Raw genomic sequence first — 52,658 nt, forward strand, 5'->3', positions numbered from 1 at the left:
TACCCTTTTCAGGTCACGTGATCACCTGTGTCAGACAGTGGTGGCTACAGGGGGGAGGAGAAAACGCTTGACTGTGGATGGTAACACTTAGTCAGTTATGACACCCATAGTTTCCCATGTCCAGGCCTGAAAATAGGTTAGCATTGGTGTTAGGGAAGGGGGGGGGGGCATTTTTAAGGCTAGGTAGGTTTAAGCAGCAATTCTAGGTACACTGATGGTCAATGGTAGTGTTTCAAACTAACCCTCTCTATTGGTGGACAATGGCAGTGCCAATTAACCCCTTTATGTTGCATTAGTGACCAGTGTCAGTGTTTATTAACCCCATTCATTTTACAGAGTAAAAGGGTTAATTAACACTGACACTGGTGCTAGTGGCAGTACATTAACCCCTTCATGCTGTACATTACTAATGTCTTTATTAATTACCCCCTTCACCTCCCCCATCACAAAACCCCCTCATTGTCACCACATTACGCTTTCAATGTATCAACAGGTGAAGATCTGCCAGCCAGTGCCTGCTGCTTCTAAGTGCCTGCTTTTTAAGTTATTGCTCACTTAAACATACACGCTCCCTCCCAGTGTTGGTGCCCATCTCTCTTCTTCTTTCCCCTCCCGGCCTCTGAATGATATCAAGTCAGAGTCCAGGACTAGAAATCGGCTGTCAATTGGAGATCACTCCGCCTGACAAAGAAGAGTGTATGCATGTTAGGTTAGTGCCGGGTGCAGGAGTGCACTGGGCGACCCCATCGCAGCTCTGCAATGGTAATGTGTGCACTTGGCTTTACATGCTGTAGATCACCACTGTGATCTGACAGGTGGCAGGCGCTGTCAGGAGCAGGGGGCTTGTTGGGTCACGATCTACCTGCAAGATGGCTGCGGTCCATATTTCCATTAAAACATGTGGTGCCGGCTGCTGTGTGTAAAGGGTTAATTGTGCAGTTAGTCTGCTCCAGTGATTATCGCCTTCAATCTGCTGGTGCATAGATTGTTATCCTGTGAACTGTCACATTTCTGCTCAGGGTGGATATGTAAGATGTTATATTCTGGTCCAACTGGTAGTTATCATGGAATTTATCTCGTGGTATTTATCTCGTGGTATTTATCTCGTGGTATTTATCTATTTTTAGCTATGTGAATGGAATAGATCAGTGCTATGTAAGTGGTCTATGAATGCCACTGACCCGGTATGAACCATTATATAATTTCATCAAACTTATGGGAACTCATGCATCATGACAAGAACCTGAAGTTCCACATTGCTCCGCTGAGTATAGAATGTTTTGTGTGTATTGAAGCGATCCTACAAAGTATCAACAGAGAACCAGTGACAGAGAAGGAGATAATTCCAGGGAATGAAGCTTGTTCTTGAAGGGGAACTCCAGTTATGACCCAAATATTGAATAAAAATATGATGCTGCACTACTCAATAAAAGTAACTTCATACCAAAAACATAATAAAGTAAACACCCCACAGGGGTATAGATAGTGACAGATAAATATTCACATAAACATATTAAACCTGCAGTGATGTATATACACAGCTAATAAAATGTGCATAAAGTGACTGACCAATAAATATCAGAAATATATAACATAAAGAAATAAATTATATCAGCAGATGAATCTGTTAAATTGACAAAATAACAAAATAAAAAGTGCTTCATAGTGACAAATTAATTGAATGTGCCATAAAAATCAACTGAGTCCACAAAGTGAAATCACATAGATAAAAAAGTCCCAATATGTGTAACAGCAAAACATTCAGTAATCTGTGAATCCACCAGTGAACACCGCTTGTGCTCCTCCACCAGCTAACGTCTGCTCAAGAGGATAATACCGATGATAATACCGCTGAGTGCATTCATTTAAAGCGTGTATGACCCTTCACGGGTCAAAGTTGGAGGTAAGCGCGCATGCTAGCTGGTGGAGGAGCACAAGCGGTGTACACTGGAAAGGAATTTATTTATTTATGTTATATATTTCTGATATTTAATGGTCAGTCTTTTTATGCACATTTTTAGTAGCTGTTTTATTTATATACATCACTGCAGGTTCAATATGTTTATGTGATTATTTATCTGTCACTACTTATTGGTTGTGAGCCCTGTGGGGTGCTTACTCTATTATGTTTTTGGTATGCAGTTACTTTTTTTGAGTAGCGCAGCATCATATTTTTATTCAATATTTTTTATTGGTGGGAACATTACTAGGTGCTTGCTGCAATTCACACACACGGAGGGTGGTTGTTGGCACCGCAGGAGGATTTATTATTATTTTTATTTCAGTTAAAACCCAAAGCTTCCCCTTTGTGCTTCCATTTATGTGCACATTTAAATGCCCAATCATGAAGTCTCATATAAGCTGTAACCATGTTCCTTACCACCGCACCAGTCCTAGCTTCACCAGACCAGTGTAAGCCAGCAACAGTGTTCCTGACCACTGACACACCAGTGCTAGTGTCCTGAGATCATTGCAAGTGAAGAACAGGGTTTCTGATCACCACCACACAAGTCTCGTGGTCACTGAATCAGTGCAGACAACAGTAGTCTTCTTGATTATTATCCCACCAGTCCCAGTGTCCCAAGATAGGTGTAAGCCAGCAACAGTGTTCCTGATCACTGCCACACCAACCCCAGTGCCACAAGACTAGTGCAGCCAACAACAGTGTTCCTGATCACTGCCACACCAACCCCAGTGCCACAAGACTAGTGCAGCCAACAACAGTGTTCCTGATCACTGCCACACCAACCCCAGGCCACAAGACTAGTGCAGCCAACAACAGTGTTCCTGATCACTGCCACACCAACCCCAGGCCAAAAGACTAGTGCAGCCAACAACAGTGTTCCTGATCACTGCCACACCAACCCCAGTGCCACAAGACTAGTGCAGCCAACAACAGTGTTCCTGATCACTGCCACACCAACCCCAGGCCACAAGACTAGTGCAGCCAACAACAGTGTTCCTGATCACTGCCACACCAATTCCAGTGTCATCAGACCAGCATAAGCCAATAACAATGCTCCTGTTGCATTTTTGTTACGACGCACCATATAGTGATTTACTGAAATCTTTGTTCTGCATTCTGATTGGGGCTTTATGGAAACCGACTGAAATATGCCATGTTATCATTTGTTACTTAAAACTTGATTAATAATAAAGAAGTGGAATTTTGCATCACACATCTAGGTGTCTTACTTGCATTATTCCCAAAGTACTTTGAAACTGAATGTTTGTATGGAGGAAGCCAGCATAAATTGATATTCCTAACAGGGGCAAGTCATCAAATAAATTACTCCCTTCATCTGACAATTGACAAATTCCTTAGGGACAAAGATTTGGCCATTAGGGAACTTGACTTTCCCAACCGAGCCTACAAAGTGACAATAACTACATTTACTGCATGGGAAGGTACCCCTGGGAAGTCCATATTTTTTGGGGGGGATTAGAGCTAAATGTACTAGAAACTAGTTTGTCTTTTAAAGATGGTGCTCTACAGTATGTATTTAAAGGTTTAAGGGGGACAATCTGTGAAATTTTAGGGTCTGAAGTTAACAAATGCCAATGTCTCCTAATATATGTACGCACCAAGGAATGTTGATTATTATACGAGGTGATAATTCTCAAGGGTTGTTCTTGGTTATTAATGCCCTTATTGTTAAACAGCAAATCCATGCAGGAGTGTTGCAATGCTTTATTATAAGCCTTTGGCAAACAGGGTTTTGAATATCCCCATTCCAGTAAACAAGTTTTCATTTCATCTGATGCAGTTTTAAATTTTTCATCACCATTACAATTGTGGCAAAGACGCAGATATTCTGAATATAGAATTGAATGAATCAAAGGTTTAGGATGAAAGCTATTCGCTGTAAGAATGGTGTTCCCTGCTGTGGGCTTACAAAAAAAGACTACTAGATGACAGGACTTTGGCATCGATTTCAACCTCTACATCTAGAAATGCCACGTCTTCCAATCATACTGCATGGTGAACATTAGATTATACTTGTTGGTATTCAATAATCTCAAACACTGCATCAACATATCAATGGGACTATCCCAATTTAAACAAATATTATTTATATATCTTAGCTAAGTCAAAATATGACCTAAAAAGATAGATGATTCCTCAGATAACAAAAATGATTGCTCCCACTCCCCCAGGTACAGGTTAGTGTATGATGGGGCACAGCAAGTCCCCATTGCCACTCCCTGCACCTGGAGGAAGTGGGAACCATCAAAAACATATACATTGTGATGCAGAATAAATGAGAACTTGTATAACCAAGTCAAACATTTCTTTGAGATGCAGATTGCTTTGATCAAAACAATTCCTTATGGCTTGGAGGCCCTTGACATGAGGGATTGAACAGTATAGAGCTTCCAAGTCTTTTTAATTAGATGCACGTTTAGAGGCATTCAGTGCTGTCCACTCTATGGATTTGTTGGGATTAATGGAGGCAATCCAGAAAGCTTTACCACAACAGCTACAGGCTGCAACTTTGGCAGGTAGTTTTTGGAAGTTTGGATGGCTTGGGTCTTGGTATATTTGGTAGTTAACATCTTAGTGAGCTATTGAGGATAATTCTATATTGTGTTATAAGCGTTTCTACTAGGTATATGCCTTAATGTCCTTGCTAATGGATTAGAGGCCATGCATTGTGATGAATGGTGGTTGTATGGAGTACTGCCACTGCTTTGGAGTCAGTGTGACCTTCTATGTGACCCCTGGTGTTACATCTTGTGACATCCTGTTTTGGTATTTATTGAAACACTGCCATAATTAATATGCATGGCTCCTACACTGATCTGGAGTGGGGGGGCCTTTTTGCTGTCTGTGAGGGTGGTTTCTTCGGATGACCAGACCAATATCTCCACGTTGTGGGGTTTGGCCTGCTTTGGGGACTCTGACACGGTGGCTTATCATGTGCTGGTGCCTGCCCTGATTCAATATGGCTGCGCTATTACATCTGGAAAGGTGCTTAGGTCGTGCCGGATATGATGTCAGGTGCATTGGAAGTGACGCCATCTCTCCATTCACCACCTATGGTTATCATGGCAGCAGCTCTGTGGCTGGCTGCTGTGCCCCATGTTGAATTGGACAAGCAGGAAGGGGGGAAGGCCCTGTATGCCGACCCCCCTCTCCCCAGATACCCAGCTGGCCTCAATAATTTATAATTAGAGGACTGGTCATTTTTGTTGGCTGGTTATTAGCACCTTATCAGTGTTTGGTTCTTTTTAATTGGAGGCAAGTTTAGAGGCATTCAGTGCTGTCCATGGATTTGTTGGGAACAATCGAGGCAATCCAAGGAGCTTTACATCTCTAGGCCACAACTTTGGTAGGTAGTTTTTGGAAGTTTGAATGGCTTGGGTCTTGGTATATTTAGTAGTTAACATCTTAGTGAGAGATTGAGGGCAATTCTACATTGTGTTGTATGCTTTTCTACTGGGTATGTGCCTTAATTTCCTTGCTAATGGATTAGAGGCCATGCGTTGTGATGTATGGTAGTTGTATGGAGTACTAACACTGCTTTAGAGTCAGTATGACCCTCTATGATACCCCTGGAGTTACATCTTGTGACATTCTGTTTTGGTAGGTATGGAAACCCGGCCGTAATTAATTTGCCAACTTATGAGCCTGCAGGTGGTTCCTTCATCAATGGCTGTGTTCCCTGTTTAGACGTTGCTCTGTAGGATCTTTCTGGGTGTATGAAGCACTGGGATTGGTGTATATCCATTGTGACCATTTATAGGAACCTTAAAGTTAATATTCATCACACTCTGATTTTGGTAGTCAGCCAATATAGTCCTCTATGATGTTTCTATTGTATTTTGAATATAAGGCCCTCTATCGGTGGCTGCAATATTACTATTATATCTCCTTTTGTTTAGGCTTGTTGCCTCTACCCTCTGTGCCAACTGGCTGGGTTTATCCTCCTTGCATTTCACCCGATTCTGTTGGAGGTCTGCCATATGGGACATGCCTCTTTCTATGTGTGCCTTTTTATACTCCCTTTTTGGGTATGTATAGGAAGCCTATGTTATATGAATGGCCGTATTGTTTATGTTTACATGAGGTGTTTATCTATATGTGTTTCTGTCCTAGACCATCTTCTTTATCCTGATGAAGGCTCGTTAAGAGCTGAAACGCATTGAAGTTTCAAGGTCTCAAAATCCATCTGAAAACAGATGGAACACAATCAATTCATCTATGTAGTTATAAGCTAGTCCAAACTGGTCCATTATATATGTTATGTAGAATTTGTAATCTTGTCCAATACATTTTGTACCATTTTATCTTAATGGTGTTGTTGTTTGGTACCTAGAGAGTGAAACTCTTCTTTTCCTTTTTTCTTTAGATGAATAAAATGTGCCTCAAAGGAAGAGAGTGCCATAGAGGTGCTGTGTGGGGCTAGGAGGATTTTCACCTCCCTTCCATCCACTGGGTCTGTGGGAGTGTGTCCAGAGAAGGCCACCATGGGAGAGGGAAGCAAAAGAAGAAGTGATAGATTCATGAAGCCAGGTTTTAGTAAGAGCAAAAAAGGTAATGGAGTTGGTGATAAAGAGGTCATGGAGGGAGGTGAGTTTGTTACAGACCAAGCAAGCATTCCAGAGGACGCAGAAGAAGGAGAGGCTGGTTTTGGAAAGAAAAGGAACGGAAACTAAATTGTGTTGATTGCCGCTTCTGTCAGAGGGTATGGGGTGATGGGAGATTTGGGTACAGTTAAATGATGGATGCCCAGGGTTTGGGATAAATATACAGAAGTTAGGAAAAGCTGAAGGGTGAGGGAAGTATTATGGGAGTGTGATTTATATGAAGGAACAAGCCCCAGAGTCCTGGCGGTTTTTATTAGCATGTGGGTGTCGAATTAGCAGAAGTTGGTGAGTGCAATGGGTGATATATCAGCTGTAGGGTGGAGAAGAGGGGTGAAGGAAAGAGAGCTTAAGGAAAGAGGACACAACAGTCAGAAGGAATGGTAGAGAATGCATGTTACAGAGAGGAAGGAGAGGTGAATGAAGAAGCAGCCTGTTTGGTGTTTTGCAGAGTAGATCGCTATGTATTTTTACTTTCTGCAGTTTCTGAAGTGCAGAGCCTTAAGTGAATGTCACTTATATAAAAGATCACTTGCAGAAAGAATCACTTATTGAAAGAACTCCAGTAATGTTCCCCTCAGCAATGTGCCCCCAGTGGTTATTTGACAATTCATTATTAAAAAGTCAATAAAGCATGCCTGGCTAGCAAAGCAAACTTTCCACAACTTAAGAAATGACACACCTGGCTAGAATCGGGTGGGACCGGGTGGTGCCTTCAGAAAATTCTTCATTCTTCCTGGCATAGATTCAGATAGGTGTTGTAAGCATTCCTCAGAGATTTTGCTCCATGTTGACAAGATAGCATCATGAAGTTGCTGCAGATTTGTTGGCTGCACATCCATGATGCGAATCTGGTGATTGTGGATGAGATCTGGTGACTGTGGATGAGATCTGGTGACTGTGGATGAGATCTGGTGACTACGGATGAGATCTGGTGACTGCGGAGGCCATAGGAGTGCAGGGACCTCATTGTCATGTTCAAGTAACCAGTTTGAGATGATTTGAGCTTTGTGACGTGGTGCATTATCCTGCTGGAAGTAGCCATCAGAAGATGGGGACACTGAATCCTGGTAGCTGTAGCACATTAGTAATTTGTGTTACCAAGCAATTGAATAGGTGTACATTACTATACAATACGAAATCAACTGAACCCCAAAATATGTACATCCATGAATATGCTCTGTATGTATAGAGCTCAACCCCAGGTAGCCAAGAAGTCCCTTCCTCCCCAGGAAGTTCAAAATGAAAATAATATCCTCAATAAGTGACCCCATGTGACTTCTTAATTCTTCAAGGCTTGTAAATTCTCAATTTATAAATCTTTGTCAAAGTCGTAATGACAAAACGTGTCAGTAAGTGACGTCAGACTCAAAGCCAGGATGAGGTCAAGGTCCGATTTTTTAATTGTATACCAACGCTGTTGCACATCCTACAGTTGTAAGCGCTTTTTCACTTAATACATTTTATTGCCTTGATATATTACGTGATGGTTGCCTGTTCTCTTTGACTTATATTGTGATGGGAGAGATAAGAGTGATATTGGCTGGAGAGGAGCCCAGAAGTTTTATAAATTGAGAATATGCAAGCCTTGAAGAATTAAGAAGTCACATGTGGTCACTTATTGAGGTGTACTATACTGTATATAACAGTTTGTACTTTCACACAGACTAAATAATATACACTGATTTACATTATTTTTTACTAAATAATAATAACAATACATTTGGCTTAAATTTATAGAGAAATACCATATTATTTATTTGTAACGTTTTATAGAAGAAACTAAAAAAAACTTTTTCAGTCTTTCTTACTTTATATAATAAAACGATTTAAAATTAATTTGGGTGTGGTGTTGCATGCCTAAGTAATTCTTAGTCAAAATATCACAGTGCTGAAAATAGAAAAATGGCCTGGACAGTTTGGAGGGTGACATACCAGTCTTCAAGTGGTCAAGGAGCAGGTGCAAGAAGGGATAAATCTTTGCAAGCATCACCCTAGACAACATATTCCCTCCCTGACTTTTCCCTTGTGTGGTCTTTGTCAGGTCCAGTCATGTCATCCCCTATGTCAGTGAACAGTGGCTGCAGTGGAGAGGAAAGAGCACTGAGAACGACTGGGCTATGGGAGCCTATGGGGACAATACAGCTCTCTCTCTATACCTCCTCCCTGGGCCAACTGATAACCTCCCATGGCTTCCAATGACACCCAGATCTATCTCTCCACTCCCCAGCTCACCCCCTCAATCTCCTCACATATCACAAATCTACTAAGCGACATATCAGCATGGATGTCACATCACTATCTTAAACTTAATCTTTCAAAAACTGAGCTGTAATATTTCCTCCCCCCCCCGATCCCCCATTCATGACTTTACAATTAAGATCAACAGCACAACCATTGGTCCTTCCCCTCATGCCAGGGTGCTAAGCATAATCCTAGACTCTGACCTCTCCTTTGGGCCCCACATCCACTCATTGGCTAAATCCTGCCGCCTCAACCTCCAGAACATCTCCAAAATCCGCCCCTTTCTGACCAATGACACCACAAAACAACTTATCCACGCCTTGGTTATATCCCGCCTCGATTACTGCAACTCCCTCCTCACTGGTCTACCGTTACACAGGCTATCCCCCCTTCAGTCTATTATGAATGCTGCTGCTAGACTCATACACCTTACCAACCAATCAGCGACCGCTGCCCCTCTCTGCCAATCCCTCCACTGGCCTCCACACAGTGTCCTCCACCCCTCTCTGCCAATCCCTCCACTGGCTTCCACTAACCCAATGTGTAAAATTCAAAATACTAACCACAGCTTACAAAGCCATCCACAACACTGCCCCTAGCTACATCACCAACCTCATCCGCCAATATCGCCCAAATCGCCCACTCCGCTCCTCCCAGGATATCCTCCTCTCTAGCTCCCTCATCACCTCCTCCCACGCGCCTCCAGGACTTCTCCAGAGCCTCTCCCATCCTCTGGAACTCCTTACCACATTATGTCCGGTCGCCCCCACCCTGTCTGCCAATATTCAGGGAAGCCTACCCCACCTCCACTTAAGAACTGTACTTGAATCACCTCCACCATATCATCCCCCACAGCTATCACCTTTTGTATCACCTCCCCTTCCTTTAGATTGTAAGCTCCACGTGCTAGGCCCTCCTATTCCTTCTGTACTGAAATGTATTGTAATTGTACTGCCCCCCTTATATTGTAAAGCGCTGAGCAAACTGTTGGCGCCATATAAATCCTGTATAATAAGAATAATAATTTCCCAAGTGTTGTCAACACTCCCTTCCCTCTTCTTGCAGCTACTGCTCACTGACACAGGGGAGCCGGAGCTGTGGATCATGTGACCAGACCAGAATGGACTAAAATAAATAGGTATATACATCTTTTTTTACAGAGATTAGGCAGGATAGGTAGCGGGAGGGGGAAGGCATTTTAAAGCAATCATTGGAAGGAATTTAATAGGACAAAGCCTCAAGCGATCACTCAGCTTTATTTGTTGTGAACACACACAAACATGGACACACTCTGAAGGAAGGTATACGACACAATGACAGCGGTCTCGACGCTCCCCCTGGGGTTCAGGCCAGTGCAATATCTCTTTCATCAATAACAACATTATAAATTTGTCACTATGCATATGATTGACGATGTTAGGTTTTACATTCCAGGGCACTGGAAGTCAACTAGCCCACCCTCTGTGAAGAAGTGGCTTCAACATATTGCTCGTTTTGCAGAGATGGAGGACACAACACAGGGCAATCTTTCTCAATTTTCTTACATTTGGATGTGCTGGACATATTTTCGGGGGTCTCCATCCTATCAAGTGCTTTGGCAGGTCAATGTTTAAGTCCTGGCCAGTTTGGCCGAATGCACAGTATGTAGCCCTTATAGACATTCTCAAATTTCTGATGGGTTATTTTCCTAAATGCTTCTTGGCAGTACCTCTTGGCATACGAGTGTGTGGATAGAAGCGCAAGGTCTATAGACTAAATATCTTCTCTTCCCAGCTCCCTGTCCTTTCCCTTCTTCTTTTCCCTATACCCCCCCCCCCCCCCCGTTTTATTCTTTCACTCTCTTTTCTCCTTCACTCTTTCATCTTTTCTCATTTTTTCTTTTCATCATACTATATCCTTGTTCTACACCCCCTCACTATAGTTTGAATATGCTGCCCTCTCAAGAGGGACTTTCTGTGTGGGGATGGGCCCCCTTGCTCCTCTTTCATGTGGCACCCTCTCACCCTCTATGTTGTGGGTACCATAGGAAGGGGCGGGGTTCTAGGGATATTGCCAACACCATGTCTGCTTACTGATCCCGTTTACTTTGAATAATGTGTTTAACAGTTTTGCATGCTGTACAATGTCCAGGTACTGTATATGCATCTAGATTTCAGCCTCATTGAGTGGTGCTGGTCGTGCATTTGTGTCAGGTATCTTTTTTTCCTGCTTTTGTTACGGATGCTAAGTTTTCACATGTACCTACTTTTCATTGTATGCACTGTACTGTGAACATTTTTTTCTTTCTATGTTCAGAAAAAGATTTATGAATCTAAACATGCACTCACATATAAAAAGCTCACACTCTGACTAAATGATAAGATGATGAATCTAGTGCCCCTCAGTTTAGCCCCTCTGGTGATATTTGGTTCTAGGCAGAATTTGGGATACAAAACACTCATCAAGCTATACCTCCAAGTCTATATCAAATTCTGAGCAGGTTAAGGTATGCATTACTCCCAGAGATCCCTTCATTAAGAAGCAGGAGAAATACTGGAGAAATCTTCCCAAGCATCACCCTAGACCAGTGTTTCTCAACTCCAGTCCTCATGGACCCCCAACAGGTCATGTTTTCAGGATTTCCTTTAGATGAAACAGCTGTGGTAATTACTAAGGCAGTGAAACTGATCAAATCACCTTTGCAAAATAATGGAAATCCTGAAAACATGACCTGTTGGGGGTCCATGAGGACTGGAGTTGAGAAACACTGCCCTAGACAATGACTGCCTTCCCTCGCTTTCCCCTTTTATGGCTTTCCTTCTTAGGGAGAAAAAAAAGGTGTATCTGAGATCTTTTTATTAGATTCGCCCATCTTCTTGCAAATTGTTATACGGAAACAAATGATCAGCTTAAGACAAAAAAATAATCCTATATTTAAAAAATGATCCTATAATTACACTAAATATTTTAGGCATCCCTCGAAAGCAATTGTTTCCTGTGTGCGATACTCTTTTTGATTGCACTAACATCCACATTTTCAGGACACGCTTGTGGGGAGTACAGAAGGGGGGTACACCCCAAAAGCTTGTCCTGAAGATTTGGATGTAATTGCAAATAAAAAACTATCACAGACAGTACTCAATTGCTTTTGCTGCAAATGCTCTAATACAGCTACAATCACATCAAGCAGGCATCCCTCAGAACTTTTCTTTGAAAATGTCTCTATTACCTTTACACTGTGACATTGGCAATGGTAGATATCACTCAACCTTTAGCAGCTCCTAGGTTTTGTCTGCCCTCTTAGAGAGTATACCTCAGAATTCTCTGTTTTCAAGGCATAGTATTGATATATATATATTAATTGAACAATTATACTTGTACCATTAGCTCCAAATGGTAGCCTCCTATGGGCTACACACAATATATTTTGAAGGTCGTACATTTTTTGTTTCAGTTATTTTAATGCAAGCATTATTAATCCTAATATAAAATTGTTATAAATGATTATTTCACTGGAGTGACCCTTAAAGCTTTACACATCATCTGACTGTCAGTATTAAAATAGCTACTAAAGCAGTTATAAACCCTTACCTATACCTAGTGAAGTGACTAGCCTCAGATGATACACAGAGATGAAACAAATCCTGCTACATAAGTTGTTCCTGTTTATCTGCAGCCCTTTCTTCTCTACGTAACTTCACACTGTACAGTTTACACATACTTTCTGCTTCAGAAGAGGTTGGAGATTTTATTTTACACACTGCACAGCACTAAAAGGAGAGCTGAGTGTAATATGAGACCTCAGTGGAGGGAATGGACCTTCCACCTTTTACACGGTCTCTTAGGGAAACATGCACAGCTGAGGCTGTCAGTCACAAGCTGTGTGCTACAGCACCCCTCCCTCACCTTTCATGTTTGCTTGGAGACAGGATAGCCTGTTAGCATTGACTCATGCAGATAGCAGAGGAAGGAGATAGCAGACAGCAATCATGCTAAGTGCTTTGGATTGAGATAAATACACACTATATAATGATATGTTTTGTTAATTTGTCGTTTCAGAGGTTTAACATCACTTTTATAACTTGACCATTGGGCTAATACTGACATTTCTCAGCATTTTTCAAAATATAAAATTACTTAGAAATCACAAACATTATATCGTTTTTGAATGCAAAGATCCCAGAGAACAAAATGGTGATTGTTGCAATCTTTTAAGTTGCATGATATTTGCGTAGCAATTTTTAAAGTAAAAATTTTCAGGGAAAAATACATTTTAATGTATTTTAGAGCATACGATCATAATATAATACCCAATTGTTTGGTAAAATGTAAAATATGTTATGCTGAGTAAATTGATACCTAACATGTCATACTTTAAAATTGCGCATGCCCATGAAATGGTGACAAAAAGCAGTACCTAAAAATCACCATAGGCCACTCTTTAAAACATTTACATTTTACCAGTTTAGAGGTAAACAGGAAGTCTGGCTCTAGAATGATTGTTTTCACTCATGACAATGCTTAACATGTGTGGTGAAATCATTGTTTAAATATCTGTGAAGAAACTATGAATGCTTCCACAGGGGGAGAAAGCACTTTAATTTTTGCCTTTAATATTGATTTTATTTTAAAAAAAATTTACACTATCCCTTTAAAAATGTTGTGATCAACTGTATTGCTATCACATGGGACGAATAACAGCATGGCAATTACAGGTACCCTTTACTAAGAGATCTTGGATCTATTAGACCCCAGATCTCTCCTCCGCCCTCAAAAGCATCTGATCCAATTGAGATTGGTTTGACCAGATACTTTACAAGCCGGTAACGACTTGTAAACATCAACCCAACACTGGAAGTGAAGAAATCCTCATTGCTTCTTGTTTCACAGAAGGGAGGCGAGTATGGATGTACCTTCCTTCCCTCTCACTTCACTTCAAGTGCACAAAGCGGCAGTGGTACCGGCTCCCCGATCACACAGTAGAGTCCCGTAAAGGCAGCGAGCGGCAGTGAGAGGGGGGCCCCCCTTCTGAACTCTGTAGAAGTTATCAAGCAACTGTAGAGCTGCTCAGATCATTTTTACAGTAAAGCCTATGAATGGCTGAACATTTTGGTACCAGGTTTATGGCTTCAGCAGTAGCCATGATCCCAGGAAATCCACTGTAACTTGGGGATGTACTGGTACATATTCAAGGGCTGAAGTAGTAAAGAACAACCACTGGATCTTGATAATAGTTCCTCTTACTTTTCAGACACTTTGCCAAAAGAAAAAGCCTCAGATGCACTCTTTAGCGGTCAGCAAGGTCAAGTGGTTGCACTGACCAACCTATGATAGATACTAACTCTGCGTCAATGTATTACTGTGTACAGTCTACGAGCTATTACACATCAGCTCAGGGCAGTGGGGTCCTGAAAAGTGACCAGGACATTTGGAGTTAGTTCTACTTTTCCTTTTTTTTTTTTTTGAACTTGAACATACCCTTAATAAACCCTACTGCCCTACTGTACTTATTTAAAGCACCCCAGTCCTACACAGGGAGAATTGGCTAGCTGTTAAATTAATAGTAGCTTTACACAGACCATTAGCCCTTGGAATAAATCAGTGTCCCATGATGCTTAGTACCTTATATCTCACATTTTATAATCCCTTGAGTCCAAGGACATGACCCCTCACCTGTCCAGTCCTACAGTAACTGGACCTGCAAAGAATCTACCTTACCATTCAGTGCCTCTGAAATAGGGGGCTTTATTTATGAATTCAAACTAATTACAAAAAAACAAAACAAAATAAAGACAGCTTTGAAAAGAAAACTTTTCAACAGGTAAAATTCTCAACTAGACTTAAAGCCCAAACACCTGCAGCTAAACTATGCTCATGCCAAAAATTTGTAATTCACACACAGTTTTACTTTCACTTTCTTAGCAGCACACTCATCAAGAGCTAAAACGTCCACCCCTCACACGGTCTTCGTCATTCACTTCATAACTCTTCGTCATAACTCTTCATAACTTAAGGTGCTTCTTTGGACGCATGAGCAATACAACTTGATCTTCTTGAGGCAGAAGCAGCTCCATTAGCCACCGCTCAGGAACCAACTCATACAAGGTTAGTAACACCTAAAACAAATCAAGATAGACATGGACAGACATTTTAGGTCAAACAACACATAAACATTACACCCGTAGATTCTCTATCTTCTCTAACTGCAGAAGTCTCTAGACATAAAAGTGAGAATGCTCATCAAGGCATCTTTTTCTGACTGTCAAAGCTGTTACAAAAGTCATAAAATTCAGGCTTTGACCATCCAAGTCACCAGGGAAAGTCACCAGGGAACCCAACTTTTCAGAGATCAGCAAAGAACCAGTTACAGCAATATCTGTGAGTAGGTTCAAATTAGATAAGCTTTTTTTTGACATATGGGGGTTTATTTACTAAAGCTGGAGAGTCCAAAATCAGACTCCCTTCTGCATAGAAACCAATCAGCTTCCAGGTTTCATTGCCAAAGCTTCATTGAACAAGCTGAGGTTAGAAGCTGATTGGTTTCTATGCAGAAGGGAGTCTGATTTTGGACTCTCCAGCTTTAGTAAATAAACCCCCATGCTGTCCATATATATAGGGAAGGAGGGTCAGCCTACAAGCCAAAAGACTTCTGAAGCCCCTTAAGACTGTATTGTAGTGTACTGTTTACACACTCTGCAAATCAAGATTAAAGTCATTTGACATGATTATACAAGATTTATATAGAGCCAACAATTTGTACAGCGCTTTACAACATACAGTGAAAGGGTTAATAGTTCACTCACTTTTGCTTTGTGCCTACTAACTAGTTTATTTTATTCAAGATGTTCCCTTGGCATTTAAATGCTGTTATCTATGCACACATTTTTCCTTGAGAAATTGCAGAAGTTACTACTCTGTTGTATTTTGTTATGACTAGCCATATAGTAGTTTACTGAGATCTTTTTACTGTATTCTGATTGGTGTTTTATGGAAACCGTCTGAAATATGCCGTGTTATCATTTATTACTTAAGGACTAATCAATAATAGAGAAGTTGAATTCTGCCTCGCACATCTAGGTATTTGTGTAGCAGTGTTCCCAAAGTAAACAAAAATTATAAAACTTTTCTCTTTTTTAGATTACAAATTACAATAAAATATAAAAACAAACAAAAAGTGTCCAAAATGTCCAAATAAACCCCACAGGTGTAAACAATTGTCCAACACAGTCTTTTTTTCTTCTTCCAACAACAAGTCTCTTTCTTAACACCCGCAAATCCTGATGATAATATACCTCAAAAGAAAAAAACTCAACATAGTGTCATACCTTTTAAGTAATAAATACACACGTGCCACTCACTGTGCAACATGCAAAAAAAAAAAAAACTATATATGCAACATACTTTTTTTTTTTTTTTTTTTGCATGTTGCACAGTGAGTGGCACGTGTGTATTTATTACTTAAAAGGTATGACACTATGTTGAGTTTTTTTCTTTTGAGGTATATTATCATCAGGATTTGCGGGTGTTAAGAAAGAGACTTGTTGTTGGAAGAAGAAAAAAAGACTGTGTTGGACAATTGTTTACACCTGTGGGGTTTATTTGGACATTTTGGACACTTTTTGTTTGTTTTTATATTTTATTGTAATTTGTAATCTAAAAAAGAGAAAAGTTTTATAATTTTTGTTTGTTTGGCCTTCAAGGGTGGATGTGGATAACTTTTCTGGGATATCACATTGGTTTTTTGTGCTGTGTATTTTAATATAAGTGTTCCCAAAGTACTTTGAACTGTATGTCATTGTATGAGAGGAAGAGGCTCCTAAATTGATGTTCCTGACAGAACTGGTGTTAGAAGTGTGGGATAGGAGTGGCCATCAGAGGTAGGTGAGCATTTTTTGTCTTACTTTGCCCTGATTACCCCCTATCTTGACCAAGCCTCTGTGCTGCGGTAGCACGAGCAGTTGTCCGCTGGAGCTTTGGGAGCTCACGGGGTTAACCTAGGTTCAGTTTAAGAAATTTGTGTGTGTCCTCCATACAACCATACAGAGTAGTTTGCTAAGTGCTTATGTACGCTTGCAACTAGAGAAACTGTTAAGTAGATGTATTATAAGTCTCTGTAGGACTGTGAGACGCACCATCTACTCAGCGAGGAGATTTCTCCATTGACCTGGGATAGATGAAAGCATGGTGACAGTCTGAAGGAGTCAGAATAGGGGTGTATCTCTCCAGGTGATTTTAAGCCTTGAAGCACTTGTGCAGTTGAGAAGAATTTTGTCGGAGCTCTACGTGAGTTCAGTACAGCTTCACCCTGCACAAAGAGTAATCACCGGGAGAGAAACACATAGGCCAGCTTGCATAACATTGCTTCTTTGCTTTGCAGTGACTATGGGAAACTCCCACGGTAAGGGGAAAGACCCAGACCCTCCTAAGCCACCGCGTAAAGTGTTAAGAGAAAGAAAATTGTTAAAAAAATTAGCTAAGGAAAATGGATCAGCTCTAGGAAAATCCCAACTACTTGCTAATGAGACATGTAAAGAGTATGTTGCCCGAGTGTCACCTTGGGGTGATTATTATGTTGTCCCATGGGTAGACAACTTGGCGGGGTGGAGTACCATTATGGGGAGTGCCAGTCCTTATCCCAGAGATGGGGACAATGATGATTTTCACATGGAGATGATAAAGGGGATATGTTTAGGGGACAAAAATGCCTTTCCCTATTTTGGTCCAGATCCTGAGTGGGATATGAATGATATGAAAGGGGGTGCATTGAATTGGTTGAAGTATGACCCAGGATATAAGCGCCCAACACCAATCCCTTTTCCCCCATTTACAATTACAAGTTCAATGCGGAAGGAATAGGGTGGCCCTGCTCATGGAGCTTACAATCTAAATAATCATTGGTCATTACAATTATTTACTCTATATTCATCCAATCATACAGTGGCATTACATCAAAGTCCATGTCAATGAGATGTGTTTTCCAAGGCAAGGCTAGTAGGGTGTTGGTCCATCTGGTCACTCTTGATGTCTGGAGATGTCCTTGGTGATGTGCCTTAAGTCTTGTGGTGATGACTTTGCAAATATCTCTGGATTTGTTCTCTACAATATACTGTATGTATTGCCTTAAAATGGAGACATTTCTAAAATGGCTGATATTATTGCAAAATGGTAGGTGGTGAAGTGATTCAGTAAGGATCATCTATAATTTCCCTACACACTTGACTGCTGAGCGAATGTTTTGGAATAAGTGTTTCCCTTTTTTGTTTCTTTTTTGGACACTTTACTCGGCTTGTAAAACACTTTTCTTCCTTTCCTTTTTTCTGTCACTTTTCAAAGAGCACTTTTTTTATTTCCTCAATTTGATAATTAAGAGGAGTGGTTGAATGTTCACATGTGTGATATAAGCAGTTTTCTAGCTTACACTTCAGCTTGCTCACAGAGGGATTGTGAACTACATGGAGCCTATTTCAACCTGTAAGCCACATTTTAAAGGATAAGTTCACCTTTTGTAACATGTTACATGTTACAATTAGACCGGCCCCCGCTCCCCACTGATCCCCACTTTGACAGCTAGCAGGGGATATTCTCCCCCCTTGCTTGTTGTTTTGAACATGGCCGCATCAATCATTCACAGTGAATGAGTGGCTGTCAGCTTGTAGCCCTCAGTGAACTACCACAGTGCTGTGAAGCGCCATGGTAGTTCATTCATTCTTCCAGTCACTGTATCCGCTTGCTCGTGCATCTCGAACATCCCGTACATCCCATACAGGCAAGCAGATAGACTGGCAGGTCTGCAGGAGACCTGCATGGCACCAGCGATCTGCTGATCACTGGTGGAATGCTTTCCAGGCTCCTGCAGACAAAACAAATTAATGCACATTTTTTTAATTGCAAAAGTAGTGATGATGTGACTAAAAAAATATAACAGATTCCTCCAACCACAAAAATGGTATAAATGGATGCATTGCCCCTGATGGGATTTTGTATCTGGACAAATGCAAACACTGGCTGTCAGGATATACCAACAGTCCCTGTAGCTAATTAGCTGCAGGCATTTTTTGGCCATCAATTTTACAACAGGCTCCTTTGACAAAAGTTGATTGAGTAGTAAACTTTTCTTCAGCTGGCAGGGTCACCCACTGATGGAAACATTCTAACAGTGCATGACCAGTTTTAGAATAGAAGACACTAATGGGGGGTAGAAAGTGAGATTTTTAAGTAAAGTATATTGCCACAGGTAGACGAGTGTGTTTCTTACTTATAGAATTTATGTGTTGAGAAATATTGTGTTTTATTTTCCTACTTAGGAACATTGGTAGGTATGCTGTCTGAGGAAGAAGGGGGTGTCATTCAGATTCAGCTGTGTGTAATCTGAGATTTTAATATTCCTGCACTCAATGTTCTAGAATAACCAAAGGTCCATTTTTACCATTCCCACACAATGCAATATTCTCTGTATATTCTCTGTATGTGGAAGGAAAACGTTTACCTGTGTTGTAAAGCTTACCCATTTTATGTGTTCACCAGTGCCAATTTTTGGACCTTTTCACACTATTTGTTAAAAGTCTTAACCCCGCACTTGCAGTTTACAACTTTCAGTGCTTAGATGTGTGCAGTTTATGTTCAGAGTTTGTCTGCTCACCCCAATAGGCTTTCCCCAAGGAGGGGCCACAGAGTCCTTAGTACTCTCTGCTGCCTTCTCCCGTAATATGGAACAAAGCTAGACACTTGCAATTGAGAAACTAATAACACAAGACCTTCCATGCATATGCATACCCCCTCCCTCCTAGATTGTAAGCTCGAAAGAGTAGGGCCCTCTAACCCCTTGTGTGCTGTTTGTTGTTGCTGTTCTGTTTCATGTATTGTCCCCCCCTCTATTGTACAGCGCTGAGCAAATCCTTTGGCGCTATATAAACTCGATGTAATAATAATAATAATAATAATATGCAGAGAGCCCACTCCAATGACTCTCTTGCTGCGTTTTGATGATAATTTCGAGATTCTAAGGTGCTGCTTCCTGCTGTAATGTGTAAACCAGCACGGCAACGCAGAACATCTTGGGGAGGACATTTAGTAAATGTGTTAGATTGCTGTCAATTTCAATCACCACCGTAGACAAAGGTTAGCGTAATCAATATTTTCTTAGCAATTGGATAGTCAACAAAATTTTTAAAAATGTTCACAGTTTTTAATAGAAATTAAAGATTGCAAAGGGAATGGAGAACGGTGTCAGCCTCAGAAAGTTTTTTTAAGACTTACCAGTGAAACAGATATTAATCACACAGATGTCTACTGGGTAGCTGTGTGTTTTCATCACTTTAAACTAACATTGACCCATTCCTTCCAGGCTTTGTGTAACCACACTTTGATTTACAAAGTTACATAGTTACATAGTTAGTCTGGCTGAAAAAAGACAAAAGTCCATCCAGTTCAACCATAAAAAAAAAAAGTTATAATCCTGCACCGACAGTTGATCCAGAAGAAGGCAAATAAAACCCAGCAAAGCACGATCCAATTTGCTCCTGCAGGGAAAACAATTCCTTCCTGATCCCCCGAGAGGCAATCGGATATTCCATGGATCAACTTTCCCTATAAATGTTATATCCAGTTATATTCTGTGTATCCAAGAAACAATCCAGGACTTTCCTACAGCAATCCACTGAGCTGGACACAACCAACTCTTGATGGAGTCTATTCCACATTTTCACAGCTCTCACTATGAAGAAACCTTTCCATGTTTGGAGATTAAATTTCTTTTCCTCCAGACATAAAGAGCGCCCCCTTGTCCTCTGTGATGACCTCAGGGGGAATAACTACACCGAGTTCACTATATGAACCACTGATGTATTTATACATGGAGATCATATCCCCCCTTATGTATTATACATGGAGATCATATCCCCCCTTATGTATTATACATGGAGATCATATCCCCCCTTATGTATTATACATGGAGATCATATCCCCCCCTTATGTATTATACATGGAGATCATATCCCCCCTTATGTATTATACATGGAGATCATATCCCCCCCTTATGTATTATACATGGAGATCATATCCCCCCCTTATGTATTATACATGGAGATCATATCCCCCTTATGTATTATACATGGAGATCATATCCCCCCTTATGTATTATACATGGAGATCATATCCCCCCTTATGTATTATACATAGAGATCATATCCCCCTTATGTATTATACATGGAGATTATATCCCCCTTATGTATTATACATGGAGATCATATCCCCCCTTATGTATTATACATGGAGATCATATCCCCCCTTATGTATTATACATAGAGATCATATCCCCCCTTATGTATTATACATGGAGATTATATCCCCCTTATGTATTATACATGGAGATCATATCCCCCCTTATGTATTATACATGGAGATCATATCCCCCCTTATGTATTATACATGGAGATCATATCCCCCCCTTATGTATTATACATGGAGATCATATCCCCCCTTATGTATTATACATGGAGATCATATCCCCCCTTATGTATTACACATGGAGATCATATCCCCCCCTTATGTATTATACATGGTGATCATATCCCCCCCTTATGTATTATACATGGTGATCATATCCCCCCCTTATGTATTATACATGGAGATCATATCCCCCTTATGTATTATACATGGAGATCATATCCCCCTTATGTATTATACATGGAGATCATATCCCCCCTTATGTATTATACATGGAGATCATATCCCCCCTTATGAATTATACATGGAGATCATATCCCCCTTATGTATTATACATGGAGATCATATCCCCCCTTATGTATTATACATGGAGATCATATCCCCCCTTATGAATTATACATGGAGATCATATCCCCCCTTATGTATTATACATGGAGATCATATCCCCCTTATGTATTATACATGGTGATCATATCCCCCCCCTTATGTATTATACATGGAGATCATATCCCCCTTATGTATTACACATGGAGATCATATCCCCCCTTATGTATTATACATGGAGATCATATCCCCCTTATGTATTATACATGGAGATCATATCCCCCCTTATGTATTATACATGGTGATCATATCCCCTCCTTATGTATTATACATGGAGATCATATCCCCCCTTATGTATTATACATGGAGATCATATCCCCCCTTATGTATTATACATGGAGATCATATCCCCCCTTATGTATTATACATGGAGATCATATCCCCCCCTTATGTATTATATATGGAGATCATATCCCCCCTATGTATTATACATGGAGATCATATCCCCCCTTATGTATTATACATGGAGATCATATCCCCCCTTATGTATTATACATGGTGATCATATCCCCTCTTATGTATTATACATGGAGATCATATCCCCCCTTAATCTCCTCTTCCCAAGAGAGAATAAATTCAGTTCCTCTAATCTTTCCTCATAGCTGATTTCCTCCATGCCTCTTATCAGTTTGGTTGCCCTTCTCTGTACTTTCTCCAGTCCCCCAATGTTCTTTTTGTGCATTGGTGCCCAAAATTGAACTGCATCTTCCAGGTGAGGTCTTACTAATGATTTGTACCGGGGGGGGGGGATGATATCTCTCTCTCTGGAGTCTATACCTCTTTTAATACAAGAGAGGATTTTGCTCGCTTTAGAGCCCGCTGCTTGGCATTGCATGCCATTATTAAGCTTGTGATCTACCAGAGCTCCCAGATTCTTCTCCACCATTGCCCCCCCCCCCCAGTTTTACCCCCCCAGTATGTATGATGCATGCATATTTTTAGCCCCCAAGTGCAGAACCTTACATTTATCAACATTAAACCTCATTGGCCCCATAGTCCCCCAATTACACAGAGCATTGAGGTCGGCTTGTAAATTGGAGACATCCTGTAAGGACGTTATTCCCCGGCACAGCTTGGTGTCATCTGCAAAGACTGAAATGGGATTTATAATCCCAGACCCTATAGCGTTTATAAATATATTAAAAAGTAAAAGGTCCCAACACTGAACCTTGGGGTACCCCACTAATAACACTGAACCTTGGGGTACACCACTGACAACCCTACACCATTCAGTGTATGAATCATTAACCACTACTCTTTGAATACGATCTTTTAGCCAGTTTTCTATCCATTTACATACAGATTTTTCCAAACCTGTAGACTTTACCTTACACATTAGCCGTGTGTGGGGAACTGTGTCAAACGCTTTTGCAAAATCCAAGTATACCACGTCCACAGCCACCCCTCTGTCCAAGTATACCACGTCCACTGCCACCCCTCTGTCCAAGTATACCACGTCCACTGCCACCCCTCTGTCCAAGTATACCACTTCCAGCGCCATCCCTCTTTGCAAGTATACCACGTCCACCGCTACCCCTCTGTCCAAGTATACCACGTCCACAGTCACCCCTCTGTCCAAGGTCTTGCTCACCCCCTCATAAAAAGAAATCAGATTTGTTTGACACCTTCTGTCTTTCATGAATCCATGCTGTCTGTTGTTTAAAATATTTTTTTCCAGTAAGAACTCATCTATGTGGTCTTTTATTAAACTCTCCAGTATCTCCCCAACTATAGAAGTTACACTAACAGGTCTATAATTACTTGGTAAAGATTTGGAACCCTTTTTAAATATTGGCCCCACATTGGCCTTACGCCAGTCCAGTGGTACTATGCCAGTCATTAAAGAGTCCCTAAAAATTAGAAACAATGGCTTTGAAATTACAGAGCTCAAGTACCAGTGGGTGTATGCCATGTGGTCCAGGGGCTTTATTCACCTTTATTCTGTCTAAATATTTTAGGATCATATCAATTGTGAGCCAATGTGAATCATCTGGAGATGTGTCAGTACCACACCCATTATGGACAAGAGCTCCCCCATGCTCCTTTGTATACACAGAGCTTAAGAAGGTATTAAATAAATTTGCCTTCTCTTTGTCCCCAGTCACCCCCTCTAGATGATTCTGTAAAGGGCCTACATGCTTGGGCCGGACCTTTTTACTGTTCATATATTTGAAGAATTTTTTGGGGTTGGTCCTGCTATCTTTTGCAATAAGTCGTTCCTTTTCAATTTTTGTGCCTTTATTTCCTTTTTGCATATTCTGTTATATTCTTTGTACTGTGTAATCGATGATCGCGTTCCTTTATTTTTATATTTAATAAAAGCTCTTTTCTTATTATCTATAGCTTTTTTAACTTTGGCCACAAGCCACATAGGTTTGATTTTTAGCCTTTTAAACGAGTTGCCCATGGGAATATATTTTGCAGTGTGTGCAGTATTTTTGAAGAACTCCCATTTCTGTGTTGTGTTCATTTCTGTTTTGTGTTTACAGAAATGACTATTCAATTACCTTTTGTTTGAATTTGATAATGACATAAACACTCTATTCAAGTTATCATTACAAAGATATTTTTACAAAGCAAATATAGTTTTCTAATATACATGTCAGGTATTTGTGTGATCTCTATAATTAACAATCCTCATTTTATTTTGCAGAAAATTATGGAAGTTAAGCAACATTTGGAATTTTGATCAAGACTTTTCAATATCATTTATTATTATATCATGGGTAACACATTGGGTAAGACTGAGTTAAAAAAAACTAAATCAGCATTATTAATTTCAATGAAGTTGTAGTAGTTAATCAAGGTAAAACCGAATAACAACAAAAATAATAAAAATCCATCTCTTCTCCAGTATGTACAAAGTTTGCAACATGTTCAGGGTGAGATAGTGGTATCATTAAAACAAATAAAAATCAAGTGCCAAAAGCGTTATGAAAATATAAATAATACATTTGCCACAGAAGATTTGCTACAAAATAGAATCAATGTAACATTATGGTTCATTAGTGATCGAACAGCCTTCTATGCCAGGGCCAGGATCTGAATGTTTCGAGAGGAGAACATAATGGATATCATGAGGAACCATATTGTCCAGGGCTGCCTTATGAGTAATGCTTGGGCTTAAACACCTTTACTTACTAGAGGCAATCATTAGTTCATAAAAGCAATGATTTTGGACTAGGTCAATCACTTCCAAAATTGTAGGGAGATAGGGTGATAAGAGAATTTCCAATGTCTAGTTACACTAACTCTCACCGCCAAGAGAATATGCACAGCTATGTGTCTATGGGGTAAGGGGGAGGGCGGGGGGGTGAAAGATTGTCGATTTATGCGTTTAATAGTGCTAACCTTGGAGACGAGAAAATATTGCTGTTAGGGATATCAGACAAGATTTGAAATCTTGATGCCAGAATTTCCAAAAATGTGCAGCTCCAGAATCTAAGGAAAATATCTTAAAAGTTTTAGATCTTTTAGGGTGTTAAATATCATCTTTTGAGTGAGTTCCCATAGAGAGGAACACCAATCACTTTGTATATGGATTGGAATGCTCTTGTTCATTGCACCTTACCATGGTATAAGAGGCTCCTAGCTCTATTTCCTATTGCCTGTAAGAGGCTCCTAGCTCTATTTCCTATTGCATGTAAGAGGCTCCTAGCTCTATTTCCTATTGCCTGTAAGAGGCTCCTAGCTCTATTTCCTATTGCCTGTAAGAGGCTCCTAGCTCTATTTCCTATTGCCTGTAAGAGGCTCCTAGCTCTATTTCCTATTGCCTGTAAGAGGCTCCTAGCTCTATTTCCTATTGCCTGTAAGAGGCTCCTAGCTCTATTTCCTATTGCATGTAAGAGGCTCCTAGCTCTATTTCCTATTGCATGTAAGAGGCTCCTAGCTCTATTTCCTATTGCATGTAAGAGGCTCCTAGCTCTATTTCCTATTGCCTGTAAGAGGCTCCTAGCTCTATTTCCTATTGCCTGTAAGAGGTTCCTAGCTCTATTTCCTATTGCATGTAAGAGGCTCCTAGCTCTATTTCCTATTGCATGTAAGAGGCTCCTAGCTCTATTTCCTATTGCATGTAAGAGGCTCCTAGCTCTATTTCCTATTGCCTGTAAGAGGCTCCTAGCTCTATTTCCTATTGCCTGTAAGAGGCTCCTAGCTCTATTTCCTATTGCATGTAAGAGGCTCCTAGCTCTATTTCCTATTGCATGTAAGAGGTTCCTAGCTCTATTTCCTATTGCCTGCAAGAGGCTCCTAGCTCTATTTCCTATTGCATGTAAGAGGTTCCTAGCTCTATTTCCTATTGCCTGCAAGAGGCTCCTAGCTCTATTTCCTATTGCATGTAAGAGGCTCCTAGCTCTATTTCCTATTGCCTGTAAGAGGCTCCTAGCTCTATTTCCTATTGCACGTGAAGTCTCACATTAACAAAGACCTGCCTTTGTTGAAAAAGTGTGATGCCTCTCTAGTTAGGGGAGTTAATAGATAAATAATATCATGCCGATTGAAGTGGGGTACATAGCATATTAGGATTATGCTTAAGGCCAGTTCACACTACATGTGTTTCAGTTGCTTTTTTTTTGCATCCAAAATGCACAGAAAGTAGGTGATATTGTTGTCAATGTGATAGTTCACATCAGCGCTTGCAGTTCCAGTGCGTTCCGGTTGTAGAAAAAAAAAGTAGAAAATGCTGTATTTTTTCTGCACAGAACTGTACTGGAACGCAGTAAAACGCATCAACAGGATGTATGGGCAAGCAGATATACTGAAAGAAAGACTCAATGAACTACCACAGTGCTCCACAGTGCCGTGGCAGTTCATTGAGAACTACAAGTCGTAAGCCGCTAAGGCTGTCGAGATTTGTAGTTTCTCATTCACAGAGCACATTTTTCATTTGACAGCTAGCGGGGCAGCGGGGGAGTCGGGGGCGGTCTGATCATGTTGCATGCACCAGGTTATGAAAGATGAACTTATCCTTTAAAGCAGTGTACTATTTGGAGATATCTATATAGGTCCCAAGAGGGCAGGTGAAATTTAGTCTGGAGGTGCAAAAACAATTTAATATCACCCCCAACATTTAAATCCTTGATTTTCCATATTCCTCTACCTAACCACATAGTAATAGAAAGATCCGGGATTAGAGGAGTTAATACTGATATGGGAATGTTAGGTGAGATGCTATGTGAATGACTTGAGGTTAAAGAAAAATGTTTCCTCCAATCTTTAACAGAGGCAATCATAGGATGGGAGAGGAGTGAAGGTCACATACTTATATTGATCACATGGTTTGTTTATAAACAATGAGCTAGAGCGTATTACACCCTTATAGAGGCGGTACCAACATCTTATACATACTATACATTTCAACAACAATATAACAACATGGGACTTTTTAGGTACCAATACTTACCGCTAATTACTAAAATCCATAACTGTATTAATTCTCCATAAAACATTGTTTTGCTATAAAACATTACGGGTTTTTGGCTATGATATTGCATACAATTTGCAGGACCATCTTTCAAGTGAAGCTGCAAATTTACCACCTCATCAGTGGAATATTTTGAGGCACATAATTGATGTCCATATATAAAGAATTTCTATAAACATACCTTTACCAACCATCTATTTGGGATTTTGATGGCAACGTAGCTGTTCTTGAGGTTGACTCGAGATTGCATTCATTTGCAATACAAGATTTTCTACATTGTTACTGCCCTGAACCAATCACCCAAACTGCTGCACGTAAGATAGATGGGACACTCATTTTAGAGGAATTCACATTGGCTGTCAAATACAGTCCAAAGCCCAGAGTTGACTGCTTATTATAACCTGTTCCTGGATTTGGCTGTCCCTTTTCTTTGTGCATTTAACTCTATCTCCACTACTACCCCTTCCATATATGGCCTTCTAGAAGTTCACATATCGGTTGTTCCTAAAGCTGGGAAGAACTCGATGTTTGTAACAAACTACTGACCAATCTTTCTTAAACGTCAACTTAAAACTCTTCGCAAAAATCCAGACCAATCGTATGCTCCCATTGCTTCACTCTCCTTGTTATTAAAGACCAGGTAAGGATTATCCCAGGAAGAGAAGCTTGAGTCAACACCACTAAAGCCCCCAACTTCCACCATTGGCTCACTATCTTGAAGTGATTGGGATTTTTCCTATCCTTAGATGCAAAGCAGGCATTTGACATGCTGTCCTAAGACTACATGTCAGTTCTTCTAGGCTCGATTGGCATTCCAGACCACTTATTTCATTTTATTATGCCCCTATACGATAAACCAACAGCCGAGTGCGAGTAAATGGCTACCTGTCTAATGCCTTCTCCATTCACAACCGCATGAGACAAAGCTGCCCTCTATTTCCTTTGTTGTTTATGATAACACTAGAACCCTTTCTGCATTGCCCCAGAGCAAATAGTGATATCAAGGGTCTAACGATTAGTAGATCACTCGTTTAAATTAGCAGCATTCGCCGATAACATTTTATTGTTCTTTACATAACCCTATGTCATGCTCCCTAATCTACTGAAGGACTTTGAACTCTTTCAGTATATCTCCCAAATTAACTTTAGTAAGTCCCATGCCTTTAACATCACTATACCCAATCTGTTATCTCGCAACTGCAACAGTTGGCTGATCTGTGTTAACAAACCAGCAAAGAAACTTGCATGATGTTATTGTCAAAATATGTTCATAACTATGTTTGGTCAATAATATAACCTACATTATTATTATTATTATTACATCTAGTTTATATAGCGCCAAAGGGTTTGCTCAGCGCTGTACAATAGGGGGGACAATACATGGCACTCAAAATACATTCCCAAATGATTTGTTCACAAAGAGCAACAACCCACCAGAAATCTGTAATTTATCAATGGTAGCAGCTATAATGCTAGTATTAGCACAGCAGTAGCACTAGCTTAAGCAAAGCTTGGTTACGAATACCTGTGTTACAAAAAAAAAATACTACATGAAAATACCAGACTTGGAAACTGCTGTGCCCCTGTTCATCTCTCTCCCTGTTTTTTGTTTGTTTTTTGTTTTTTTTTTAAGGTGAACATGCATCGCAGCTGGATGATGGTTTTGCTAATCAGCAGGATGGTGGTTCAAACATTAAACCACATGAAGAGATGGTAGCCCATCTCCAGCCCTTAGATGGTAAGATCACTTTTTCTAAGTAGCCAAAAACAAGCTAGTAATATTTCTTGTACAATATTGGTTTTTCACTTTTTTCATGGTTGAAGAAATAACTAAGTACAATAATTTAGAAAAGGACTCTCGCAGGGGACCAATTGTCATATATATAGTACAATCAATGACACATAAACAGATTAGCCTTCAACAAGAACACACCCTAGTTAGAGTGAGATGAACCTGAGTAAAATACTCAGCCGAGGTAAATCACGGTAGAGAGCTGTGGGAAGGGAGGAGGCAGGGGAGACAACATTGCAGAGGAACAAGGAAAGAAGTACAGTTAGGAAAAGAAAGAAAGAAAGAAAGAAAGAAAGAGAAGGTCAAGTAGAAAGAAACAGTATTAAGAGAACCTGAGTGCAAGGACCCCCTTAAAATTGGTATGAACCCAAGCTGTATTTGAAAAGAGAAGGGTGAGCGTAAGACCATCAAGGGCTCCAAATTTTCAGGAACCGATGATGAGAATTAGAGATGAGCGAATCGAACTAGGCGAACCGGAATTCGAGTCGAATTTCAGGAAATATTCGATTCGTGTCGAAACCGAAATTTTGCCTACTTCGGGTGCGCGAATCGAACATTTCCCGATCAGCCGGCAAAAGTGTCCCTGCAGTGAGCTCCGCTATTTCTGACAGTTCTCTGACAGAAGGAACACATGTTTAGCGGTTGAAACATTGTATCTATTAGTTTACATTTAGGATACAGATGTTTCAACCGCTGTACATGTGAAGAAGCTGTGAGAGAACTGTCAGAAATAGAGGAACTCTGCACATACACTTTTTGCCGGCATGGAATTATTCTTCTTTTCATTATACTTCTTCTTCTTCTTCTTCTTCTTCTTCTTCTTCTTCTTCTTCTTCTTCTTCTTCTTCTTCATCCTCATCCTCTTCTTCTGAGGATGAGGATGAGGATGAAGAAGAAGAAGAAGAAGTAGGATGAAAAGAAGAATAATTCCAAGCTGGCAAAAAGTGTATGTGCAGAGTTCCTCTATTCTGCAGATACACTTAGAGGAGCTCTGCAGATACACTTAGAGGAGCTCTGCACATACACTTTTTGCCGGCTTGGAATTAATCTTATTTTCATCCTACTTCTTCTTCTTCTTCTTCTTCTTCTTCTTCATCCTCATCCTCATCCTCAGAAGAAGAAGAGGATGAGGATGAGGATGAAGAAGAAGAAGAAGAAGTAGGATGAAAATAAGAATAATTCCAAACCGGAAAAAAGTGTATGTGCAGAGCTCCTCTAAGTGTATCTGCAGAGCTCCTCTAAGTGTATCTGCAGAATAGAGGAACTCTGCACATACACTTCTTGCCGGAAACCGCTGTATGGAGTGAATGTCCCAGAACTGTCAGAAATAGACTATTTATGACAGTTCTGGGACATTCACTGCATACAGCTGTTTTAACCGCTGTATGGAGGGAATGTCATGGAACTGTCAGAAATAGACTATTAATGACAGTTCTGGGACTGTCCTTCAATGCAGCGGTTGAAACATTGTATGTATTTGTTTCCATAAATGGATCCATTTATGGAAACAAATACATACAATGTTTCAACCGCTGCATGGAAGGACAGTCCCTGAACTGTCATTAATAGTCTATTTCTGACAGTTCCATGACATTCCCTCCATACAGCGGTTAAAACAGCTGTATGGAGTGAATGTCCCAGATCTATCAGAAATAGACTATTTATGACAGTTCTGGGACATTCACTGCATACAGCTGTTTTAACCGCTGTATGGAGGGAATGTCATGGAACTGTCAGAAATAGACTATTAATGACAGTTCAGGGACTGTCCTTCCATACAGCGGTTGAAACATTGTATGTATTTGTTTCCATAAATGGATCCATTTATGGAAACAAATACATACAATGTTTCAAGCGCTGTATGGAAGGACAGTCCCAGAACTGTCATTAATAGTCTATTTCTGACAGTTCCATGACATTCCCTCCATACAGCGGTTAAAACAGCTGTATGGAGTGAATGTCCCAGATCTATCAGAAATAGACTATTTATGACAGTTCTGGGACATTCACTGCATACAGCTGTTTTAACCGCTGTATGGAGGGAATGTCATGGAACTGTCAGAAATAGACTATTAATGACAGTTCTGGGACTGTCCTTCCATACAGCGGTTGAAACATTGTATGTATTTGTTTCCATAAATGGATCCATTTATGGAAACAAATACATACAATGTTTCAACCGCTGTATGGAAGGACAGTCCCAGAACTGTCATTAATAGTCTATTTCTGACAGTTCCATGACATTCCCTCCATACAGCGGTTAAAACAGCTGTATGGAGTGAATGTCCCAGATCTATCAGAAATAGACTATTTATGACAGTTCTGGGACATTCACTGCATACAGCTGTTTTAACCGCTGTATGGAGGGAATGTCATGGAACTGTCAGAAATAGACTATTAATGACAGTTCAGGGACTGTCCTTCCATACAGCGGTTGAAACATTGTATGTATTTGTTTCCATAAATGGATCCATTTATGGAAACAAATACATACAATGTTTCAACCGCTGTATGGAAGGACAGTCCCTGAACTGTCATTAATAGTCTATTTCTGACAGTTCCATGACATTCCCTCCATACAGCGGTTAAAACAGATGTATGGAGTGAATGTCCCAGATCTATCAGAAATAGACTATTTATGACAGTTCTGGGACATTCACTGCATACAGCTGTTTTAACCGCTGTATGGAGGGAATGTCATAGAACTGTCAGAAATAGACTATTAATGACAGTTCAGGGACTGTCCTTCCATACAGCGGTTGAAACATTGTATGTATTTGTTTCCATAAATGGATCCATTTATGGAAACAAATACATACAATGTTTCAACCGCTGCATGGAAGGACAGTCCCTGAACTGTCATTAATAGTCTATTTCTGACAGTTCCATGACATTCCCTCCATACAGCGGTTAAAACAGCTGTATGGAGTGAATGTCCCAGATCTATCAGAAATAGACTATTTATGACAGTTCTGGGACATTCACTGCATACAGCTGTTTTAACCGCTGTATGGAGGGAATGTCATGGAACTGTCAGAAATAGACTATTAATGACAGTTCAGGGACTGTCCTTCCATGCAGCGGTTGAAACATTGTATGTATTTGTTTCCATAAATGGATCCATTTATGGAAACAAATACATACAATGTTTCAACCGCTGCATGGAAGGACAGTCCCAGAACTGTCATTAATAGTCTATTTCTGACAGTTCTATGACATTCCCTCCATACAGCGGTTGAAACCGCTGTATGGAGTGAATGTCCCAGAACTGTCAGAAATAGACAGAAACTGTCACAGAACTGTCCTTCTCATCCTTCTCCTTCTTCTCATCCTTCTTCTCATCCTTCTTCTCATCCTTCTCCTTCTTCTCATCCTTCTCCTTCTTCTCATCCTTCTCCTTCTGCTCATCCTTCTTCTCATCCTTCTCCTTCTTCTCATCCTTCTCCTTCTCCTTCTTCTCATCCTTCTCCTTCTCCTTCTTCTCATCCTTCTTCTTCTGCTGCTCCTTCTTCTCATCCTTCTCCTTCTTCTCATCCTTCTTCTTCTCATCCTTCTCCTTCTTCTCATCCTTCTCCTTCTCCTTCTTCTCATCCTTCTCCTTCTTCTCATCCTTCTCCTTCTTCTCATCCTTCTCCTTCTCCTTCTCCTTCTTCTCTTCCTTCTCCTTCTTATCATCCTTCTCCTTCTTCTCATCATTCTCCTTCTTCTCATCCTTCTCCTTCTTCTCATCCTTCTTCTTCTCATCCTTCTCCTTCTTCTCATCCTTCTTCTTCTCATCCTTCTCCTTCTCATCCTTCTTCTTCTCATCCTTCTCCTTCTCCTTCTTCTCATCCTTCTCCTTCTTCTCATCCTTCTCCTTCTTCTCATCCTTCTCCTTCTTCTCATCCTTCTCCTTCTTCTCCTTCTTCTCATCCTTCTTCTTCTCATCCTTCTCCTTCTTCTCATCCTTCTCCTTCTTCTCATCCTTCTCCTTCTCCTTCTTCTCATCCTTCTCCTTCTCCTTCTTCTCATCCTTCTCCTTCTTCTCATCCTTCTCCTTCTTCTCATCCTTCTCCTTCTCCTTCTTCTCATCCTTCTTCTTCTCATCCTTCTCCTTCTCCTTCTTCTCATCCTTCTTCTTCTCATCCTTCTCCTTCTTCTCATCCTTCTCCTTCTTCTCATCCTTCTCCTTCTTCTCATCCTTCTCCTTCTTCTCATCCTTCTCCTTCTTCTCATCCTTCTCCTTCTTCTCATCCTTCTCCTTCTCCTTCTTCTCATTCTTCTTCTTCTCATCCTTCTCCTTCTCCTTCTTCTCATCCTTCTCCTTCTTCTCATCATTCTCCTTCTTCTCATCCTTCTCCTTCTTCTCATCCTTCTTCTTCTCATCCTTCTCCTTCTTCTCATCCTTCTTCTTCTCATCCTTCTCCTTCTTCTCATCCTTCTCCTTCTCCTTCTTCTCATCCTTCTCCTTCTCCTTCTTCTCATCCTTCTCCTTCTTCTCATCCTTCTCCTTCTTCTCATCCTTCTCCTTCTCCTTCTTCTCTTCCTTCTCCTTCTTATCATCCTTCTCCTTCTTCTCATCATTCTCCTTCTTCTCATCATTCTCCTTCTTCTCATCCTTCTCCTTCTTCTCATGCTTCTTCTTCTCATCCTTCTCCTTCTTCTCATCCTTCTTCTTCTCATCCTTCTCCTTCTCATCCTTCTTCTTCTCATCCTTCTCCTTCTTCTCATCCTTCTCCTTCTTCTCATCCTTCTCCTTCTTCTCATCCTTCTCCTTCTTCTCCTTCTTCTCATCCTTCTTCTTCTCATCCTTCTCCTTCTTCTCATCCTTCTCCTTCTTCTCATCCTTCTCCTTCTCCTTCTTCTCATCCTTCTCCTTCTCCTTCTCCTTCCTCATCTCCAAGGGCATTTAAATTAAAGGTACAGTGTTCTGCACTAATTTAAAGGCTCTCTGAAGCCTAGAAACCCTTTAAATAAGTCATCTTCGTAGCGGAGAAATTCGCATCGAATCGAATTTCACACTGGAATTCGCCGAATCAGCCGAATCGAATTTTTCATTTCTTCGCTCATCTCTAATGAGAATCATTAAGGATACTCAACATTTTTTCATAAATCATGAGTGTGGTCATAATATTCCTCACCTCCACAATCTGAGCAGTTGGTTTCTGCCAGGCCCTAGCAATAGCCCTTTTAGCCGCTATAAAAAGATAGGTAGCAAGTCTCTGCTGGTGTGATAGAAGGCCAGGAAGTGGGCAATTGAGTAGCGCATGATGAGGATTTCTATGGTAAGTAGAGTGAAAAAGGGTTGACAATAGACCATACACTCTGGACCAAAAGCCCACTAATCCTGGGCACATCCACCATACGTGTAGCTAACCTCCACGGATTGCGCAAACTGCACATCGATCAGCACAGGATGGGTTCGCGTGGGAAATCTGTGCCAGGACCCAGTACCATCAGAGAAGCACCTTATACGTCACTTCCATAGTGGTAGTGAATTAGATAAGGACCAAAAGTGTCCGTTGATTATCTGCTCCTGTCCTAATTAATCTTTGCTAGCTAGCTTTGGAATGTGCGCACACTGGAAGAGACTCACGCTGACACACATGTTCAGTCTATGAACACTTCCAGTTTATTATAATGAGAAAGTGAGCTTATATATGCAAAATGATGCAAGAGTCATGTGACAACAGCATAAGCATTATATTAGTCTTTGATTGGTCATTTCCACACGAAAACAATCTCCGTCATGGTATAGGTGTGATCTTCTTCCAGGTCTTATCTATAGAAAGAAAAACATTCCTTTGTCTCAAGTTGGCACGATGGGAGGGGGTCGGTGCATGTGAACAAACATTTCTTAAGCAAGGATTTCTTAAAGTACCACAAAGCCCAACAGACAGAAAATATTCACACAACATATGTATTCATACTAAACATTTATAAATATGAAGAAAGAAATAGTCTTAAAGTATAAAAGTAAATATGTATAAAAATACATATATATATATATATATATATATATACATATTCAATAGGAAACCAAATAGGCATTTTACCATATCCATCACAGTAGTGTAAAAAGAACATTTGGCCACAGCTGACCAGGCTCTACTCCAAACCTCTGGGGCCAGTTGGACAGTAAGATCACGTTCCCATTTTAAAACATGGGAGCCAGGAGAATGTGCCAAAAGAAGTTGTGAATAGAGTAAAGAGATGGTGCCCCGGGCACCAGGGTAGTGTTGCCAAACATGTTCAAATGGTGTTTTCCTAAAGGGAAAGATGAAATCATGACAAAGAGAGGAAATCCAATGTCTGAGTTGTACCATTGAGCTCCATGGACTTCTCAGATAGAGGACCAGGAAGGAAACAAACAAGACAAGCTAGTAATATTTCAGTATTATTCTTGACTCTGCATGCCTGGCCTTTCAATATTTGCATAATACACTTCAGGGCTCAAAATTGCTACTAGCCAGGACTTAAGAGCTACTCGCCACCAGTTGCCCCACCCAACCCCTACCCTTCCCCGCCCTTAATTCCTCCCCTAAACACGCCCTTGTAAATTATGTCATGAAATGACACCGTTAAATGTTTTATGCAAAATGAAGGACGGGAAGGAAGGAAGAAAGGAAATGGCAGGAATGAAGGGAGGGAGAGATGGAAAGAAGGAAGGGAGAAAAGGAGGGAGGGGTGGAAGGAAATAAAGGAGAGAGGGGTTGAAGGAAGTGAGGAGTGGAAGGGAGGGAGGGGTGGAAGGAAGAAAGGTGTGGAAGGAAGAAGTGGGAAGGAAGGGTGGGAGGGGTGAAACGAAGAGGTGGGAAGATGGGAGGGAGGTGTGGAAAGGAAGGGTGAGAGGGAGGAAGGAGTGGAACAAAGGGGTGGGAAGGAGGGAGGGGTGATGGAAGGGAGGGAGGGAGGGAAAGAAGGGTGGAAGGACTGGGAAGGAGGGTGGAAGGAAGAGAGGGAGGGGTGGAAAGGAAAGGAGGGGTGGAAGGAAAGGGAGGGAGGAGTGCAAAGGAAGGGAGGAGTGGGAGGAAGGGGTGGGAAGGAGGGTGGGGTGGAAGGAAGTGAGAGGAGTGGAAGGAAGGAAGGGGTGGAAGGAAGGAAGGAAGGGGTGGAAGGAAGGGGTGGAAAGAAGGAGGGGTGAAGGAAGGGAGGGAGGGGTGGATGGAAGGCAGGGAGGAAGGAAGGGAAAGGTGGAAAGAAGGAAGGGGTGGGTGGGTGGAAGGAAGGGAGGGGTGGGTGGAAGAAAGGGAGGAAGGAAATGAGCTATGGAATGGAGGGTGGCAGGAAGGAAGGAAAGGAGGGGTGGAAGAAAGGGGTGGGTGGAAGGAAAGAAGGGAGGGGTAGGTGGAAGGAAGGGAGGGGTGGAAGAAAGGGGAGGGTGGAGGGAAGGAAGGGAGGGGAAAAAGGAAGGGGTGGGTGGAAGGAAGGAATGAAGGAAGGAGTGGGGGGAAGGGAGGGAGGGAGGGGTGGAAGGAAGGAAGGAGAGAAGGGAGGGGTGGAAGGAAGGGAGGGGTAGAAGAAAGGGAAGAAGGAAGAGAGGGGTGGAAGAGAGGGAGAGGAGGAAGGAATGGAGGGGTGGAAGGAAGGGAGGGGTGGGTGGAAGGAAGGGAGGGGTGGAAGAAAGGGGAGGGTGGAGGGAAGGAAGGGAGGGGAAAAAGGAAGGGGTGGAAGGAAGGAAGGAATGAAGGAAGGGGTGGGTGGAAGGGAGGGAGGGAGGGAGGGGTGGAAGGAAGGAAGGAAGGAGAGAATGGAGGGGTAGAAGAAAGGGAAGAAGGAAGAGAGGGGTGGAAGGGAGGGAGTGGAAGGAAGGAATGGAGGGGTGGAAGGAAGGGAGGGGTGGGTGGGTGGAAGGAAGGAAGGGAGGAGTGGAAGGAGGGGTGGATGGAAGGCAGGGAGGAAGGGAGGGGTGGGAGGAAGGGAAAAGTGGAAGGAAGGGAGGGATGGAGGGGTGGAAAGGAGGGTGGGTGAAAGGTAGGAATGGGTGGAAGGAAGGAAGGGAGGGGTGGATGGAGAGAAGGAAGAAAGGGAGGGGTGGAAGGAAGGAAGTGAAGGAAGGTAGGGGTGGGTGGAAGGAAGTGAAGAAGGGGTGGAAGGAAGGAAGGAGAGAAGGGAGGGGTGGAAGGAAGGGAGGGCTAGAAGGAAGAGAAGAAGGAAGAGAGGGGTGGAAGGGAGGGAGTGGAAGGAAGGAAGGAATGGAGGGGTGAAAGGAAGGGAGGGGTGGGTGGAAGGAAGGAAGGGAGGGGTGGAAGGAAGGGGTGGAAGGAGGGGTGGATGGAAGGCAAGGAGGAAGGGAGGGGTGGGAGTAAGGGTAAGTGGAAGGAAGGGAAGGAGGGATGGAGGGGTGGAAGGGAGGGTGGGTGGAAGGAAGGAAGGGAGGGGTGGATGGAGAGAAGGAAGAAATTGAGGGATGGAAGGAAGGGAGTGAACGAAGGTAAGGTTGGGTGGAAGGAAGGATGGGAGTGTAGGTGGAAGGAAGGAAGGGAAGGGTGGAAGGAAGGAAGGGGGGTAGGTGGAAGGAAGGGAGGGGTGGGTGGAAGGAAGGAAGGGGTGGGTGGAAGGAAGGAAGGGAGTAAAGAAGAGGGGGTGGAAGGGAGGGTGGATGGGAGGGTGGAAGGAAGAGAGGGGGGGTGGAAAGGAGGGTGGTAGGAAGAAAGGGAGGGGTGGGTGGAAGAAAGGGAGCAGTGGAAGGGAGGGGTGGAAGGAAGAAAGGAAGGGATGGGTGAAAGAAAGGAAGGGAGGGGTGGGTGGAAGGAAGCGAGGGATGGGTGGGTGGAAGGAAGGGAGGTTGAACTCAAATGACTCAGTCAGAAGCATCAGAGCTGTCGGCTGCTCTGTGTACAATTTCCCACACACACATCTTCTGAAGCTGCATGGATTGGAGTGTGGGCGGGCACAAGGCGAGGCAGAGCAGATCCAGCCTCTCTCCCCTCTTCTCCTATTGGTGCGGAGGATGGGGGAGGGGCTGGCCACTGAGGAGCACACAGCCGGGGGTGGGCAGAATGAAATGGAATGACTGGGGACAATCGATGCATCTGTGAGGGCAGTGACAAGCAGTGATCTCCTGTATGACTTTCAATGAAGCAGCTGGAAGCTCCTCTCCCTCATGCGGCTTCCAGCTGCTTCATTGAAAGTCATACAGGAGATTGCTGCTTTTTACTGCCCTCACCGCCACCCCTCCCACACACCCCTAGTCCTGGCGCTGCTCACCCCCACCTTATTTCCACTCGCCCAATGCAAGATTCTGACCCTTCCATGTGTGTGAATGAGTAAAAGGTACAGTACATAGTACCTTTAACAATTCACAATATATATATATATATATATACACACTATATTGCCAAACGTATTGGGACGCCTGCCTTTACTCAGACATACACTTTAATGGCATCCCAGTCTTAGTCCGTATGGTTCAATATTGAGTTGGCCCCGCCCTTTGCAGCTATAACAGCTTCAACTCTTCTGGGAAGGCCGTCCACAAGGTTTAGGAGGGTGTCTATGGGAAGGATGGACCATTCTTCCAGAAGCACATTTGTGAGGTCAGGCACTGATGTCGGACAAGAAGGTCTGGCTCCCAGTTTCCACTGTAATTCATTTCAAAGGTGTTCTATTGGGTTGAAGTCAGGACTCTGTGCAGGCCAGTCAAGTTCCTCCACCACAAACTCGCTCATCTATGTCTTTATGAACCTTGCTTGGTGCACTGGTGTGCAGTCATTTTGGACCAGGAAGTGGCCATCCCCAAACTCTTCCCACAAAGTTGGGAGCAAAATGTCAAAATGTCGCCTTGAAGAGTTCCCTTTACTGGAACTAGGGGGCCAAGCCCAACCCTGAAAAAAAAATCCTACACCATAATCAACCCTCCACCAAACTTTACACTTGGCACAATGCAGTCAAGCAAGTACCGTTCTCCTGACAACCGCCAAACCCAGACACGTCCATTGGATTTCCAGACAGAGAAATGTGATTGGTCACTCCAGAGAACACGTCTCCACTGCTCTAGAGTCCAGTGGTGGCGTGCTTTACACCACGGCATCCAACGCTTTGTATTGCACTTGGTGATGTAAGGCTTGGATGCAGCTGCTCGGCCATGGAAATCCATTCCATGAAGCTCTCTACGCACTGTTGTTGGGCTCATCTGAAGGCCACACCAAGTTTGCAGGTCTTTAGCTATTGACTCTGCAGACAGTTGGCGACTTCTGTGCACTGAGCGCTTCAACATGCACTGACTCCGCTTTGTCATTTTATGTGGTCTACCAATTGGTGGCTGGGTTGCTGTTTTCCCAGTTGCTTCCACTTTGTTATAATCCCACTAACAGTTGACCGTGAAATATTTAGCAGCCAGGAAATGTCACGGACGGACTTATTGCACAGGTGGCCACCTATCACGGGACCACGCTTGGAGTGACTGAGCTCCTGAGAGCGACCCATTCTTTCACCAATGTTTGTAGAAGCTGTCTGCATGCCTAGGGGCTTGACTGTATACACCTGTGGGAGGGTGAACATCATCAGATATGACAATGTTTTCGTTTATAAAAAATTTGTACTTTTGGGTTTGGGTTGAACACAGGTTCACCTAAACCAGTCTGCTAAATCTCTACGTTCCAGAGATAGGTGCACAAGACCGTAATGCCCCTCCCAAAAATCCACACTAGATGAGCATGAGACTCTCCTCCTGAACCATCCTAGGCCACATGCCCTCAAAATGGTGGGGGTGCCTATGTGTGAGGGAACCACTGGACAAGCACATAGTTCCCATGTTCATGAGGACAAAGGCCTCTTCCCCATAACCCTGGCCCAGTGGTTGTGTGTGTTTGTAGTTGGGATCTTATCAGAATTTGAAAGTAATACCACTACTGACCTGATGTCCTGATCCCTCTGATTGGGTAAATGTTTATGTGTTCATTTGAATGCCCAAACAGCCAAGGTTCATTTCCATCTTGTGCTCTGATTTTCAGCTCATCCCTAGTCCCCAGCTGTGCACGGTGATAGTATCTGACAGATACTATGTTACTACAGAACACAGTAGTGACATAACAAGCGGTAGGTATACCTGCAGTGCACCGCTGGGGGTGGAGAGTTGACACACTACTGTGTCCTGTGATGAGCCAAGCATACTGTATATGGGTTTGGATCAGGACAGATTCAATGAGCATTACTGAAGTTCAAATAAAAATCAGCAATGGTAATTTTCTAAATGTAAATTGTTTGGTAAAATACATGGAATATGGAGGTTTTCCACAGCCCTGGGGAACATGTGCCAAAGTATTTTTTTTTTTTCATTTGGTTTGGCGAGGATAAACTATTTTAATTATGCCTAAAGTGAGACATTAAAAATGCATAATTATTTTAAACAACCTGCCTGGGGATGCCCTTAACCCACCTTTGCTGCATCTGTATGATGTATACAACCTACTACAAAAAATTGATATACACATAAAAATGCTGTTTAAATTGGTGGTAAAAGACAGCTACCATCCGCTGCATTCTGTTTGTAAACAAAGTGATCGGGGATTTTTTTTTCACCAGATCCCTATCTGCATTCAGCCTGGCAGACCAGGAAATAGGGGAATGAGCAGGCGCCCTTCCTGAACCATACCAGAAGCCACAAACCCTCAGCATAGGGAGGGTACCTTGCCAGTGGGAACTGCCCTGGCAAAGAACCATGTCCCATGCTGATGAGGACATAGGTTTCTCCCCCCTCAACCTTGACCCAGTGGTTATGGGGATCAGTGGCTAGAGGGGAAAATGCTAGCATAGGGGAAAAGACACAATTGGGGAGAGCTACAAGGTTCAGGTGTGGCTACTGACCCAACAATACAACAAACAAGAGATCCCTGTGCTCAAATCCCAACAGCTAGTGCGTGCATTTATCCATCAGGTGCTAAAGGGGTGTAACCACATATTAACACTAGAAATTCTAAGGACCCTCTGCACACTGGTATATACCCTTCCAAGCAAAGTATGCAATAAATAGGTATATTTGGTTCACACATATTGCAATACATGCTTAAGCTGGCCAACTGCGTCAAAGTAATCCCTCTATGGCCCCTCTATCTCCCCATTGTGTCTTTTCCCCTATGCTAGCATTGTGTCCACAGTAGCATTTGCGTAGGCAGGGCAGAGTAGGATTGGCCATAGAGGGATTACTTTGACGCAGTTGGCCAGCTTAAGCATGTATTGCAATATGTGTGAACCAAATATACCTATTTATTGCATAGTCTGCTTGGAAGGGTATATACCAGTGTGCAGAGGGTCCTTCAGAATTTCTAGTGTTAATATGTGGTTACACCCCTTTAGCACCTGATGGATAAATACATGCACTAGCTCTTGGGATTTGAGCACAGGGATCTCTTGTTTGTAACACTGAAGAAATGACACGTTGCTACAATGTGACGTAGTCAGTGTACAGCTTGTATAACATGTAAATTTGCTGTCCCCTCAAAATAACTCAACACACCGCCATTCATGTCTAAACCGCAAATATATACAAAAATGTGAAGGGTGTACTCACTTCTGTGAGATGCCGTATATATATATATATATATATAGTGAATTGGTAAAGGTACTGTGTACCCCTTACTCATTCACATGGAAGGGTCAGAAAGGGGGCTTCCAGGTTCTTTCAAGCCTCCTACCCACAGACCCCCAGAACCATTACACCAGGGCTGTGGGGAAGGAAGTTTTGTTTTTTGGTCTGAGCACGCATTGAGACCAAGATGGTAGTTCAGTCCTGTAGAGTTGTAGAAATTGGCAGATACCACAGGGACAGAGGGGAAAATTGTATTTCACACACCCAAATGTGTCAGATTCCACTAGTGGCTATGACTCTGCTACAGAGCACAATTTTATCTTGCTGGCCACTATCTTTGTTTTCAGGTCCCTTTAAGAATAAGGTGTGATTAAGGGAACCTGTGTTTATTTTTATCATTTGAAAAAGTGAAAAAGAAGATCTTTTCCTTTCATTCCCTAGCACATGATTGGATGCTTAAAGTGACTTTGTATTCTACTGATCAGACCCTACGTACAACATATGTGTTTTAAGAGCTACATATCTTTGAAGCTGAACTCTGGCCCTCCATTCAGTCTTGCTCTCTGCGTAGGGACACCCACTCCTGCAGACTGTCCCCCACCCATCAAGAAAATATGATATTGCATAACTTTTACCAAGTGCCATCCCAATGCTTGTATCAGGGCTGAGGACTTTTGAGAGGAGTACTGAAGCAGGGTGTTGTAATATTTTCAGGAAGCTATGTACAGCACCCTGCTGACCCCTCCCACCAGTCATAATCTGCTTGCATTGCATAGAAAAGTACGGAGACCAAGTGATCTCATCACTGGGTCTAAAATAAGGTATGTAATGAAAGCAGGTTTTACTTTTAAAAAATGTAGCATGTTAATTAGGGGGTAGAAGGAACAAGGGAAGGCACAATATACTGTTAGTTAATTAGACATTAAACTGTGTAATGTATTATACATAAAATAAAATATAATATTACATATTTCCAGACAATGCAACAAATCTGATGCTATATCTTGAAAATTTGGGTCTGAGAAGATTTATAACATCAAAATTTACACTTAAGGATGTCCTGGATATTGGATCAGAGACTTGTAAGAAGATTGAACCTGCAGAAAATGTTTTCTGGTGCTTCCTGCAAAAACTTTTTGCTCTAAATGTAACTGCACGGGTATTAAACTCCAATGAAACTGAACAAAATGATGACAATGAAACATTTAATGTTGATGACTTATTTGAGAATGATAGTACATCAAACTCAGTCAACCCTCTTGATGTTGTGTGTGCTCTCCTCCACTGCTCAGACAAGTTTCTTCAACAGGAGATTATTAGAAAAATGTCAATGTGTCAGTTTGCTGTCCCTCTGATCCTCCCGGCTGTTGATGGCTCTGATAGCTGTACCTTTATGTTGTTTGGTATGAGAGATATTGTAAAAAGATGGATACCAAATAACCAGAGACAACAAAAAGGGTATGCTGAGGAAAGTATAGTGCAACATTCCATGCCCGTTATTTCTTTTGTGAGGTTTGGAGACTACAGTTCATCAAAATCCAAAATACTAAATCAGATCTTCAGTCCAGAAGAGCAAGTCCATGATTTTTTTGTACATCAGGATATGAATGGTGGGAATGTAAAAAGAAAAATCGCTGATGGATTGGTGGAAGTAGCCTGGTACTTCCCAGCTGGAAGGGAGTCAGATCTTTTCTATGATCCTGTTGCCATTGTCAACCTCAGGGGAGATCTACAGAAAAATAAGAAACAGTTCTGTTTTCTTTCACAAATTTCGCAAACTGTGTTCATTTTTATTGAAGACACCAATGTGGAGAGTCAGTGGTTAATAGATATTGATGTTTCCAGCAAAAACTACTTTTTCATTATCAGTCTTCAATCTTCCAAAATCATAGATGGAAAATTCAAGACATTTCTGACAAACCTGTCATGTGTAAAAACCAGAAAATATATTTTTATTATATGTAAAGATAACAAGCACACAGCAAGAAAAAACATTGATTATTTGACAGAGATTTTTCCAGATCTTAAACAAAAAATAATAGCTCTAAATCCAAGAATGTCTCAAGACAGGCAAACTGCAAGAAAACTGCAATTATTAATGAAAGAACTAATAAGCACAAAGGAAAATACAAATGCTCTGCAGGACATGGTGCATGTTGCATATGAAATTGGAATGGAAGTTGATGAAAGCTTTAAGGAGTGTAAGGATGCAAGAACACTCGCCCTGGAAATCACTGAATCTATAAGTGATGTTGTTGTTTACAAGAAAGAAGCAATGAAACTACAAGGAGATGCCTGGAGAGAATTGGCCAAAATTGAGAAAGAACTCTGCCAAATGAAGAATCAAGGTAACCTATCTGGGGAGGAATACAAATCCCAACTAGTTAAGAGAATCGTAGGCTTACGTAGACAGCAAAATCATCAGAGACTTCCTGAAGGCATGAAGGCATTTCTAGATACCCTTACTAGGAAGTCAAGCACAGAGCTACCTTTTTTTTTGAAATGGTTAAAATTCTATCTAGATGCAGTATCTAGAGATAGTATCCTACAGGTTCAACAAAGTGAAGAAAAGGGTCTTGGTCAAAATATATCTGACAGAAATTTGGGAATTGAACATTTTCTCCGTGAATTAGGACAGTTTTACGAGGCTGAGTGTTTTATGGTAGAAAGAAGGGAGATCAACGAGAAGCAGAGGAAATTTCATCATCTTCCAGAAATGGGTGCTCGTCTCTTGTTGGATGGGTTTCCATTAGAACTGATGGATGGGGATGTCTCAAATGTACCCCTGAAGTGGATAAGTGATGTTCTCAGCGAACTTGACAAAAAAACAGGAGGAAAATGCAAAATTATAGTGATATCTGTACTGGGAGTGCAGAGTACGGGGAAATCCACCCTTCTGAACACCATGTTTGGTCTGCAGTTCCCAGTAGCTAGTGGACGATGCACAAGAGGAGCCTTCATGACTCTTCTTAATGTGAGACAGAACTTCCAAGAGGAACTCAGCTGTGACTTCATTCTGGTGATTGACACTGAAGGACTAAGAGCTCCAGAGTTGGCTTCCCTTGGTGACAGTAATGAACATGACAATGAACTGGCCACACTAGTAGTTGGGTTGAGTGATATCTCCCTTGTCAATATGGCCATGGAAAACACAACAGAGATGAAGGATATTTTACAGATTGTGGTCCATGCATTTCTTAGGATGAAACAAATTAAGAAGAAAGCCAACTGTCAATTTGTACATCAGAATGTGAGTGACGTGTCCGCTCATGACAAGATCACAAGAGAAAACAAGCTGCTCCTAGAGCAGTTGGATGAGATGACAGAAATCGCAGCAAAAATGGAGAATAATGATGATGTCACACAGTTCTCTGAAATCATTGACTATGACATTGAGAGAGACAACTGGTACATTTCTGGCTTGTGGCATGGTGTTCCCCCCATGGCATCTATTAGCACTGGATATAGTGAAAATGTATATGAACTTAAAATGCATTTATTGGAACTTATCAAACAGAAATCAGATTCTGACTCCAACAATATAAATGAATTCACTGAGTTGATTAAAAGTTTATGGAATGCTGTAAAACATGAGAAATTCATCTTTAGTTTTAGGAGCAGCATAGTAGCTAAAGCTTACAATGACTTGTGTATAGCATACTCACAACAGGAGTGGAAGTTCAGGAAAGAGGCACACAGCTGGATGATAAAAACAGAGAATAAGATCAAGAATCAGAATTCTTGCGAACAAGAACCTGAGCTCAAAATGGACTTAAAGAGAGAAATAAACCAAATATTATGGACACAATCCCAGATCATGGAAACATTTCTAGAAGATTACTTCAAGAAAAATGATAAGTATGTGAAGTCAATTCAACATTACAAAACTGAATTCATTAGTTATGTGCCAAGGTTACAAGAGGAACTTGAATATTATTTAAATAACAAGTGTATGGAAGTCAACCGGATTCAAAATGAAAAAAATAAAATAGCCAGCATCCAAGCAATTTATCAGAAAAAAATTGAGGAGCAAGTCAGTGCTCTTCTGGAAAGATACAAGCATGAAAATAGAAAACTGAGCGTTGAGGAACAAGAGTCTGAGTTTCAGACAATGTGGAACAAAACCTTGCAGGAATTTACTCTGAAAGGTTTAAAGAGACAAGAGATTGCAAAAACCATGCTGGAGCATTTAAGGAAAAACATGAAGAATAAGGCAAGCTACATTAACCAGAAACTGGTTAAGCTTGACAGTTTAGAAAAATACAAGGGAAAAGATTTTACGATGAAAAAAAAGTATTTGGAAGATCCAGTTTTTCAAGTTCACACCCAGAGATTTGAAGAACAGTTCTGGGAGGAAGCAACTGCTGCATCTATCGCTATCATGGATAGATGTAATCGTTACGTTGCAAAAAAGATTTCCACAAAAGAGGATTACGATGAAACATTTTGCCAGCAGTTATTGGACATTGTAGATAATGGCCTTCAAGAAAAACAAGGAAAAAAGTCCTACTTCAAACCACTGCTTGAGCTCAGACTAAAACTTTTAACTTTAGGGAAAGCAGCACCGATGTTCCAGAAGATGCATGAGGACTTTATTCAGGAAAATGATCCAAAACTTTGTCTGGAAAAATTAAAACCTTCTTACTTGAACACATTTAAAGAAGTCTATGCCAACAAAAATGATTGCAGAGAAAGGGCTCAAAGATTCTGTGAATTGTGTCTGAAACCAGCACTGACTGGGTATGTGTTTTTAAACCTTGGATATTCTATTACTGATGATGTCTTATGCAACACTGATTCTGCAAAATATGGTACTAGAACTTTCTTCCAAACCACTTTACTGCATGACCTACTGACAGAGAAAAATTTTACAGAATATGTGAAATATTGTCTTCACTATGAGATTTTTGCAAAAGACTGGATCACCAAAAACTTGACAGTTCAGTACACAGAACCTGGAAGGCTAAAAAGGCTAATATCAAGCAGCTTAACAACTATTACAAACAAAGTCAGAGAGTCTCTTGAGAAAACGTCTGTTGTAAATTGTACAAAATTGTCTGTAAGTTTGAAAGAATTTAGCAAGATCTTAAAGGATGATTTAGTCATCTCACAGAATAATATGAATGCGGTAGTATTTCAAGACACTGGCAGTGTTCACGAGTTCTTCCAATATGTAAAGCCATTTTTATGTGACATTGAAGGACAATTAGTAACTGAACTAAGCAGCCTAGGTGTTGAAGTTGTGCTATCCAGGGTTTCTATAAAACCCCAAGATGAGCTGTTTAAGAAAGTCTTTGGATGTGGGAAACAGTGTCCATTTTGTAAGGTTCCTTGCGAAGCCGGTGGTATTGATCATAAAGAGCACTTTTCATCTTTTCATCGGCCTCAAGGAATGGGAAGATATAGGCACTCAGATTCAAATATTCTTTGCCATGAGCTGTGTTCAACAGATGTTATAAGTAACTCAACATTTTCATGTAAAGACACACATGGAATGCCACATCCTTACAAAGAGTATCGACAAATTTACCCTGACTGGAAAATTCAACCTGATCCAAGTATCGAAGCTGCCATATACTGGAAATATATTTTTAAGGAGTTCAATGAAAAGTTTGCAAAAGAGTACAAAGCCTTGCCAGCCAAATTACCTGAAGACTGGTACAAAATAACAAAAGAACAAGCTTTTGATAGCATTACAACTAAATAAATCATTGGAAATGTTTCATGCTCCACCAATGATGGTTATCTTCCTTTCTTTTGTAGCTCTGATTTGCTGAACCAGTAGAAGACTAATTCTGATACCCAGCTTGAATCCATTTGTGTTAATGTCCCGTTTATCTGTCTTGAGATTCTATACATTTCTGCATGTATTCTACAGCATTTATAATTTTTTTTCTACTGACTGTATTAAAAGCTTTGCCCAGCTCTACGGTCAAGAATATCATCAGTGGCTCTGTGAAACCATTTTATTCTGCAAAGTTCTCACCATGATTATGTGACACAGTTCCACATTTATTTCAAAACTCTATTCTACTCATCATCCTAACATCACTTACATCATTATAGCATCAAATGTATGAAAACCCTGGTAGCGGGGTCAGGCTCTGCCATTCTGCAATCCAAAGACATTTGCTGCACAGACAGAGACTCCTCTCCTTTCCCTCTAGTGTTCAGTGCAGAGTACACATGTCATTTCCTGCTGTCAGAGTAGGAAGTGTGTCTGAAAGCAGAGGATCTTGGGACTTGTAGTCTTACAGCCTAGTTACACTGTATTGCTCAGTATTATCTGGACTACAATTACCAGAGGTAAGGAATCCTCAAGGAATTCTGGGCAGAGATGATTATTTCCCTGCAGCAGCCATGTTACGTCTCTTAGCATGGGGACTTCGAGACTGACCAAGGGGTGTGTGACTTCTTCCCAGGAGTTCCAGGCCACAGTTCAGTGGTGCATCAAGCGTACCCTGCTCAGTCGCTCTGTACCACATCACAGTGCAGGGAGAGTCTTTGTGTTCCAGGGACAGTGGCATTAATGGTGGAAGATTGGGCCGGGCATCACTGGCCATTGAACAGGCCTCTTCAACAGTAGATTGACCAGTTGCCCGGAGGCCATCAAGCGGCATCCTGTACTGCCAAGAGCACATGCTGCGGATTTCAGTTGTGCTACTCTCCCGAGGTTTGGTGAGTGGGCGCATGGCCAACAATCCTCCTTGTATAGACACTATGCAGACAACATTTCTCTGTCTCTGCACCACACTGGAATCTGCTGTGGAAGAGTGATGTCTGCCAAGTCCCTTTCTATGGCTGGTTGTTATGCACAGTGATAAACCTGAGCTCCTCCCCAAGTAAGCTGGAATTAAGGGACACATTCACTTTTGGGGCTCCTGCACCCAAAGGGACTGTATCTGTCGGGAGGCTGCTGAATGTATATTGACATTGCTGAATTGTTTCTTAGTCATTTAAAGGGGTAATCCTTATTCAGAATGATATATTGTATTGTTCATTGCCTGTGGCACCAGGGCCTAAAGGGAGATGACTGACCAAGGGCCTCATCTTCCCCCTTTTACCCCTGGGATCATAGATCTACCCGACATCTGCTATAAGATAAGGTTTAAAAGTGCCATTAACTCAATACCTATTGTTACAAATCTGGGAGAGACTGATCTCTGTAGCAAGAGTATATATTTGTTGGTTCATGGGCTATTTCTCTATTGGCCCTAATATTTTCAGTAAAATCTTTCCTAGAAACTCTATATTTGAGTTGGTGTCTGTATTGATTTATCTAACCGGGTGTGTCAGAGGGGTAGAGGTTGTTCTTGGGGTTGAGGCAAGCAACAGGGGACCCAAATATACAAGCTGCTCCTTTGGGGGTAGTAATACACCCTAATAATGAATGTCTCTTATTTGCTCCCCTTTAGTCTGTAAATATATAATTGAAAGTGTTTTGTTATATGTGTACAATAAGTGCAAAAATTGAGGTATTAATGTTCCCCATTCTCTCTTGGACTACAGAATGCCTAATTCCTATACAGTGAAGGAAATAAGTATTTGCTCCCCTGCTGATGTTGAATGTTTGCCCCTCACACAGAAATCAAAATGATAGGTGTATTGTAACACTGAGAGACAGAATACAACAAATTCAAAAGAAATGTATCGTCAAATTTTGGGTGAGAACCTTCTTCCCTCAGCCAGGGCATTGAAAATGGGTGGTGGATGGGTGTTCCAGCATGACAATGACCCAAAACACACGGCCAAGGCAACAAAGGAGTGTCTCAAGAAGAAACACATTAAGGTCCTGGAGTGGCCTAGCCAGTCTCCAGACCTTAAGCCCATTGAAAATCTGTGGAGGGAGCTGAAAGTTCGAGTTGTCAGACGTCAGCCACCAAACCTTAATGACTTGGAGACGATCTACCAAGAGGAGTGGGCCAAAATCCTTCCTGAGATGTGCGCAAACCTGGGGGCCAACTCCAGGAAACGTCTGACCTCTGTGATTGCCAACAAGGGATTGGCCACCAAGTACTAAGTCATGTTTTGTGAAGGGGATCAAATCCTTCTTTCCCTCATGAACATGCAGATCAGTCATCATTTGTTAGACGCATTTCTGCTGAATTTGCTGTTGTATTCTGTCTCTCAGTGTTACACCGAACATTCGATTTGTGAGGGGCGAACATTCAACATCAGCAGGGGAGCAAATACACATTTCCTTCACTATAGTATGCAGATGGGAGTGGAACAGGGGATAGTAAAGTCTTAAGACAACAGTGCTGCTCCTCCATAGATACAGTACAGTGTGTGAACATCATCTTACTGGAAGTACAGGAAGTGTGCTACTGGCAGGATCACCAGGTGAAATACACATTTTTTTGTTCTTGGGTTTAGATAAACTCTGTAATAAGAAATGTAGAATTAAAAGCAGAAATAATGTAATGTATCTATGTATACATAAAAAAAGTCCTTAAAAATATGTGTATATGATATCTTAGTTCATCTGTTACCCCCTATAGAGCAGGATTGAGCTGGGGGGGGCAGCAATGTCATCCAATCAGCCTTTACTGCACTGCTTAGTGCTATCAATGTAACACAGGAAGCTTGCTGGCAGGAGGGCAGTGCACAGGGCACATTACTATTCCTTCACTATTCAGTCATAGGCTGGACATATTCTTGAGCAAAGTGTATCCCTTTAACTGCAATTAAGAAATATTGATGTCAGGGATCTGACTATGAAGACTGGCGGGGGTGAGCAGGAAATTGGCAAGATAAAATGGCTCACAAATGTATTTACTGTTTTGTCTGCTGTTCTTAACATGTATAGCTGCTTGCATTACAAACATCCCAACTGTTTGTGTGTTCTATAGGACAAGTTTGCTTCATTTGATTTGCATAATTGAAAAGCTATGAAATATTATCAGAGTTTATGAACATCGCTCATTGGGTTTAAGAATTAAATCGAATCTCTAGGCTGGTGTAAAATATGTCATTCCAACTCCCCCCACCCCCCTCAACAAAACGATCATTTATCAATACAGTGCCAGCTAAACTGCATAGCTCCATTTTACAGCAGCCCTGGGGTGGGACTTTAGGTTTGTGTAATAATAAATTAAAAGTAAATAAAAAATAAACCCAGCCACAATAAATGTAATATCTGCTTTGAAATGTTCAATGTCCATGTTTGTTTTTGAAATGCTTTTTGATTTTGAAGATAAAATAATTACAATTGTCAAAATATTACACAAATTGTTTTTTCATGTTATGAATGGGAATTGTAGTGCACTAAAACAGATAAAATAAACTATGAAAAAGTGAAAAAGAGGTTAAAATTAACCCACAAAAAAATGACAAATGTGAATCATAGATAGCACACATGCACTGGCATCAGTGAAAAAACATAAATGGAAAGTACATCCTAAACTCAAGAGATGTGCCAAAGTGATATAAATGAACCATGCATAAGATAAAAGAAAAAAAATATATATATATAATAGTGTGAACAAATAAGAAAAACAAGGAATGAACCAATAAAATGATATTCATCCATAAACCAATGTGATATATATCAGTGCAAAATAAAACAACAGTGAAACAAAACATAAGCACAAAAAAACAAAAAAGTCAAAATGATGTGAAAAATGGTGAAAAAGTCCATAATAGACTCTGATGTGTAAAGTCCATTAGATATTCTCAAATAAACTTGATGGGTGAAAGTGATCGACTGGAGCAGAAATCCACCACCGGCTAAACTGCCTGCTCACCTCCACGCTGCAACCCCAAGGGGCCAACACACTTCAAGGCACTCAGCGCTAAGCAGAGCAGCATCCAAAAGAGGTCTTACACACTAATCCAAGAACCGTTCATTGCATCTTCACTATCTGGTTATATAGTCAGGGGCTAGCCGCTTCTTACAGATCATATAATTAATATTAGAGTGGCAGTGTGGGAGGTTTTTCTCTATTTTATGTTTTGTCATGTTGTATCTGATATTCATAAAATCAATGAAACTCCTGGGATATTGATCTGGTCAGGTAAGTAGCAGAGGGGGTTGTTAATCAGTTTCAGCTGCTTTGGTGTTGATGAAATTAATAACAAGTGCACTAGATGGGTAACAATGAGAAGACCCCCAAAACAGCAAGGACCGACATGAGGTAAGGCCAGGATAAGGTGTCAAAGGCCTTATTAACATCCAGGGATAAGAGCATCATTTCAATTTTGTGGTTGTGAGCCTGGTGTTGTAGTTGTATAATTTGTCTGTTTGCGTCCCCTGCTTGCCTATGGGGGACAAAGCCCACCTGCCCTTTCTTGATCAGACGAGAAAGAAAAGAGTTCAAACGGTAGCTAAAATTTTTGTAAGGATTTTCATATCAACGTTGATAAGAGAGATTGGCCTATAATTCACCCAAGAAGAATGGTCCCGGTCCGGTTTCGGGATCATGACCACATTAGCAGTCATCAAGTTGGGGGGGAAAGGGCTGAACCTTCCTTCACAGCATTAAACATGGCTGCAAGGTGAGGGGCCAGAACATCAGCCAGTTTCTTATAGTACAAGGCCTTGTAGCCATCAGGACCAATTCCAGGCGAGCCTGGTCCAACAACCTTCGGTTGGAGGGAGTCGGTGATTGTTTAAATTGAGATAACACAGTAGCAAATTGTGATTCAAGCTGACGCTGTTTATGTTGCCTCTCCCGTTTGTGCCTCAAAGCTACTCGAATAATATGACCTCGAAGGACTGCCTTGTAAGCTTCCCACAGTGTCACTGAAGAGGAGGCAGAAGCTGAATTGAGCTGAAAATATTCTTCAGAGGCTCACTTATTTTTAAGGGTTGTCTTAGCTCCTTGCCAAGCCTCCTGTTGGGGATTGGCTAGGATCCCTCAAGAGTGCAAGCCAGCATCTCCTCAGATCCACCCAATGTCCCTAGGCCTTCCTCCAAAACCCTAGAGCAGGGGGAAATTCCAGAAGGGCTAGCCTGCAGAACCTCTCAGCTCCTGATCCAATTTTAAACTCCTTACTATTACACCATGGCTGCTACTCAGCCCTCCTCTCTAACAAGGCCTATACTTCATCCTAGCTAACTAGGAGGGTGCTATATGTAAATATTATCATAGTTTATATTCCATGGAGGTACTTTTATTTTAATTCAGAACTATTTTGAAAAGAAATCTAGTTGTTCTCGAACAAAATGTTAAGCCATAACTTCAAAATTTCTAGCACAATAGGAAATAGAAGAACTACAGGCAGACATTGCTAAAACCTCCTTTGTAATCTAATAGATGTGTCAAACCACAGACATCAGAATTGATTTCCTGTTA

The 52,658-nt window shown here is 41.4% G+C and overlaps 1 protein-coding gene across 1 annotated transcript; it reads left to right on the forward strand.

The window, feature by feature from the left end:
* The first annotated feature begins 14,785 nt into the window (after nt 1–14,785).
* Nucleotides 14,786–48,611, forward strand: LOC149435837 (up-regulator of cell proliferation-like). Its single transcript, XM_089662380.1, has 4 exons — nt 14,786–14,916; nt 24,293–24,377; nt 28,695–28,799; nt 42,339–48,611. The coding sequence occupies exons 2-4, from the start codon at nt 24,362–24,364 to the stop codon at nt 47,066–47,068; spliced, it is 4,851 nt and encodes a 1,616-aa protein (XP_089518506.1). The 5' UTR covers nt 14,786–14,916; nt 24,293–24,361; the 3' UTR covers nt 47,069–48,611.
* The last annotated feature ends 4,047 nt before the right edge of the window (nt 48,612–52,658 follow it).

The sequence above is a fragment of the Staurois parvus genome, unplaced genomic scaffold (genome assembly GCF_062004578.1).
Source record: "Staurois parvus isolate SC_StPar_1 unplaced genomic scaffold, SC_StPar_1.0 ptg001462l, whole genome shotgun sequence".
Classification (NCBI taxonomy): Eukaryota; Metazoa; Chordata; class Amphibia; order Anura; family Ranidae; genus Staurois; species Staurois parvus.

What these genes read in the sequence shown, in the direction of transcription:
- LOC149435837 (XM_089662380.1), top strand. An exon ending in CCATCTCCAGCCCTTAGATG is followed by an intron (nt 28,800 to 42,338) that starts GTAAGATCACTT and finishes ACATATTTCCAG; the next exon opens with ACAATGCAACAAATCTGATG.